The sequence below is a fragment of the Pristiophorus japonicus genome, chromosome 10 (genome assembly GCF_044704955.1).
Source record: "Pristiophorus japonicus isolate sPriJap1 chromosome 10, sPriJap1.hap1, whole genome shotgun sequence".
NCBI lineage: Eukaryota > Metazoa > Chordata > Chondrichthyes > Pristiophoridae > Pristiophorus > Pristiophorus japonicus.
The window spans coordinates 175,421,265-175,493,353 of record NC_091986.1 but is presented as its reverse complement, the minus strand read 5'-3'; the positions used below and the strand labels follow the sequence as shown (position 1 = coordinate 175,493,353).

General features: G+C 44.7%; 1 protein-coding gene across 1 annotated transcript; it reads left to right on the top strand.

Moving 5' to 3' along the window:
* Positions 1-28,871: 28,871 nt before the first annotated feature.
* On the top strand, positions 28,872-57,311 carry LOC139274645 (E3 ubiquitin-protein ligase TRIM62-like). The gene is made up of 7 exons (XM_070891324.1): positions 28,872-29,435; positions 31,161-31,310; positions 35,956-36,051; positions 38,563-38,796; positions 40,338-40,360; positions 55,001-55,149; positions 56,758-57,311. The coding sequence occupies exons 1-7, from the start codon at positions 28,872-28,874 to the stop codon at positions 57,309-57,311; spliced, it is 1,770 nt and encodes a 589-aa protein (XP_070747425.1).
* Positions 57,312-72,089: the final 14,778 nt, after the last annotated feature.

Sequence of the window (72,089 nt, the reverse complement as noted above, 5' to 3'; positions counted from 1 at the left end):
GGTTCTGTCTGGTAGACCTCTAACGGGCTGGTTCAACCTTGGGTGGGTAGTTGGTGCAGTAGCTTGCTGGTGGTTGGTGTTTATGTGTGTTTGTGTGTGTTCCTGACCACCCCATTCTCCCCCCCTTTCACGTTGGTGTGGCGGGGGCTCCTAGCATTCATGTACACACAAGTTCAGGTGAGTGGATTTTGCATGTTTATTTTGTTGAGTGTTTCCGTGGTGCGACAAGAGCGTTAGGTGCCTTGTCGATGTGGTGACCGGTGCGTAAGGACAAGCTAATTCCGGAGCTGCTGGGTGGTGTCCTGTGGCGGTTTAGTGCCCGGTGCTGGCAGTGGGAAGCCGGTTGGCTCGCGTAACCTGCTCTCGAGGCTGTCGCCGTGGTTCCTAGCGTCAGGCAGGTTCACAGATGTCTTGACCTCCTGTGTCCTTTCTTTACGCCCTGCGTCCCAGCTGCTCCCTGAGGAGCTGTCGTCTAACAGTGCACAGAGAACTGCTGACTCACTGGTCTGAGCGTCGCTTGGCTTGAGATCCTGACTGGTGCTTGTTTCCTCGAGGGAAACAGTGGCGGGTGACCCTACATCTAGGGGTAGGGCCTTAGTGCAGTCTGCTCCTTCAGGCTCGTGGCAGTTGGTGCCATCGATTGCCTGAGAGATGGAGCCGACCCAGGGCAAGGTATGACCACCGATGCCTTTGCCTTGCTGAGGTTGCATGGTGCATGACTCTGGTCTTCGGGACGCAGGCTATTGCATTGGGTAGCTTGCTGGACCTGTGTGCACCCGATGGGTGTCTGCCCGCTGCATTGCCTACGTGTGGTGGGAATCCTGCATCACACAGCTTTTCCTTACTTATGATGGACACTCTTGGGGTCCGATCGTGATCACGGGACTTTTCCTTGCTGGTTGCATATGCACAGTTCAAATCAACAATTACACATTGTGCATAATCGCGTGACTTTTCCTCGCTGGTTGCATGTATTCAATTCCTATTATTGGTTACACATTTTACACGGTTAGTTACACACTTTACATAATCCGTTACACCTTTAGTCTCTAACTTACAATTCTTGTTACATTGCTTAATTGTGTGGAACTGTCCCTTTAATTGTAGTGGGTTGCTGGCCTCTTTTAAGAGAGCCTTGCTTGCTTTACCCCAATCCGCTTCTCTGTTTGGTGTCACGTGTTGCTCCATCAGCGCTGCACCTCGTGGTCTGGCTGCGACCATCTTTGTCTTCAGCGCATCACCTTGTGGTGCGGGCGCCATCTTTGCTTCACCTATGATGTCGACTGCGGTGATCCTCTTCTCCCCGGGTTCTGCCTCCGCAGTTGGGAAGTCGCTTCTGGATCTGATTTTCTCCCTCCTGAGTCCTGCCAGTGGAGCCTGGAAGGTGTTTTCGGGTAGTCCCAGTTGGATCATCTCCACAGAGTCATGCTGGGCGGTCTGTATCTCGGGTGCCGTGCTGGTCAGCTCAACGGAGCTGGGTCCACCCTCAGATGAGGGCTTGCTTTGTCTCTGAGCGCAGAGGGTTTCGATCGCTGGAGGGGTGAAATCTTCCCACTTCCACTGGATCTTCTCCATCCACCTTCTGCCAAGCAGTGTTGGTCTATTACCTGCAACAATCCACAGAGGTAACTTGTACACTGCACCCTCATGCAGTACCTTTACATTCACACTACCAACGACTGGGAAGATTTCATTGGTGTAGGTGCGCAGCTTTGCCTGAACCGGGGCCAACTCGGGTCGTTCAGCCGGATTGTCCAATAGCCTCTCAAAGTCTCCTTGATTCATCACTGACTGCCCAGCAAATGTCCTTCAAACTCTTACTTTTACCAGCGTAAAAGTTTTAAAACATATATATATAAAAAAATTTTAAAACACATTTTTATGTTAAAGACCCTGTCCCCTAAGGTAAGTTTATTTTAAACTCTAATTACACTTAAAAAAAATCCAAAAAATATATTTTTTCTCTAACACATTTCATTAACTTTAATTTAACTTAATGTTAAATTTGTGAGATGTTTCTTTTATTTTTTATAATGTGTTTGGGTGTTTGGGGGGGGGGAGTTCTCATTCATAATAATGAGAACTGTTACTTACGGAGTTCCCATTATTATGAATGAGAATACCGTACCTGTTATGTCTTGAATAAAGAGTCAGACTAGGTACTGCAAGCTCAAAGTAAGTGTGACCGTAGTCCTTTATTACAGATCTCAGAGTGCCTCTCCAGCCTGTGAGGCCTCCTTATATACAGGTGTTCCCAAGGGATTGTGGGATCCCTTGGAACTCCAGGGGATAAGCCCTCTGGTGGTTAGATATGGTAAATACAGGTTTACATACATAACAACACTCCTCCCCCCCCCCCCCTCCCAAAGTCAATAGTGTAACTATTTACAATATGAGTTGATCTGGGGCCTTCCTTTCCCTGGTTGATCGTCTTGGTGCAAATGCTGGTGTTGGTGAGTCGTTTGTTGGGCCTTCGCTGCGCAGCTGCACAGCTGGCCTTGCTGGACTGCTGGGGATGGTGAGCCTTGCAGGGCTGTTGCGGGTGATGGGTTCTGCTTCGTGGTGAACCGCTGGGTCGGTTGCCACTTGTGTGTGTGTTGGTGGATCGAAAAAGGTAGAGTCTATTGTGGGTTGTTCTGGATAGTCCGTAAATCTGAGTTTAGTTTTGTCCAAGTGTTTTCTGCAGGTGAGTCCATTTGCGAGTTTGACCACAAACACCCTACTCCCCTCTTTGGCCAAAACAGTGCCAGCAATCCACTTGGAATCTTGTCCATAATTCAACACAAATATAGGATCATTTACTTCAATTTCGCGTGACACACTTGCGCGATCATGATATGTATTCTGTTGAAGCTGCCTGCTATCTACCTTTTCGTGTAGATCAGGGTGGACTAATGAGAGCCTTGTCTTCATGAGCAGTTCAGCGGGAGGGACCCCGGTGAGCGAGTGGGGTCTTGTGCGGTAACTAAGCAGGACTCGGGATAAGCGAGTCTGCAGTGAGCTTTTAGTTACCCTTTTCAAGCTCTGCTTGATTGTTTGAACTGCTCGTTCTGCCTGGCTGTTGGACGCTGGCTTAAACGGAGCAGACGTGACATGTTTGATCCCATTGCGGGTCATGAATTCTTTGAATTCGGCACTGGTAAAGCACGGCCCATTGTCACTTACAAGGACATCAGGCAGGCCGTGCATGGCAAACATGGTCTGTAGGCTTTTAATGGTGGCAGCGGAAGTGCTTGCTGACATTATCACACATTTAATCCATTTGGAGTACGCATCTACAACCACTAAAACATTTTTCCCAAGAATGGGCCAGCATAGTCGACATGAACCTTAGACCACGGTTTGGAGGGCCAAAACCATAAACTTAGTGGCGTCTCCCTGGGTGCATTGCTTAACTGGGAACATGTATTACATTTGTGCACGCAGGACTCTAAGTCTGCATCGATACCGGGCCACCACATGTGGGATCTGGCTATTGCTTTCATCATTACAATGCCTGGGTGGGTACTGTGGAGATCAGTAATGAAAGTGTCCCTGCCCTTTTTTGGCACAACTACCTGATTGCCCCATAGGAAGCAGTCTGCCTGTATAGACATCTCATCTTTGCGCCGCTGGTACGCTTTATTTCTTCCTGCATCTCTAACGGGACACGAGACCAACTCTCGTGGAGCATACTGTTTTTTTACCAAGGGCAGTAAGAGGTCCTGGCTCGTCCAGGTTCTAATCTGTTGGGCGGTAACAGGTGATTGCTTACTATCGAATGCTTCCATTACCATAACTAAATCTGCAGGCTGTGCCATCTCCACCCCTGTGGTGGGTAATGGTAGCCTACTGAGAGCGTCGGCACAGTTTTCTGTGCCTGACCTGTGGTGGATGGCATAGTTGTATGCGGACAATGTGAGCACCCATCTTTGGATGCGGTCCGATGCATTCGTATTTATCCCCTTTTTTTCAGAAAAGAGGGATATTAGGGGCTTATGATCGGTTTCCAATTCAAATTTGAGCCCGAACAGATACTGATGCATTTTCTTTACCCCGTAAACACATGCTAACACTTCTTTTTCGATCATACTGTAGGCCCTCTCGGCCTTAGACAGACTTCTGGATGCATAAGCAACCGGTTGCAGTTTCCCAAATTCATTAGCTTGTTGCAATACACACCCAACCCCGTACGACGACGCATCACATGCTAGTACCAAACGGTTACATGGATCGTACAACACAAGCAATTTGTTTGAACATAACAGCTTTCTAGCTTTCTCAAAGGCATTTTCTTGGCTTTTAGCCCATACCCATTCATCTTTACGCAGTAGAGAGTGTAGGGGTTCTAACAATGTGCTAAGACCTGGTAAGAAGTTACCAAAATAGTTCAGGAATCCCAGAAACGACGGTAGCTCCGTCACATTCTGTGGTCTCAGTGCATTCTTGATTGCCTCCGTCTTCGAATCGGTGGGTCTGATGCCATCCACCGCGATTCTTCTCCCCAGGTACTCCACTTCAGGCACCAGGAAAACGCACTTTGACCGTTTTAGCCTGAGCCCCACACGATTAAGCCGAATAAGAACCTCCTCCAGGTTCTGCAGGTGCTCGATGGTGTCCCGTCCTGTAACCAAGATGCCGTCCTGGAAGACCACGGTGCGCAGGACCGACTTCAGCACGCTTTCCATGTTCCTCTGGAGTATTGCCGCGGCTGATCGAATCCCAAACGGGCATCTGTTGTAAATGAAGAGACTTTTGTGCGTGTTGATGCAGGCGAGACCTTTTGATGATTCCTCCAGCTCCTGTGTCATGTAGGCTGAGGTCAAGTCCAGCTTTGTGAACATTTTCCCTCCCACCAGCATCGCAAATAGGTCGTCTGCCTTTGGTAACGGGTATTGATCCTGCAGTGAGAAACGATTGATAGTTACTTTGTAATCACCACAGATTCTGATGGTGCCGTCTCCCTTGAGGACTGGAATGATCGGACTGGCCCACTCATTGAATTCGATCGGCGAAATGGTGCCCTCTTGTTGCAGCCTGTCCAGCTCGATCTCCACCTTCTCTCTCATCATGTAAGGTACTGCTCTCACCTTGTGATGGATGGGTTGCGCCCCTGGAATCAAATGGATCTGCACTTTTGCTCCTTGGAACTTCCCGATGCCTGGTTCGAACAGCGAGGGAAACTTGCTTAGGACCTGGGCACGTGAGGTGTCGTTGACGGATGAAAGCGCTCGGACGTCGTCCCAGTTCCAGCGTATCTTTCTCAGCCAGCTCCTGCCGAACAGTATGGGTCCATCGCCTGGTACCACCCAGAGTGGTAAATTGTGCACCGCTCCATCGTAGGAGACCTTTACGGTAGCACTGCCAATTACGGGAATCAGTTCCTTTGTGTACGTTCTGAGTTTGGTACGAATGGGAGTCAGGACTGGCCTTGAAGCCTTGTTGCACCACAACTTATCGAAAGTCTTTTTGCTCATTATGGACTGGCTTGCCTCCGTGTCCATCTCCATGGATACCGGGAGCCCATTTAATTCAACCTTCAGCATTATCGGGGGACACTTTGTGATAAATATGTGCACCCCATATACCTCTGCCTCCTCGGTTTGAGGCTCTGGTTCGTCATGATCCACCATGGATCTGTCCTCCTCTGCTACATGGTGGTTTGCCGGATTAGCAGGGTTTGCAGCTCGCCTGCACATGCGTTGGAGGTGACCCATTGTTCCACAGCCCTTACAAATGTATCCTTTGAAGCGGCATGAATGGAATCGATGATCACCCCCGCAGCGCCAACAAGGTGTTAATGGCCTTGTATTCACCACTCTTGATGGCGGACTCTGAGCCATCTGTGGATGTGCAGCTACAGGCGTGTAAGTCCTGCCATGTACATTTCGATTCGAAAACAACATTAATTTATTCACAATACTTGCAGCAGGACTAATGTGCTGGGAAATTTGTTTGGTATTGTCACTCATGGAGATAAACGCCTGGGCTATCGCTATGGCTTTACTCAAGGTTGGGGTCTCAGCAGTCAAAAGTTTGCGAAGTATAACTTCAAGGCCAATGTGAAGTACAAAGAAGTCCTTGAGCATATGCTCCAAGTGTCCTTCAAATTCGCAATGTCCTGCAAGGCGCCTTAGCTCGGCGACTTAGCTCGCCACTTCCTGGCCTTCAGATCTCTTGTACAGATTAGGAAAAGGGGAGGTGCAACAAGACCTGGGTGTCATGGTACATCAGTCATTGAAGGTTGACATGCAGGTACAGCAGGCGGTTAAGAAAGCAAATGGCATGTTGGCCTTCATAGCGAGGGGATTTGAGTACAGGGGCAGGGAGGTGTTGTTACAGTTGTACAGGGCCTTGGTGAGGCCACACCTGGAGTATTGTGTACAGTTTTGGTTTCCTAACTTGAGGAAGGACATTCTTGCTATTGAGGGAGTGCAGCGAAGGTTCACCAGACTGATTCCCGGGATGGCAGGACTGACCTATCAAGAAAGACTGGATCAACTGGGCTTGTATTCACTGGAGTTCAGAAGAATGAGAGGGGACCTCATAGAAACGTTTAAAATTCTGATGGGTTCAGACAGTTTAGATGCAGGAAGAATGTTCCCAATGTTGGGGAAGTCCAGAACCAGGGGTCACAGTTTAAGGATAAGGGGTGAGCCATTTAGGACCGAGATGAGGAGAAACTTCTTCACCCAGAGAGTGGTGAACCTGTGGAATTCTCTACCACAGAAAGTTGTTGAGGCCAATTCACTAAATATATTCAAAAAGGAGTTAGATGAAGTCCTTACTACTAGGGGGATCAAGGGGTATGGCGAGAAAGCAGGAATGGGGTACTGAAGTTAAATGTTCAGCCATGAACTAATTGAATGGCGGTGCAGGCTAGAAGGGCCGAATGGCCTACTCCTGCACCTATTTTCTATGTTTCTATGTTTCTATGTTACATGTAGAACCGATACCTCACCATCAGAACACTTTCCTTCGGGTTTAGATGCTCCCAGACCAGTGTGCACAACTCATCGTCCGACTTGTCTGTGGGTTTCGCTGGTGTGAGCAGGTTTTTCATGAGGCCATACGTTGATGCCCCGCAAACGGTGAGGAGGATCGCCCTTTGTTTTGCAGCGTTCACTTCTTCTTTCAGCTCATTGGCCACGAAGTATTGGTCAAGTCTCTCCACAAAGGTTTTCCAATCATCTCCCTCCGAAAATTTCTCTAGGATGCCCTCAATTCTCTGAATAATTGCATTGGGGTTCGTCATCTGTATCTCATCGCCAGTAGTTATGTCTTGAATAAAGAGTCATTGATGCTGCTGGAATAGATGGCAGGTGAGGTTGAGATGACAGAAATTATCTGTCAATGGTGAGAGAGGTTGGTCCCAGGAGGTGACAGTGAATAGAGAGTTCACTGCGAACACTTCCAAACTGCATACAGCGCAAAAGTTTCTTCCAAATCCTGAAGGCTTCAGCTTCTGACATTGGAAAGTGAACAGCTGTGAAATGGTAGCTTTTATACCACTTCTGCAGCTGTCAACTAGTCAAAGCAATGGAGAATCATTGAAAACGCGACACTACTTACCTAACATGAAACCCAAGGGACGGCCAACTTGTCACAAAGTTGGTAAAATTTTAAGCGCCTGCTTTTAATCCTCTTAAATAGCATTAAATTACCTGTGCTGAACCTTTACTAGCTGGTCCGCCGCTTGGTGTCGGGTCTGCGATCTGCAGGCAGACCCGACAGTTGAGAAACTTACAAGGAGGCAGGTTCAGAGCGGGATCTCATCCCGCTGTCAATCAGGGCCATTTTGACAGTGGACCCACCTCCAAACCTGCAATGGCAGGGCTGGGAAGATTCCGACCCTTCTCTCAAAACTGTCTTGGCTAACTCATTTCACAATGTTGCCATGAAAAGAAGAGACATAGGACTGGATTTTCGGCTTTGATGTTTTTGGGGCGATAATGGTGGCGGGGCGGGATAGTTAGTGCCTGGGAATAGTTTGCGCCTGAGTAGGTAAGTTTGGGCAGCTCGGCCCTGAATCAGGGGACGCAGCGCTAAGGGAGGCATTGGAGCTAGGATGAGAAACTCCCTAACCAAAGAGCCGGCCCGGGAGTGCTCTGAGAGATGCCTGGGGCGGAAGGAGGTGGTTGGGGAACCAAAAGAAAACCCACTAAAACATTCCCAAAACATTTCCCACGCCACCACAACACAAATGGCAACAAAAATTAAAAGAAAAAACAATCACACTTACCTTAAGAGTCCATTACTTACCTCTTTGCCGATGGTTGGACTATCCTGATTTCCAGGCGGTCAGTGCGAGGCCGCTTTAGGGCGGACGGGTCGAGCAGGAATTCAAACTCGCGCCGGTGTCGCAACCAGCGGCATTGCACACCAGTGCAGCTCTTCCTGGTGGTGCTGCTCAGTGCCTCTGCAAAACCGAACCTGAGGATCTCTGCAGGGCACTGGAGGCAGACTGCCTGGCCAAAACACCTCACCAGCACCATTGTCGCCACTCAGGGACGAAAAACAGAGCGGAGCAGACCCGAAAATCCAGCCCATTCATTTTAGAGATCCTATTGTTTCAGCAAAGAATTAAAGTACAATGTCAGCTAAATTGTACGCTAACAAATCAAACCCTAAATTATCCTGGGAATTAGCATCTTTTAACCACTTCATTAAGTAAAAAGAAACCAAAAACTTTAATCATATGAAATGAAACCAAATCCTAATCCTATACGACTAGGGTAGCTGAAATAACGGAGGAGGGACGTCCCTGGGCGACCAACCCGCTCCTCGGAGGCTAGTTGCTCATTTAAATATTTTAATGAGACTCCGGACCTCAGATTTTATCTGTATTTCAGGCTTACCGCTGGCTGACTGGGTTTCCCGTGCCTCAGAGCGACTTTAACAATGGTCCCCATTGAAAGACTCGTGCATTTCCCGGCCCTTTAAAATGGTGTGGGTCTGATGGCGTCGTCAATGACTCGTTTCCAGTGTCTTGCACTCAACTCATTTGAAGGTTGCTAGAGGAGGGTGCAACCTGACAAGCAAAGGCCACAGTACTGTTGTAAAGTTGTAAGGATGGATAGACAATGGCGGAGGACGGCACCACGCTTTTCAGACTCATCGCTGCATCCATCTTCTTAGGCAGTCCCCTGGTGTCGAGGATGACTTGCTTCCACACTAAAATGAGTTCTAAGGTGACTGATGGAGACCAATGCGGGATCTACAGTCTCTGGCACAGGTGGGGCAGATGGTGGTTGGAGGCACGGGTGGGTGGGGTGCTTGATTTGTCGTACGCTCCTTCCGCTGTTTGTACTTGTCTTCTGCGTGCTCCCGACAAAGAGACTCGGTGTTCGGTGCTTTCTTGGATGCTCCTCCTCCACTTTGAGCAGTCTTGGGCCAGGGATTCCCAGGAGTCGGTGGGGATTGTTGCATTTTTTCAAGGAGGCTTTGAGGATATCCTTGAAGCGTTTTCTCTGCCCTCCTGGGACTTGCCTGCCATGACGAAGCTCGGAGTAGAGTGCTTGTTTCGGGAGTCTAGCATCGGGCATGCGGACAATGTGGCCCGTCGGAGCTGGTCAAGCGTGGTCAATGCCTCGATGTTGGGGATGTTGGCCTGAGAGAGAACGCTGACGTTGGTGCAGCTATCCTGACAATGAATTTGCAAGAATTTGCGGAGGCAGCGTTGGTGTACTTCTCCAGTGCATTGAGGTGCCTACTCTAGTCCATGGGGCCGAAGTTGCCCCTTTCCTTAAGACCTGTTACCACCGGAATTCAGTGGAGTAGAATGGCAGCTGATTTTTTGTGGAATGGCTGCCATTTTGAAAATTGCCCTCCTGTGGTATCCTGGTGGTGACCCCCTCCCCCCGACTTCCGCCCCGCTGCTGCTGATCCGTCCTAAGTGCGTCATCAGAATGCGCACCGCCGATATCCCCCCCTGAACGTGAAATTCTGCCGAGAAAAAGCTGCCACCCATCGGTGGCACCGTCAGCTTTTTCTGTCTGTGCACTGTGCTTGCAGTGTGTTCAAAATAGCAGCCAAGTTAGCCTGACAATTATGACCCCTGGTTCAACTGGGCTACCAATAGGCAGCTTGGCACCTTCTCTTGGGTGCCAGGCTGTTGGCACGGCCAAAACCCTCCCTGGTGACCCAGTGGACTTAACTAAAAGAATCGCAGAGCTTGCAGCGGCTCTCCCCTTTAAGTGAAGGGGAGAGACGTGTTGACGCGCCAGCGTGATGATGTCATCAGTGCTATGCTGATGACTGACAGCGGCGGACACTCCGCCCGCACCACAACTTCTGTCCCTCTCGTGTGCGAACTTCCGCTCTCCACCACATTTCCGCCCCCATTATAACTGACTTCCGGGCCGCTCAAAAAAAAAAGCCAAAGAGCGGAATTTTGCGCAGGAGGCCACCATGTCCACCGCGGCAGTGAAAACAGCTCAAACACAGTAAGTGCGCTGTGTTTTCAGCGGGGGGGCAATTTCGGCCCCCATGTCTCTGAACCATATCGGAGGGTGGGTATTACTATTGCTCTGTAGACCATGAGCTTGGTACAGGTACCAGAGGTCCTGGTCTTCGAACACTGTTTTCCTCAGGTGGCCGAAGGTTGCACTGGCACACTGAAGGCGGTGTTAGATTTTGTCATTAATGTCTGCCCTTGCTGATAGTAGGCTCCCAAGGTATGGGAACTGGTCCACATTGTCCAAGGTCTCATCATGGATCTTGATAACCAGGGAGCAGAACTATGTGACGGGGGCTGGTTGGTAGACCTTTGTCTTACTGATGTTTAATGTGAAGCCCAGACCCTCGTACGCTTCAGTGAAGGTGTCAACGATGGTTTGGAGTTCAGACTCTGCTGCATACTCAGGTGGAGGCTGTCAGAACATGCAGGAACATCCTTTTCCTTGCTGATAGGTGAAGGAGACCGCCACTAGAAACAAAAGAGCCCGGCTGGATATAGCTGAGGAGGCCAGCAGCGGGCATGTGGTGAGAAAGACCTGGATACACTGCAGGAAACGCTTCAATGATCTCATGTGGTTAGGAAAGGTGAGTGCAAGGCTACAATCACCTTCATCCTGATCTGCCTGTCAACACATTTTTATCACTCTGCCTTCCCAGTGCAGCACTGATGACATCATCACCCTTATGTACATACCCACATCCCCATTTGACTAACCACCCCTTACACTCACCCTCATCCTAATGTAATCATAACAAGTAACACCACAGAAGGAGGCCATTTGGCATTGGCACTCCACTCCCTCATAGTCACCCTCTACTGACGTAACCGATCCATTCCTTACACTCACTCCATCACTCTTACTCAAACTTCTCTTCTTTCCCTCCTTGCAGGAGAAAAGAACCCAGAACAACAGAGAGAGGGAGAGAGCTGGAGCTGGCCCTCCAGTAATTGCACATCTCACAGCAGCAAAGGAGGAGGCTATGGAAGTCTTGGAAGTTTGAAAGACATGGCGGTGGGAGCCGGTAAGAGGGGGATTTCCCAGAAACCTGGTGCTAGAATCACATCTCATAAAGCCACATGAAGAGGCTGTGTGCTGTGCGCCATGCTCCTCCTGTAGCTCCAATCCTCGCTGCTGTGCTATGTTGTGCAGTGCGCAGTAGACCACAGCAGGCTGGTTGCGGGGGGTCAATGGGCGTGATCGGTTCCGGGTCACACGTGAAAGTGCTTTTTATCCCCAGTGAGTTGGGACCCTGCTGTGAACGCGCCTTAACCAAATGTCGGATCTGTCCGTGCTGAGCAGATCTGACACACAGCGACGAGGGAGGCAATTCAAATCATTAGTGGCTGGTTTACAGCCACTTACCAATGTTTTTTCCCAGCATTTTGGATTTGACAGGTCGCCCACCGGTTTCCCACTGTTCCAAGATCTCGTCTATGACGCTGAGGCAGGAGATCAATGGCCATTGAATCAGCTAACGAGCTGACAGATTCAAATGTCAAGTCAAACCTCCCAGCTGATTGAGGTATGTCTTGTTAACCACTAGCTTCTCTAAACTGCATTTTCATTACATTATGCACCAACAACAACACCAACCTCCACATCAACTGATGCTGTACAGAACACAGGATATCAGCACCTAACTACATTGCTGCCCAGGAGACAAGGGATGGCCTCACCATAGCCAGATTTATTTCACTTGCTGCTGTACATCCTGGCTGTCACATGATGCGTCAAATTGGCACCAACCCACACCAACACCATAAAGCATCCCTACAATGCCCAAGCCATTCCTTTCACACTCATCACTATTATGGGAGGTACCATTATGTCTCACCATTAACTGCAACTCATTGAGTCATTTACAAAGGGGCACACAAATCTGTCCAAGAACGCAAAGTGTGAAAAATAAAGGTTTCAATGTTTGACACCATATTAACAGAAACGTTACATGAATATTGAATAAAACACCCAAGTGCCTACCCTTTGGTGTTGTTACTTGGTATGATTCGACTAGGATGACCCCACCATGGCCAGATCCCACCACGAGGGTGAGGGGTGTCTGGTGAGATGAGGATATGGCAATGTAGATAGAGAGGATGGGTGGAGGTGCAAGGTAAGTTGGTGTGAGTAAGGATGTGCAGGAGTAGGGTAGGGAATGCAGAGTGATGGGGATGTGATGAGAGGCACAGCAGGATGAGGTTGAGTGTGGCTTTGTACTAATGTTTCGTGATCTACTGAGATAATTGAAACATTTGTGGCACTACACCCAGGACCTCCTGACCACATCCTTGCTTGTGCCCTCCTGTGCAATGTGTAACTAGGCTGTTTTGATCTCCTGGGGACATACCGCCACCGACGTTGCCCACCATGGACCCGCCGTGGTTCGTAAAATCATAGCCGATGATTCTGGGACCCTGGCTGGTGCGTACTGAAGGGCTCTCCAATCTGTCAAGGCATCTGAAATGCATCTTCAGCATGCTTATTGCTTGCTCTATGACACATGTGGTGGAGATGTGGCTTTAGTTATTATGCTCCTCAGCCTCAGTACTTGGCCTCCTCAGGGGTGTCATGAGCCACATCTTCAGTGGATAGCCCTTGTCTCAAAGCAGCCAGCCGGTAAGTCTGTTTGGAGGTGCAAAGAATGGAAGGAGGGTGGACTGGCACAGCACAAAGGAGTCATGACAGCTGTCAGGGAATCTGGCGCATACGTGCATAATCATCTTTTTATGGTTGCAGACCAGCTGCACATTGAGGGAGTGGAAGCCCTTGCAGTTCACAAACACTCCTGGGTGGTGTAGGGGGGCCTTGATGGCCATATTTGTGCAGGTGATGATGCCCTGCATCTGTGGGAAGCCAGCCAGAGCCACAATGCTGAGTGCTCATTCAGTAACACTGGCTTCATCAGTGGCAAATTTGACATAATTGGCTGACTTGTGAAACATGGCAGCGGTGACCTGGGTGATGCATCTGTGGGCGGCCGACTGCGAAATGTCTGCTGCAGATCCCTGGAAGAAACCTGAGTTGAAGCAGTTGAGGGCAGTGGTGACTTTGACGGCCACTGGTGAGGAGTGTCCACCAGGTCCTCTGGGCAGCAGGTCTGTGACAAATGTCTGTGATGACCTGGCGTGATAGCTTAAGCCTCCTGAAGCACTGCTGCTCAGTCATGTCCCAGAAGCTCATCCTCTGCCTGCATACCCTATGTTGGGGCTATCGCCTCCGGCAAGGTGCACCCCTGTGCTAACCCCATCCCATCTGTGAAGCATCAGGTCATTGAGGAGGAGGCTGCTGTTGTTGGTGTTGTGGCTGGTGTTGTTGTTGGTGGTACTCATATTGGTCCAATTCTGAGGACCAAGGTGAGACAGTATAAGTGGCACCCATGCTGATGTAATAGATGGCAGGTAAAGTGGAGATCAGAGGACCAATCCCTCAATGTTGTGATAGTGAGTAGCTACGTGGAGAGAGTCGCTTCCGAGGTTTCAAAAATGACCTGCATGCTGCAGACTCTGAAATCTGTGGACAAAATGGAGTCAGCAAGAGCCTTTCCATGAGGCAAGTAATGAGGTTGCAGTATTTATGTGCTTTCCCCAGTTCTCAATGAACAAACTCATCAATGGCCACTGATCTTCTGCCTCCCATCATAGGTGAGGCACCCGACCTCCGTGAATCCCGTGCTCCTGAAGTTAATCTAAAAAGCGAGTGTTAAAATCACTCTTAAGGGTCTCTCACCAAGCAGTTAATGACTTAAATGAGGTCGCCCACCTCTGCCGATCGGGTCCGCGTCACGCCTTCAAAGCTGCCCAAGTTGAATGCGCGAGGCAACGGGATGATGGTGGGCTCCTGACGCGCTCGCTTTTTCCGGGATTTTTACTGCCGACCCCCCCAAGCCCGCACGCTCAACAACTGGGAAAATTCCGGCCAGAGTGCTTTGCAATAAGAAAGAAAATGATCTACACTGAGCATGTAAGGGTAATAAAATGGAGAGGGTAAGATGGGAAATTAAAGACACGGTTGAGTCGGGTTTGAAGAGGTGTTGAAAGCAGGGAAGGAAGTGGCAACGTGAAGGGAAATGTGGAGAAAGCTCCAAAGCGCAAAAGCGAGAGGTGAGGAAAAGTCAGATGGAAGAGGAGCAGAGGGAATGTGTGTGGACATGAGACAAGAAGGGATCACTAAGGTAGGGAGGATTTGAGAATTTTCAGATCAACACAGTGGGACAAAAGGAGCTGTTGGAGTTTGGAGATAAAAGGGGTGGTGGGAGCATGGAACATAACATAGATGAAAACTGAAGCATGAAGCTGTACTACTGTTAGAAAAGCCTTTCCTATAAAATATTAATAACTAGGTCATTTCATTAATCAATGACTATTACTCTACAAAAACAGATTGCATGCATCTTTGGGGAACCAAGAGAATTTGAAGTAAAGAATTTTGGAATGATTTACATGTCAGGTTAATACACAGATAGAAACAGGTGCCAGAATATGCAATTTCCTTAGCAACCCAGAAACTGCTAAGATTCTATATTTTCTGTTATTTTAATGAATAGGGTAATCCGTTTAAAATAAACGCGTTAACAATTCTGTTAAAAAAGCAAAAGTATGTCATGCAAACATATTAAGAGCATGTACATTAAGGAATGGAATTTCTATGATGGAATATTTGCACCCATCTAAAGTAGGCATGTGCCACTGATCCTCAACTTTACAATTAGGTCGATTTGTGATTACCACTGGCAGCTTGCAAAGTCGGTGGGGCATGATTTCTGGTTCAGCTGCAGCAATTTAAAGGCCTGCACCATGTATTTAAAGCAAAGTTAATTTACTACATGAACAAAGGGGATACAGGCTGCAATTTGTCAAGCAAAGCTGCGATGGACCCACAAGAAGGAAAAGCTGCACGGTTAACAGATTCAACATTGGAGCTACTGCAGCAAAACATGCACCAATGAAGATTTGTCCTGTTTGACACGCTCCACGGGTGAGAAGTGCAGAGTGCTGGAAGGACTTGTCAGCTATTGTTAATGCCAACAGCTCGACATAGCACATATGGAGGCAGATGTGCAAGAAGATTTCAGCAATAAAAACATCTGTCAAGGTAATAGCATAGTGGTTATGGTACTAGACTAGTAATTCAGAGGCCTGGACTAATAATCTGGAGACCTAAATTCAAATCCCAAATGGCAGCTGGATGAATTTAAATTCAATTAATTAAATAAAGCTAGTATCAGTAATGGTGACCATGGACGAGACTTTCCCTGAATGCTCGCTGAGGAAAACCACTAACATTCAGTCAGAAAAGCTGGCGAGAATTTCCATTTTTATCTTTAAAGTAAGTAAAACTAATCGCCCAGTGAGAAAATGGGCGTTGCACACTCATTGTTGGCAGCTTTCTCGGCGGGTAAGTTGAAAGTTAGCAACATGGGCAGTCGTTACCGGAATGAATGGTAAGTACTAAAATTTAGTCCGAGGCTGCGGTTGGGCCTAGGAAGGGGGGAAAACTTAAAAAAAATTTTTCATTAAAAAAATAAAAACGTACAAAGCATTGCCAAGACAGTTTTAAACCTAATCGGCATTTTAAAATAAAAAAATAAATAATGATCCTTTAACTTACCTTTCTTTGCAGGGTACCCCCTTACTGTCCTGTATAAGCAGCTTTTACAGGGAGGTTCTTCCGGCAATCTAGATGCAGGCGGTTGAGGCCAAACTTACGCCCTGGTGGTTGTTCTTGGCGTTGCACATGGGCGGTTTGGTCCCGGCGGGCGTCTTCAGATGTGGGCGTCTTCAGATGTGGGCAATAACATTGAAAAACTTAAATGAGAACTTTCACAGGGCGAGAAAATCGCTGACAATGAAACCAAAAGTCTAGCCCCATGAAATTACTGGATTGTCGGAAAACCCCATCTAGTTTACTAATGTCCTTTAGGGAAGGAATTTCTGCAGTCCTTACCTGGTCTTGGCTATATGTGACTCCAGACCCACGACTCCAGGCCCACAGCAATGTAGTTGACTCTTAACAGCCCTCTGAAATGGCCGAACAAGCCACTCAGTTGTATCAAATTACTACAACAAAGTCAGCACTGTGGAAATACCTTCACCACTGCAGTGGTTCAAGAAGGCGGCTCACCACTACCTTCTCAAGGGCAATTAGGGATGGACAGTAAATGCCGGCCTAGTCAGCGATGCCTGTGAATGAACAAATTTTAAAGAATTGCACCAAATACATGGGGGACATATGCATGCTACAAAGAGTTTCCTCTCAGTCTCTTAATTGCTGCCTATGGTTGCATACAAAGCACTAAGACAACTGTGTCGCTTCTTCATTGCTTAATATGTCTACCCCATAATGCAGCAAGGCATACTTTCTGTCTGCAAATGAGGTTTATCACTTTAATGTAATATATGCACCTGTGAGTATGCTCACAGGTTTATAGAGCTGTTGGGAGTGGCTTAGCCAGTCACGTGATGTTCACAAGACTCAATAAAACCCCAGCCAATTGGGTTCACGATGAGGCAGGTGGTTGTGAGCCTAGTGGATGAACTGTAATGTGTAGTGTGATAAACATTTGCTAATAAACCAACTAGTTCTTAATAGCAATGTATTGCTATGAATTCTTAAGCAAAGAACCCATGAAGCAAATAAATTACAATCGCGCTTACATTTTTGAACGTTTGCCTTGAGAAGAATCTTACAACAAAACCAAGCTGCAGGATGTACACTCATTTACTTATACACACACTGGTATGTAGAATAGGCAATTGGATGGATCTGCTCTTCAAACTACCAACATCAAAACACTACTTTTTTGTTTACAGGACAATCCAGCAACAAAAGGAGTGAGCAGAATTGCAAAGAAAGAGGCCCCCTCAATTTTAAGCCTTTGACTGCTGTTTAGGAGATATCTGTCAAATTCATTGAGAACAAATGCATAGAGGGATTAGAGGTGGGTAAAACGAGAGGCTTCCCCCATACTAAGAAACAAGAGCATTATTTTCCTGTTACTACTTCTTCTAACACTCACTCATTTGCTTTCACAGAGATATTGGGGCTGAAATTGCTGCCGACTCTCCGTGGAGTTGCCGCCATTTTATAAATTGCCCTACCTCAGGAGCGGAGCAGTGTCCGGGACTGTTCTGCCTGCTTTGCCGCCGTGGCGTGCACGCGCCGACCCCTTACCAACTGGCGGGGACCCCCTCGCGAAATTGCCCCTTACCCAAAATTGCCCCGTGGGAGAGGCCCCACTGCTGGCCGGTGCCCCCGACAGCTTTTGCTGTCAGTGCACTCTCTGGGAAATGGCAGCACGGCCGCCCTTAAAGGGGAGGGCACACTGCCGTGGCTGCCAGCTTATTACTTTTGTCGGCCGACTGCCAGGTTGGCCTGACAATTATGCCCCCGGGTTCGACCGGGCCGCCAATAGGCAGCCTGGCACCCCTTCTTACCCAGCCAAAACCCTCCCTGGTGGCCCAGTGGACATAACTAAAATATCTGCAGAGTTCGCAGTGGCTCGCCCCTTTAACTGAAGGGGAGAGACGTTGTGACGCGCCAGCGAGATGACATCATCAACGCGGTGCTGATGACTGACAGCTGCAGACACTCTGTCCCGCCCCACTTCCACCCTGCTAGAGATGACCACTGAACTCCGCTCAGGGGCAGTACCCCGGCCATCGGCCCCCTACTCCCATTCACATCCTGCAGTAAATTACATTAGTAAGCTCAGTCACAGGGCACTATACTGAGTATGCATCAGGTCAAGGTCAGGTCAGGTCTACATCTCAGGTTATGTTCTCATTAATACTATAACGCACTCATTTAATATTTTATGTTTCCAAACAATTAAACCAATATCTTGATGAAATCCTGCATAAACAATAAACAACATCGCTTTAATTTAAAAAATCCTTACATTTTGAAACTAAATTGACAATGACAACAATTTAGAACAAGACAGTGCAATTATTTTGGAAGACCATCATTTGTCATTTGCATTCCATTTTCTCCACAGAGGCAACTACGTATATTGGTCTTTTCCTAAATTTTTTCGGCTAAACTTATCAATGATTTTTGAGAAGTCAAGTCCTCTCAGTACTTTGCTCTCGATGCTCATGATTGAAAGACTATTAAGTCGATCTTGTCCCATTCGGTTCCTGACCTCATCCTTGATGTGTTTTACTTTCGACCGCTCACCACTGCAATTTAATACCATCATTGACAGATATATCCGAAGAGCTATTTCATGTTAGAAAATGTTTGGGTGAGGGTGTGTGTATAGAGAAATTGGTACATTCGCAGTTCTGATGACTTAGTTTGTTTGACACACATTGAGGTTTGAAGCTCTGTTGAGGATGCCACAAAGCTAGAAAACTGGATGAATTCACTTTCAATCATAGGTTCCAGATCTTTGGGATAGGAGCGGGCAAGATCTGCTGCGGCTTGCTTCATCTCATGAGTCGAGAGAGCGGCTAGCTTGGACAGGAATCCAAATGCACAGTTGATTTCCTTGTATGCTTCAAGGCGGTGTTTCAAGGTTCTGATTAGTTGATCAATGATGACAATGGACACGTCGGTTTTGAATTTCTCCTTAGGTGACAGCACAGGGTTCTCAGCATCTTCATCGTCATAGCGGCGGTTGCATACCCGGACATGCTTCTGAGCTGAATTGTACTCATTGTGGCCACATAGTTTAATCCCTTTGTCTTCGAAGTCCTCAAACTCTGTCCGCTGGGTCTTGACAAAATCGACAAGGGACTCGAGTAAGGACACCATGACATTCAGATTCAAGCCAGTCTCTTGAAGCGAGAAATTGTTCAGTTGAAAGCGCTTCAACACTGTGTTGCAAATAACAATGAGAATAGCTGAACCCAAAACTTCACAGTGCCACTTGCTCTTGTGAATGCTCAGAGTGCGACTATAGAGGCTTTAAGAAACGTGCAGCACATTCTCTTGCCTGGCTTCGACATGCTGATGGATCGGATTGACAGAGTTATTATTCAGGGTTTCAAAAGCTTTATTGCTGCCCAAAGTTCTGCTCTCAAGTAGATCAGTGGCCATGCTGAGGGAGTGCCCAGCAGTAGGGGCCTGTTCAGAGTAGACATGGACGCCCTGTCTCTCACAGGACACATCACAGGTCACACCTCTCCTCCCTTTCTGACACCCCTCCCACACTGCCCCAACCCCATCATTATCATAGGCAGTCCCTCGGAATCGAGGACGACTCGCTTCCACTCTTAAAAATGAGTCCTTAGATGGCTAAACAGTCCAATACGAGAACCACCGTCCCTGTCACAGGTGGGACAGATATCTGGGCCTCCCACTGATGCAGCACCTAGAAGGATCCCTCAATCAACCACCAAACACAGATGAACTGGTTATTCATCTCGTTGCTGTTTAAGACCTTGTTGTGTGCAAATTGGCTGCTACTAATTTGCACACAACAAAACAACAGTGGCCACATTTCAAAAACTGATTCATTGGTTGTAAGGCACTTTGGGATGGCCTAAGGAAATAAATGCAAGTTCTGTCTTTCTCCGAGCTCAAACAGTTCATGCTTACAGTACTCAGTTTGCATGGTAAACAGCAGCACGATAACTTGTGGCCCTGAATTCTTCCCGCGGGCGTTCGACTCAATTCTAGAGAAAAGATGCGCACTTACCTTTTGCTGCTTTGCCCACCAGAGATCCTGGTCCTGAGGCCTCCTCTTCCTGAGCATCGGAGCGCGTGCACGTCTGGATGGACGTAGAGCTGGAGCTGGAGTCATATGGCACTGGGCAGCCAATTCAAGTAAAGTATTTTCTCATTCATAATAATGGCAACTCCATAAGTAAGAGATAAAAACATAAGAACATAAGAAATAGGAGCAGGAGTAGGCCATATGGCCCCTCGAGCCTGCTCCGCCATTCAATAAGATCATGGTTGTTCTGATCATGGACTCAGCTCCACTTTCCTGTCTGCTCCCCATAACCCCTTATCCCTTTATTGTTTAAGAAACTGTCTATATCTGTCTTAAATTAATTCAATGTCCCAGTTTTCACAGCTCTCTGAGGCAACGAATTCCACAGATTTACAACCCTCTGAGAGAAGAAATTTCTCCTCATCTTAGTTTTAAATGGACGGCCCCTTATTCTAAGATTATGCCCTCTAGTTCTAGTGGAAACATTCTCTCTGCATCGATCTTGTCAAGCCCCCTCATTATCTTATACGTTTCGATAAGATCACCTCTCATTCTTCTGAATTCCAATGAATAGAGGTCCAACCTACTCAACCTTTCCTCATTAGTCAACCCCTTCATCTCTGGAATCAACCTAGGGAGCATTCTCTGAACTGCTTCCAAAGCAAGTATAGCCTTTCGTAAATATGGAAACCAAAACTGCATGCAGTATTCCAGGTGTGGCCTCACCAATACCCTGTATAGCTGTAGCAAGACTTCCCTGCTTTTATACAGAGCAAATGCATGGCAGATGCAGTAAAATGTGGATAAATGTGAGGTTATCCACTTTGGGGGCAAAAACACGAAGGCAGAATATTATCTGAATGGTGGCAGAATAGGAAAGGGGGAGGTGCAACGAGACCTGGGTATCATGGTTCATCAGTCATTGAAAGTTGGCATGCAGGTACAGCAGGCGGTGAAGAAGGTAAATGGTATGTTGGCCTTCATAGCTAGGGGATTTGAATATAGGAGCAGGGAGGTCTTACTGCAGTTGTACAGTGCCTTGGTGAGGCCTCACCTGGAATATTGTGTTCAGTTTTGGTCTCCTAATCTGATGAAGGACGTTCTTGCTATTAGAAACATAGAAAACATAGAAAAAACATATTGACGGAGTGCAGCGAAGGTTGACCAGACAGATTCCGGGATGTTGGGACTGACATATGAGGAGAGACTGGATCAACTGGGCCTTTATACACTGGAGTTTAGAAGGATGAGAGGGGATCTCATAGAAACCTATAAAATTCTGACTGAACTGGACAGATTAGATGCAGGAAGAATGTTCCCGATGTTGGGAAAGTCCAGAACCAGGGGACACAGAGTTAGGATAAGGGGTAGGCCATTTAGACTGAGATGAGGAGAAACTTCTTCACTCAGAGAGTTGTTAACCTGTGGAATTCCCTACCGCAGAGAGTTGTTGATGCCAGTTCATTGGATATATTCAAGAGGGAGTTAGATATGGCCCTTACGGCTAAAGGGATCATGGAGAGAAAGCAGGAAAGGGGTACTGAGGAAATGATCAGCCATGATCTTATTGAATGGTGGTGCAGGCTCGAAGGGCCGAATGGCCCACTCCTTCATCTATTTTCTATGTTTCTATGTTTCCATACTCCATTCCCTTTGCAATAAAGGCCAAGATACCATTGGCCTTCCTGATCACTTGTTGTACCTGCATACTATCCTTTTGTGTTTCATGCATAAGTACCCCCAGGTCCCGCTGTACTGCGGCAATTTGCAATCTTTCTCCATTTAAATAATAACTTGCTCTTTGATTTTTTTCTGCCAAAGTGCATGACCTCACACTTTCCAACATTATACACCATCTCCCAAATTTTTGCCCACTCACTTAGCCTGTCTATGTACTTTTGCAGATTTTTTGTGTCCTCCTCACACATAGCTTTTCCTCCCATCTTTGTATCATCAGCAAATCTGGCTACGTTGCACTCAGTCCCTTCTTCCAAGTCGTTAATATAGATTGTAAATAGTTGGGGGTCCCAGCATTGATCCCTGAGACACCCCACTAGTTACTGATTGCCAACCAGAGAATGAACCATTTATCCCGATTCTCTGTTTTTTGTTAGTTAGCCAATCCTCTATCTGTGTTAATATATTACCCCCAACCCTGTGAACTTTTATCTTGTGCAGTAACCTTTTATGTGGCACCTTGTCAAACGCCTTCTGGAAGTCCAAATACACCACAACCACTGGTTCCCCTTTATCCACCCTGTTCGTTACATCCTCAAAGAACTCCAGCAACTTTATCAAACATGACTTCCCCTTCATAAATCTCATTATTATGATTGAGAAACACCCCCCAACATCAAAACACCAATAAAAAATAGGAAAAAAAAAATCACATATTTAACATCAATTTAAATTAAAGTTAATAAATGTTTGAGAAACATTTTTTTCCCCGATTTTTAAAAAAGTTTTTAAATTATGGTTTAAAATAAACTTACCTTAGTGGGCAGGGTTTTTAACATTACAATTGTTATGTATTGTCCATGCACATTAAATGTGTAGTTACAATGGTGCGCCACAAGGGGCACCGTGAGGGGAGATCCGAACGTACCTGCGAGACAGAGTATAAAAGGCTGCCCGCCACACCTGAGGGGCACTCTGGAGTTACACAATAAAGGACCAAGGTCACAGCAGTTACTACAACACCAGATTGTGTGGAGTCAGTGATTTGAGTGCTACATACATCACAAACTGGCGACGAGGACACGGACGAGCTCTTCACGCAACCATGGCTACTTTGGGCACGCTAAAGGATTTCATAGAGGGTAATGACTGGGATGCCTTTACGAAAAGGCTCAAGTACTATTTTATAGCAAACGACCTGACAGGGAACACGAACGCACTGATAGAGAAGCGTAAGTCGATATTGCTATCCAGTTGTGGCGATGAAGTTTACCGTCTCGTCAGGGATTTGCTGGCACCCGTGAGAGCCAAGGACAAGCCCTATGAGCAACTGATTGAACTCATTCGTAACCAACTGAAACCGAAGGAGAGCATCCTCACGGCCAGGCATAAATTCTACCACCGCTGCAGACCTGAGGGCCAGGATGTCACAAAATATGCTGCGGAGATCAGGAGACTTGCCGCGCCATGTGATTTTGGCACACACCTTAACGAGGCGTTGCGAGACGTCTTTGTTATGGGGATTGGCCATTAGGGTCTCCTTCACAAGCTGCTATCTACTGAACCTACGGTCAGCCTGCAGCAAGCCATCAACATCAGCCGGATATTTATGACCTCGACTTGCAGCACCAAGCAGATGATCCACATGGTCTTGAACCTGGCAGGTACTATTCACAGGATAGCGCCCGTCACGGACAAAACTGCAGAACGTGGCTTTGCCCAGGGCAGCGAGCACGGACCTCAGGGTCCTGGAACTCAGAGTCCGCCGAGGGGGGCTAATCGAGTAGCACCATGCTGGCGCTGCGGAGGAAGCCATGGGGCTCACTGGTACAGGTTTGCGGAGTATACGTGCAATACCTGCCACACGAAAGGCCACCTTCAGCGTATGTGCAAAAGAAACACGACTCACCGTGTGGCTGAGGAGATGGTAGATGATCTGCTATCCAGCGAGGAGCATTGCGGTTTGGCTCAACGGGCATCCCGGCCCCAGGTAGAAGAAGATGATGCGTTTGGACTGTTTCGTGTACCGACAATTTGGCCCCAGAGATTATGGAAGTCAAGATTAACGGAGTCCCAGTGAGTATGGAAGTGGACAAGGGGTCGGGTCAGTCGCTGATGAGTCAGGAAACTTTTGATAAACTGTGGATCAACCAGCTGCATGACCCAAGCTGGTCCCGGTCACGGTGAAGCTGCGCCCTACACCAAGGAACAGATACCTGTTCTTGGCAGAGCGGATGTGCAGGTATCTCACGGTGGCAAGACGCACAGTTTACCTTTGTGGATCATTGCAGGCGATGGGCCGACACTACTCAGCAGAAGATGGATGGGGAAGGTCCGTGGGAGCTGGGAAGACTTCATTCTTCCACAGACCGCTGTCCCCCGTGTTCACAGGCAGAGGCGGCCGTTCACGGGGCTTGCAGCGGGAGGAACGGTGAATCGGCAGTTTCGGGAGTGGCGACGTCGTGAGGGCCGGTGCTCTGAGGAGCAGGGCTCGTCCAGGATCGGCTGCGGCAGTAAGGAGGTCGGCTCCGGAGGACGTGTGTGTGTGTGGGGGGTGGCTCCCGGGCAAAAGTTCAGCTGCGTGGGGTGCTCCGGAGGGTGCGGTGGTGCGTGGGCCGGTGCGTTGCGGCTCCCGGGTGCGTTCAGAGTTCTCGAGAGAGAGAGAGAGAGGGAGAGCAGGCAGCAGCAAAGCGAGTTCAAGATGGCGACGAGCCTCGTGGCAGCAGAGTTCTGCAGAGAGAGGGAGAGCAGGCACCAGCAGAGCACCTAAAATGGCGGCGCCCAGTAGAAACCTTGTGGGAAAAACAAAATGGCATCTTAAAAAGGAAATGTACCCGGGAATCTTAAAGGGGCCTTACACCATTGGCGGTCCCCACAAAGAGACTTTCGTAAGGACAAGAGTGAGTCAAAATGATTACTGTGATTTGTATGATGACGTGATTTATGACGAGTTAATATTTTTATGTTAAAATGATTAATGTGATTAAAATGATTGATATGATTGGTGAAAAGAGTTACTATCACACTGCACAGTTAAAAGGTTAATGGATCTGTGACTAACATGACTAATGGATCAATGCTATTTCTGATTTTATGTGATTTATGCAATTGTTCAGTGGCTGCAGACAAGCCGCAGAGGCAACTATTTTCTGAGAACAGAGGCAACGCACTAGTTGCCATAACTTGTCTCAGAGCAGCCCATTACCTCGGGCAAAAAGGGGCAGTATGCCGCCACCATACCTCACCCAGTGGAGCTGGGATTTAATAACTGTTCAGTATACCTGCAACCTTTTGATATAACTCTTCAACGCATCTATATGTATCACACAAATGTACTGTCCATGTGTACCTGCTTTCTACTGGAGATTATGTTTGTGTACTTGTATCACCCATGTAAGGACTGCAAATACCACATGCTTGCACTGGATCGCAAGCATAATCTCTACATGGTGGAGAAGAGGGAAGTGGATGGTCATGGACTCACACTCACAAATCAACCAGGACGAACAAGGCCGAGGTTACCGGCAATTTGCTTTTGGAACTGGCGGGGGGAGTGAGATGTTATCTATTGTCCATGTACATTAAATGTATAGTTACAATGGTGCGCCACAAGGGGCACTGTGGTGGGAGACCCGAAAGTACCTGCGAGACAGAGTATAAAAGACTGCCCACCACACCTGAGGGGCACTCTGGAGTTACACAATAAAGGACCAAGGCCACAGCAGTTACTACAACACCAGACCGTGTGGCGTCAGTGATTTGAGTGCTACATACATCACAACAATGGGTTTTTAAAATGTTCTTGTTATATGTTTTTGTATGTGTTAAAACTCTTACGCTGATAAAAGTAGGCTATGTGCCTGCTTTTACCAGACGCAAGAGTTTTAAGGACATTCGCAGAGCAAGAACTGGGCAAATGTTGTCCATGCGAATATTCTGGCTGCCGAGATGCGTGCGATCAGTCAAGTCAGAGCTTGACAGATCAGAAAAGCCGGTTTTCGGCGCATGCGCATCGCACATACGGAGCCGGGGAGGCCAGGATTGCAGGGCCAGTATAAAATTAGTAAAATTTAGGAATGTCATTTAGGAAGCGACTGCTGCCAATTCATTCTGCACACGTGCGCTTCCAATTCGTCACAGGAGTGGGTTCATTAAAAATGTTTTAAAAATTCCAGGAAGGAAGCGGACTCATTGGAAAAAGCCAGGAAGGAAGCGGACTCATTTAAAATTAGCTGGGAAGGGAGTGGGCTCATTTTCGGTTTTTAAAAAGCAGAAACATCAAGCTTCTGTGCAGCTTCCGGTCATTGGCAGCAGTCACTCCGAAGAATTTAACATTAGGCAGGATGATGCTCTGTCTCATCTTCTCAAACACTTTGGTGCATTAGAGAAGGTCACAGAGATGGCCAATTACAACGTGGGAGAAGTGAACCCTTCTGGCACAGTGCTCCCAAGAGGGATTCCCTTAGGACCTGTGCTGCCTGTTAATTCTTTGAGGGGGAGGGTGGTGTGATGGGGGAGTCGGTGGTCGGGAGGAGATCTAGTAGGCTGCAGTCTTCTACCATGCCACCTGATGTGCCTTCTCTTCAACTGCTGCTGCCCTTCCTCCTCCATAATAACAATAGCATGGTATGCCTATGGGGAAAGCTATACCTGCTCCTGAGTTGATCTGACTGGGGGGTGGTCAGTAGGGACAGAGATGAAAACTTTGGGGACTCTTCAAAGCTCTTAAACTCCTTACTATTTCCTGGCTCAAGGGGAGGCTGTTGTGCCTCTTTTATCTGGGTGTAAGTTATCCAGAGTGCGATAGGCGCACAAAAATAAGAAGCTTGCTTCGGCCACACCACTGGCTGACAGACGCTGATATCTAAATAACCCTCGTGAGTGCTTGATGGGCAGACTGTGGGAAGGACCAAAAAAGATCAAGGAAACTCGGGATGCGATTTAAAAGTGCGTAAGCAGCAAAAATCACTTGCACCTGAGTTTCCTCCTTTGAAATTGATCCTACACCTGTTTCGTACTGTAGGTATACAGGTACCAGCAAGGGAATTCACCCCCAATGAGATTAGAGAAACACAGAACTGCCAATTGAAAATTGCACATTAACAAAAAATGTTATAGAAGCAATTTTTAACAAAATCCCTTTAAGTTGGCACTGAATCTTTGAATTAGAAAATAAAATGCTGGAAAACACTCTAAGTCAGGCAGCATCTTTGGAGAGAGACACAGTTATTTTTTCAGGTCGATGACCTTTCATCAGAACTGTATCTTTGACAACTAGCTTTAATATATAGAATATAGCATCAGATGCAATTTTTGCCCCCATGTAAATTTAATGGATTTTGTTAACCAGCTGGAACATAATTGGTTTCCATTTAACTGCTGTTGAAGATACACCATATCAGAGTGCAGATTGTTGTGTGAGCCAAGTTACATTTGATCTTGTTGTTAGACTGATGTTTGTAAATCTTTTTTTTATACTCGGCCAGAAAGCATATGTTATCAGCTAGTGGAGGTATCTTGTGTGCAGCAATTCTTGCGTTGCTTATGATTTTGCCTGAGAATTAGAAAGGGATGACAGACAGAACCTTAAATAGACAGAGTGAGGACAAAGAGATATACAAGAGAAGACAGAGGTAGAAACAAGGTGAAGACAGTGAGATAGAAACAAGGGAGGTGGATTTGATCCAGCCGTGCAAACCAAGCTCATGGTGAATTGGCAGCTCAGTTTATACCGTGCTCGGTTTTCTTTTCTATTGATGATGTAGAACAGGCTGCTGATTTGCTCAGGGCTCATTTTGCACTGCTGCAGTAGCCCAATTTCATCCCCAAGGAGTGGGCAGAAAGAAGGAGACAGAAACAGAGAGAAAGAGAAAAACACACTGAGATAACAGATAGATCAACAGAGTGAGGCAGAGAGAAATAAGTGAAATAGAAACAGAGAGAACAAAAAAAATCAGTAAAGGGGAAAGCAAACATGGAAACAGCTAGCGGAAGGGAGAGAAACAGGGAGAAATAGGTAGAAACAGGGAGAATAGAGACACAAATACAGGGTGTAGAACAAAGACAGACTGAAAACAGTGGGAGAGGGAGACAAAGAAGAAGAGCCAGACAAAAGCAGACAGAGGTTCAGAGAAATGTAGCAAATCGAAGACAAATTTTGTCGTTTGGCAGCCCATGCACAATCTGCATGTGCATTCGGGCCTCTCTTAAACCTGTCATGGCCTTTTTTAGGCAGTCCAGCAGCCAACTAAAATGACGTAAGCCTCGTTTCAATATTGAAATGAGGGTCCTGAATCTGTTTTAGGACCATTTGTAAAATACGTGAAGAACGCATTTCCAGCATGGGTCACTGGATGGTTAACAGGAGGAGGAATCCTGGCTAATTTTTCCTATCCTTAGCTTAGGGCACTAAGGCCAGTTGTAGTACCACTATGATCACCTTGCTGAGATCAACTTACTCAACATAGATCAGTGATTAAAGCAGGAGTTTTTTTGTACTTATCCATCTTGTTTTGCACTACTGGCGTGGCTCAAGTTTACCCCTCATATGCTTTATACATCAATGTACATTGCAGCATATTAAACACGTTTCCTGAATGAAATAAAAGTTGTCCATGTTACAAGTAGAATAATTCCAAAACATTCAACTATCTTTGGACAGTTTACCAATGCCTATGTCCCTACACCTCATTATTAAATTTAACTCCATCTCTTTATGTTTTAAAAGTTGCATGACCAGTAACCATGGATCTTATTTCATATCATACTAATTTAATTAAAACAAATATTAAGTATTTATGAAGTTCAATCTTCCAACTGCTGACAGTATGTAAATGGAGAAAGACATCTGTAGACTATACCATTCTCTTTGTGGAAGAAAATAGCTAAATCATGATTTTAATATTCTATTATTCTTTTACACTTTAATATATATTTTTTTTAACTAAGTAAATAACTATTGCAATTATTCAGAAAAATCAGTTGAAAAATGACTATATTTTCCTACATACCCAAGTAGACTATGGTAATAAGAAGTGGAATATCCCATGTGCATATAAATAGTTGATCTCCCTCCATTTTGTTATATGGTCATAATGGCTGGTCACATTAAAACTATAGACAGTTATAAGGATGAAATTACCTGTTCTATCTGTTTGCAGATATTTACGTACCCGGTAACTCTTCACTGTAATCATAGCTTCTGCTTAAGATGCATTCAAGATCACCTGAAGTACAAGTCACCAGATGACAATTATATATGTCCAGAATGTCGTGTTGAATTTGCTGAAAAGCCAAGGTTGCTTAAAAATGCCATGTTTGCTGATAAAGTCGAGAAACTGTCAAACTGCCAGGAAAGGAAAACTGTCTGTGATTACTGCTTTGAGGAATCCGTACCTGCTGCAATGAGCTGTATCCAGTGTGAGACCTTCTTTTGCGTTACCCATCTTCGTCCACACAGTGAGAAAGCATCACTAAAGGATCATGTTTTGGTTGACCCCACAGAAGCAATGTCTTTGCGGAAGTGTGAAGAGCACAAGGAAACTCTCAAGCTCTATTGCAAACAAGATCATGCAAGCATTTGCAGCCTTTGCAGTATTATAGGGAAGCACAAGAAGCACTCGATCTTGACCATAGAAGAAGCAAAAAGTGAAATCCAGGTGAGTGTGAATGAAGCTCACTTAATACTGTGGTGACGGGTTTGAACAGGCACATTGACTGACTCTAGATTGTTCGGGCCACACATGAGATGTCTTGTCAGTTCTTGTTTGAACAGCAAGTTGGGGTAATATAGTGTTTAATTTTTGCAAGTGAATAAGGAGTGGCATTGCTAATTAAAACAAAGTTGAAGTTTTCAGCTAATTTGTCCTTCTCCAACTTAAGGAGGTAGCAGGATGGAGGTAAAATAGAAGCACGTAAGTGGAGCAAAAGGAATAAAAAGCTTGTGAAAATCATATCCCAGAACTGCACTTAGGCAAACTTGGCAAGTTAGCTAAAACTGAGATAAATAACAGATTTGACACATTTGGGTCAGGAAACTTGTATTTTTTCAATTGCAAAATAGAAACTTGGGACTGAGTCAAGTTTCCACTGTGACATCAAGTGGATGACAAAAATACAAAAAAAATGCCCCCCAAGAGTGCTCTCCATAGCTCCTGGGAAATGTTCCATCCAAAAGTGCTATAGAGAGGAAAAGGAGATCTTGATGTTGTCTTGGGATTTCTGGGGCTTTCTCCAAGTGACGTGGCCTGCCTGCCTGCAAATGGAAATGGGATGGGAGTGGGCATTGGCAGTCCTTTTCCTCTCGTGACTGAAGGGAACCCATTTTCAGGGGCCTGAAGAAGCCACCACTGGGCCTTGTAGTTGGGATGCCTTCAGATTGGAGTGTCTGCGGGGCCAAACGGTAAAGAAAGAGAGACTGGAAAGATAAATATTATCTCCTTCCCTGGAGGCCGTCTATCCACTGTTTTCCAATAGTGGTCCATGCTCTTTCCCTAGCTGATGTTCTGATGTTATGAGGTCTGGGCAGAGGCAGTGTAATTTGGGTGCCTCTCCAGCACCTGGCCAAGGAGTGGGGAGGAATTTCAGAGCAGTTGCTTTGAATTTGACTTGAATTCAAACTTAAATTTGGCTTCAATATCATGGGAGACCAGTCTGTTATATCTGACAATGATACTCCTCAAATCCTGAAATCGCATAATTATGAAATAATAATTTATAATAATAATAACTATTATTTATAAAGCACCTTTAATGTAGTAAAATGTCCCAAGGTGCTTCACAACAGTGTTACAGACAAACAGATAAATTTGACACCGAACCACAGAAGAAATTAAGGCAGATGAGCAAAAGCTTGTTTAAAGAGGTAGGTTTTAACGAGCGTCTTAAAGGAGGAAAGAGAGGTAGAGAGGCGGAGAGGTTTAGGGAGCGTGTTCCAGAGCTTAGGGCCCAGGCAGCTGAAGGTACATCCACCGATGGTTGAGCAGTTATAATCAGGAATGTTCAAAAGGCCAGAATTTGAGGAGCGCAGACATCTCGTGGGATTGTGAGACTGAAAAAGATTACAGAGATAGGGAGGGGCAAGTCCATGGAGTGAATTGTAAACAAGGATGAAAATTTTGAAATTGAGGCGTTGTTTAACTGGGAGTCAATGTAGGTCATGGGTAATGGGTGATCTTGACTTGGTGCGGGTTAGTACATGGGCTGCTGAGTTTTGGATGACTTCAAGTTTATATAGTGTGGAATGTGGAAGGCCGGCCAGGAGTGAGTTGGAGTAGTCAAGTCTAGAGGTAACAAAGGCATGAATTATGCTGTTTTTAGTTTCCAGGTCTGCGATACACATCATTTCCCTTTTACTGTACAACTTTCATATATACATATTTCAGCGGGAATCTGTGTTTACTGGCCTGGATATTCTGGAAGCCTATTCACAGTCATCAAACAGACAGCAAAGTGTGCAGTATACCCAGCTGGTGGCATGGTATCCTGGATTTCAACAGCTAGTCGTCGTACATTGTCTGGAGTTGCAAATCCGAGTAAAATGAATGGCTACAGGATGGGCCCTCTCCGTCAGTCACGTCACCAGAATGGCCTGGAGAAAAAGATACTTGAAATGATTGGTTGTACAGAAACAGGAGTAGGCATTCAGCCCCTTGAACTTTTCCACCATTCAATTAGGTCATGGCCCACCTGTACCTCAACTCCATTTACCCACCTTTGTTCCATATCCCTTGATATCCATCCTCAACAAAAATGCATCAATCTCAATTTTTAACATTTCAATTGACCCAGCATCCATAGCCTTTTGGGAGAGTGAGTTCCAGTTTTCCACCACCCTTTGTGTGGAAAAAGTGCCTCCTGATTTCACTCCTAAATGGCCTAACTCTAAATTTAAGATTATGCCCCTGTTGTTCTGGATTTCTCCCACCAGCGAAATAGTTTCTCTATCTACCCTATTGAATCCCTTTATTATTTTAAACACCTCGATTAAATCGCCCCTAAACCTTCTAAATTTAAGGGAATACAAGCCATGTTTGTGCATCCTCTCCTCATAATTGACCTGGCATCATTCTGGTGAATTTGCGCTGTATCCCTTCCAAGGCCGATATATATTTCCTGAGGTCCGGTGCCCAAAACTGAACGCAGTACTCCGGATGGGGTATGATCACGGCTCAGTACAAAGTTGTATAGAGCTTTGGTCAGACCCCATCTGGAGTACTGCATTCAGTTAGGAAATTCCTAGTTTATACTAAAACAATAACCAATATTTTTATAAGTACTTTGAACAGATAGTACTCTCTGCTCTTTCCCTTTAAGGATGATGAGGTACAAGTGGATATCAGTATGGAGCATGATGGCCCTTTGCAGCAATAGATCTAAATGTCCACAAACATTAGCATCTTCACTTAGAATGTTGCTGTAAAGTCAGTTATTAACTGGTATGGTATCTGAACAAGAAAATCAGTTCATGTTTTCATATATTTTTAACATATTATAACTTACAAGTACAGCAGCTGGTGCACATAAAATATTTATGCTTCTCAATCCATGTGCTCCTTTTCCTTTCTACCTCAACTAACATAAGATTACTTTCCTTAAAATACAAAAATAAATCGGCATTAGATGTTTCACTGAACCCATTTATCCTTTTTAATATTCTTTCATACTCACATAACTATCAATCAGAGATCTGCTGCACCTACATGATTACTGATTGGCACAAATCCTGACAGGTACAGCCAGTAAAACCATCAAAGTAACCTTTACTGTTCTATGTTTCATTGCAAAACAACCTCTGAATAATTACCAGCATCAGACTCCTCTGCAGAGGGGGGCCCCGAAGGACATACCGTCATTATAAATTGTGCTAAAATATTTTGCCCATGTTAGTTGTCAGTGTGACTTCTGAAAAGGATCTTTTGAATCAATGTGGTTAATTTAAGCTTTGAGTAATAGTGTAAAATGGGAGAAATCAATTCAACCGCCCGTTATACATTTCTCTTGATTTTAATTTCTGTTAATTTCAATGGAATATAAATCGGGAGAAATGTAAATGGGTGACTGAATCGGTATCGCCCGTTTTACACTATCACCCAAAGTCATAATTACCCCCAATGATTTTCAAAAGTAAAGTTGTAGGAAACCATTATATTATTAATATATTATTAAAATAGGATGATAATAAACCAGCACTAAAAGATTTATAAGTAACTAGGTAGACCGCACACTACTCTAATCAATAAGTATTTCAGATTTAAATGTAGGCACAGTAAGATGTTAGCAATTCATTCCACTCCATAATGTGCCTCTGCCCCTCGCTCAGCCCATGTCATTGAAACCCTCATTCATGCTTCTGTCATCTCCAAACTCAACTATTCCAATGCCCTCCTGGTTAATTTCTCATCCTTCACTCTCTGTAAACTTCACCTCATCCAAAACTCTGTCCTATCCTGCACTGTCCCACTCAACCATTACACCGTGCTCACTGACCTACATTAACTCTTGGTCCCCCAACACCTTCTCATCATCGTGTTCAATTTCTTCTATGGCCTCACCCTTCCCTTTCTCTGTAACTTCCTCCAAGGCAAAACCCCCAAATGCTCCGTTCTTCTGACTACCCTTCTCCCATTGCCCCATCATTGGTGGTTTTGCCTTCAGCTGTCTAGGCCCCATGCTCTGGTACACACATCTTAAACCCATCTACCTCTACACCTTCTCCTACCTTAAGATCCTTCTTAAAATCCAAATCTTAGACAAGGTTTTGGATCACCCTCCTAATATCTACTTCTTTAGCTCAACACCCATTTTGTGGAGCCACCCATTTAAAACTGAGATGAGGAGGAATTTCTTCTGTCAGAGGGTTGGAAATCTATTAAATTCTCTGCCCCAGAGAGCTGCGGAGGCTGGGTCATTGAATATATTTAAGGTGGAGATAGACATATTTTTGAGCGATAAGGGAATAAAGCGTTATGGGGAGCGGGCAGGGAAGTAGAGCTGAGTCCATGATCAGATCAGCCATGATCTTATTAAATGGTGGAGCAGGCTCGAGGGGCCAAATGGCCTACTCCTGCTCCTATTTCTTATGTTCTTATGTTTTTATGTTCCTTACACCTCTGTGAAGCACTTTGGGATGTTTTACTGTTAAAGGCACTATAATGCCCACTACTACTCTTGGGATCACCCAGTGTATTCCCCTCTGCCTAACTCTGTCATTCATTTAGATAGATGTCTCTGGGCTGGTGTTTCAGAAGGAATGAGTGTGTGACAGTATGTGCTTTGATGTCCTGTCGAGGTTGGATCCAGTGGTGCCTTGTTCGACTTTGTCGGATACATCTAGAGGAGGAGAAAAGGAAGAGAGGATTGATGAGGAGCTGAATTTCTATGTCACTTACATAGAAGGAATGACACGAGGGTATCTTGCTTGCTGACTGATAATATAGAGCAAAATAACAGAGAAGGAGATGTCCTGATGAACCTATAGCTGACAAGTGCCTTTTAAGTTCCCTAACTCTCTGTAGTATTTGCCTCTCCAGGTGCTCCACAGCATTCTTCTTATGGTGGGTGAGAGGACATTGGTCAGGGGTCATCACCTATGGTATTTCTTGCCCTGGTATGTGGGCTGTCTTCTCACTGAAAACAAATGGAAAAAGTTAGAATGACTTGAGAATCTGCCAACTCATGCTGTTAGTAAGCAGCCCATAATTGATGTGTTGCCAGACACATGCATTATGGAATTAGAGTCTGCGTTAGGGTATTAATGAAGTGATTATATCTCAAGCAGTACGGGAGGTGACTGTAAAGCCCCAATTTTAATTAGGGGCAAGTGGCGAATGTGGGATGGTGGACCAGGCCTCAAGCTTGCTCTGGCTCTCCGAGATGAATCCCAGACTATGTAACATCCTGGCCACATTTAAATACATCAGGCCTGACTCACGCCCAAACTCCCCATCAATGACATCAAGCCGATGGGCGAGAGTCAGGCGCGCATGGCAGGAGGCCACGGCATCTTTTTGTAGTTTTTAAAAAATAAAAAAGTAAATGAGACAATTTCTGAGATGATAGTAAATAGTCTGCTCAGCTTCCACTAGGTGAAAAACTGGGTTTTGAATGACAAGCATTCTTTTGACTGATTTTCTGGCTTTGATGATTTGGACTGTAATTGATTGTTTTAATACAGTATCCAAAACCACCCATTATTAGCAGCAGATCTACTTAGCTTTGGACTTATTTTGATTCCCTGTCGTGACTGCAACCTTGACCTAACTGCAAAATTCAGATTTAATCAGAATAGGTCTGAAAACATAGAAATAAATCTCTGCTTGCTTACTTGGTGCTTTGTAAAACGATTGGGTGGCTGTCTGGATCCAACCACTTTTTATGTCACTTTGGGTAAACACTTACGCAAGATATCACCATAGACAATTTATTGGCATCTTCCTCAATGCCCTGCCTGCATTGCTCCAGGCTTTAATCCATTCTGATTTACAGTTGCTTACAGGTGTCATGCAGCTAGCTGAAACCAAATAGTTTATCTCCTGATACAAAATTGTTCAGAAGTGTTGGTTTTTAATTTATTTTTCTCTTCTCCTATGTTTGGTCCCTTGAGGCATGCATTATTTCTACCCAGTAGGGTAGGTGGCAAAACCTGCTCTAGAACCCTACGAGACCAGCTTTACAGCCAATGATTGAGTCGTAAGCAAGATGGTCTAGAAGGCTTGCCATTTGATTTTCTTTACTGTGTACATAAGAGATTCATTAATGCCTTGATATTAATTGAGTATTTCTCTCAATAGGCTGCTTTCCCTCCTCCACATTCTTATTTTTGAAGACACGATAACATGATCAAGACTTTGGAAAAATGCAAAACAAGCACTGTAAATCTTTCTCCATTCAGTGTAGTTGAATAACATCACAGCTCCCCTGGGCACGATGAGAACTTAGCTAACTAACTCAAGGTACTACAAGATGTGGTTGCTATAGCAGCTAAAAGAGCATTTACGAGATTTGAACAAAGGACTGAATGCTCTTTTGAAAATCTCTTCTTTGACTGTGCACTTCATGAAGGCATTATCATGAGGCAATTTGCCCTGTGATGAGACACATTATAATACTTCTCAGGACTTGTATCAAAAACAGGTTACTGATGAGTACAGTAATTAATTCCCTTTGCTTTCTTATCAGCTGTCTTTCACGGAAAAAATGAAAGAGCTTAATATGAAGAAGACAAAAACAGAAGAAGCTGTTAAACGGCTGCGGGAACTGAATTCCAATGTGTTAGTAAGTGTTATTTTAAAAGCTAATTGTATTTTTAAAGAAAAGAGCCTTTTTGTTTACAAAATAAAGTTAGCTATATAAATAAGAGAATATTATAGAAATCTACATGGGAATAAGATGTAAAGTTGTGGACCATATGAGAATCATGTTAGGGGTTCATTTGGGTGAAGCTGAAGCTTAAGTAGTTATTATTGTCTTTTGTATCCTGAGATATATATTACTGCTTTGAAACTGCTTTTTTTTCGAACAAAGTGAAAGTGAAAAAGTTGTTAGTGAGTGCAGAGGAAGCCGGCCCATTGCAACTTGGGGTGGTGGGGGCGGTGTGGAGAGAGGGGCAGGTTCCAGAAATTGTATCACATAATTCAAAGTGATATGTGATTCCTACTGTAGTGCCATTCTATGATGCAACTAGTACTACAATGATATTAAGTTTAATTTCATGGAATTTCATCAATTTCAGTGATGTGTTCCCAAGGTGAGTAATTGCAATATTTAACCTGCCTGCTTCATTTTTATATGATGTATATATGTTATGATGTGATATGACTGAAGTCTTTAATTGTCCCATATTATAGAAACACAGAAACATAGAAACATAGAAAATAGGTGCAGGAGTAGGCCATTCGGCCCTTCGAGCCTGCACCACCATTCAAAAAGATCATGGCTGATTATTCACCTCAGTACCCCTTTCCTGCTTTCTCTCCATACCCCTTGATCCCTTTAGCTGTAAGGGCCATATCTAACTCCCTCTTAAATATATCCAATGAACTGGCATCAACAACTCTTTGCGGCAGGGAATTCCACAGGTTAACAACTCTCTGCGTGAAGAAGTTTCTCCTCATCTCAGTCCTAAATGGCCTACCACTTATCCTAAGACTGTGTCCCCTGGTTCTGGACTTCCCCAACATCGGGAACATTCTTCCCGCATCTAACCTGTCCCGTCCCGTCAGAATCTTATACGTTTCTATGAGATCCCCTCTCATCCTTCTAAACTCCAGTGTATAAAGGCCCAGTTGATCCAGTCTCTCCTCATATGTCAGTCAAGCCATCCCTGGAATCAGCCTGGTGAACCTTCGCTGCACTCCCTCTATAGCAAGAACGTCCTTCCTCAGATTAGGAGACCAAAACTGAACACAATATTCCAGGTGAGGCCTCAGCAAGGCCCTGTACAATTGCAGTAAGACCTCCCTGCTCCTATACTCAAATCCCCTAGCTATGAAGGCCAACATGCCATTTGCCGCCTTCACCGCCTGCTGCACCTGCATGCCAACTTTCAATGACTGATGTACCATGCCACCCAGGTCTCGTTGCACCTCCCCTTTTCCTAATCTGCCGCCATTCAGATAATATTCTGCCTTCGTGTTTTTGCCACCAAAGTGGATAACTTCACATTTATCCACATTATACTGCATCTGCCATGCATTTGCCCACTCACCTAACCTGTCCAAACCACCCTGCAGCCTCTTAGCATCCTCCTCGCAGCTCACACCGCCACCCAGTTTAGTGTCATCTGCAAACTTGGAGATATTACACTCAATTCCTTCATCCAAATCATTAATATATATTGTAACGAGCTGGGGTCCCAGCACTGATCCCTGCGGCACTCCACTAGTCACTGCCTCCCATTCCGAAAAGGACCGTTTATCCCGACTCTGCTTCCTGGCGGCCAACCAATTCTCTATCCATGCCAGTACATTACCCCCAATACCATGTGCTTTGATTTTGCACACCAATCTCTTGTGTGGGACCTTGTCAAAAGCCTTTTGAAAGTCCAAATACACCACATCCACTGGTTCTCCCTTGTCCACTCTACTAGTTACATCCTCAAAAAATTCCAGAAGATTTGTCAAGCATGATTTCCCTTTCATAAATCCATGCTGACTTGGACCAATCTTGTCACTGCTCTGCAAATGCGCTGCAATTTCATCCTTAATAATTGATTCCAACATTTTCCCCACTACTGATACACTCATAATTGTCAGCTTATCTTGTCTTCTGTTGCTGTTTTAAAATAAGTTAAAATGGATATTAGAAATATTCATATCTGTAATATGGAGGGGAAATCAAACCTAAAAATAATTAGTGGAGTAAGAAATGTGACTGACAGAACCTATTTTTCCACCAGCCTCTGTAACATTTTTGTGACTCAATGAAATAAGTGAAAGCTGTAAAAACTCAATACTAGACAATTACAACAAAATTGAGGCGCATGAATATAACTGTGAAGTCACAGCTGTTTTAAGTATTAAGTGACCAAACTAGGGTTCACCTCAGACTAAATAAATTTAGAATACGCTCCATGATTGGAGCAGTCTTTTCAGAGTTAGGATTAAAGGGCAGTGTTACATTTATTCTTTTTCATGATTCCTCTGATTTTTTATTTTCCTTTGTCCAGAAAATCAAAACTTGATTTAAAAGGAGTGGTCCTTGAATTAAAATATAAATATTTAAATATGAGTATTTCCAAGAAAGGAATCTAAATTGTCTTCCTTTTTGGATTATTAATTAATATAGGCAGCGTACTCTGGATATCTGGAGAAAGCTGTACAACATTATAAGGGGATTAAAGCACTTATTGAAGATGATGAGCAGCAGACCTTACGCTTCATTGAAGCTGAACGACAAGCTGCCGCTCTGTACATTGAAACGCAGACCAAAGACTGGGTGGAAGAGCTTGATGACCTCAAAAGAACTATTCAGCAGATAAATACCATTTTAAACCAGAGTGACTCATTCAGGTTTCTAAAGGTAAGTTATTTTTTTAAATTTTCTTGGAGAATTATTCTTAATACTTTAACATCAAAATATGGGTAATGTTCTTTTGAACAGATTTGTTGGAGAAAAATTAGAAAAAGTATATAGAGGCACAGGAGAGGGTGCAAAAAAGATTTACAAGGATGATACCAGAACTGCAAGGTTGTACCTATCAGGAAAGGATGAGCAGCTTGGGTCTCTTTTCTCTTGGCTGAGGGGTGACCTAATAGAGTTCTTTAAAATTCTGAAAGGTTTTGATAGAGTAGACACACAGAGAGTATTTCCACTTGTGGGGAAGACAAAAATAGAGGCCATCAATATAAGATAGTCACCAAGAAATCAAATAGGGAATTCAACAACAACAACAACTTGCATTGATATGTGGCTTTCACACAGTAAAACGTCCCAAGGCACGTCAGTGGAGCATTATCAATCAATTTGACACCGAGCCACATAGGAGATATTAGGGCAGATGGCCAAAAGCTTGGTCAAAGAGGTAGGTTTTAAGGAGCATCTTAAAGCAGGAAAGAGAGATAGTGAGGCAGAGAGGTTTATGGAGAGAATTCCAGAGATTAGAGCCTTGGCAGCTGAAGGCACGGCCATCAATGGTGAAGCGATTAAAAAAGGAATGAACAAGAGGCCCGAATTAGAGGAGCGCAGATATCACTGAGGGTTGTAGGGCCGGAACAGGTTACAGGGAGTAGTTGAGATGAATAGTATAGATGCATTTAAGGGGAAGCTAGATAATTATATGAGAGAGAAGTGAATAGAGGGCTAGAAATTCAGTTTTTTGGCGATATCGGGTTTTTTCCATTATTTTATGGCAAAAATACCACTAAAAACTTCGGCATTTTTTAAGGGGGTAAAATTGGAAAAAAAAATGTGCCCGACGGTAAAAATCGGCGTTGCATGAGGATTCGTGATGGAAACCGTGGTCCTCGCCAACTTTAGCTCGAGGCCTATTACTGCCAAAAATACAGGCCCTGGGAGGGGAGAAAACACACAAAAGAAAATTGCATAAATCAAAAAATAAACAATCAGAAAACATTCATTATACACTTAACTAATGAATCGCTGAAAAAGAATTTAAAAATAAAAACTTCAACTTACCTTTTTTCTCGGTCATCATACCTACTGCTGTTTCTGGGGCTTCAACGCAGGCTTTTCTTGGGTGTTTTTTTTTCACCCTGAGTGCGGGTTCGCCGAACGGCCAATTTTAAGCGGTACATTTTTTTTGGCACTACATGTAGTCAATCCGCTTTTCGGCGATATTTCAAAACCACCATTTGTTAACTTTGGCCAATTTAGGTGAGTACCCTTTACTGGCAAAAAAGGCGAAATATCGCCGAGAAAACGTGCGCAAGGCTGGCCAATTTCTCCCCCAGAGGGTTTAGCTGATAGAGTTAGATGAGGAAGGATGGAAGGAGGCTTGAATGGAGTGTAAACGCTGATATGGACTGGTTGGGCCTTTCTGTATTGTATATTCTATGTAATTCTATTTAATTGAAACTTTTTGCGCTTTGTTTTTCCTATAGGGAGCAAACTGCAATGAATATCGGTAAGTAAGAAATTCAATAAATCACTTGGCTTTACTAAATATGATTATAAGGGCAAAACAATTAAAAGTAAATTGTCAAACATTTGTGATTTATTAAATAGAATGGCAAAGTGTTGTATATTTAAGAGTTTCGTTGTCCTGCAATTTGCAAGGGTTTGGAAGATGGTATTGCCTTTGTCAAATTGAGGTTTCTGTAGGCCAATCTTACAGTGGCTTTATTGGCCATTTTGTAGATGTTTGTGGCCCAGGTGCCATCCCTCTCATGTAGCCAAAGGAGGTTGTTAGATAAAATTGCAGAAATCTGAAACCCAACCTGCCTCAAACTCGCCTATTTCCAGTCTTAATGGAGACTGGTTCAGGGGCGGGTGAATAACATACTCACGAGAGGCAGGCCAGTTATTTTAATATTTTAATAAGGCCTCAAGTTATAACAGACTTTCAGATTTAACTGTTGTGGGCTGGATTTCCCAGGGCTTGGGAAACCCGGTATCTGAAGGGAGGCGAGATAGACCAGATCAAGCAGATAAAGGGCACTTCTTGTGGGTCAGGAGGAGCAGAAGAGCCTCCCTTGGTCCCTCAAACAAACCTGTTTCTCTCTCCGCAATTGTCTACCTCCCCACCGCGATCCAAATCCCCCTCACCCACAATCTGAAGCCCCTCCCACCCGCAGTCCGAAATCCCCGGCAACCCACGATCTGTTCAACTGTCCCCCCTCCGCCCCCCCCCCCCCACTGAGATCTCCCATCCCCTCCCCAGTCAGGATCTCCCCCTGACCTGTGAACTGTTCACTGCCCAACCCCCCGCCGAGCTCGGCCCCAACCCTCTGATTCTTCGATCCCTGGCTGTGGCCTTTCAGTGCAGGCCTTTCCGCCCAACTATCAGCCAGCCTTTCAATCTGACTAGCTGCCAGCCATGAAATGGAGCAAAACATTTCCGGCAAGACCTCGATGTTACCTTCATTTCCGGGTTTCCCAGCTCCCCCCACCACGCCCACATCCCCACCCCTTTCCCCGCTCCCTTTCCACCTCCTTGTAAATATCGGAGAGATAGTGACTGGGCTTAGGACTACAATCACTGGAGCTCCGTTACAGAAAGTCCCTGACTTGCTGCACACACCATGGTGGACTGTAGTTAGCAGACAGTCACCAGCGATTGCACAGACATGATTACTAGGCTTGTCCACAATGGCTCTCAGACCTTGCAGGGCGCTTGGCACATATAATGACTGCAAAACACATTAGTGTTCAGATGGTGTTCTGCTTTTAAAAGTAGATCCTGTGAGAATTGGATCCCAGGGTTCTACGGCTGAGAAAGGACTCAGGATGGTCCATTAGCCAGCAGGTACCTGCCATTTGAAGTGATTTTGGACATGGAGTGACACAGAATTGAGGCTAGAGTATACATTTTCTGATTGCGCACTCCTGGCATGGACTCTAACTCATCAGAAACACACTTCAGGAAACAGCATGCAAATAGCCCTGATTTATCCATCCACCATGGAAGGAAAACTATGGCAGTATGTGCATGATTTCACAATGTGCACTCGAAGCTCGGTGCCAGGTATTCACAATCAGAAAAGTGATGAGTAGAGCCACAATGAAATTGAGATCTGATAAAAACACCAAAAATATTTGTATGCTTGCAAAGATCATAAATTTTCCAGTTAATGCCCTCTTCTCTCAAAACTATAAAATGTACCACACTTAAGACTTGGGAGCTTGAGTTGATAAAAAAAAAGGACATTACTTGGTCACAATTGGCATCCATTTTGAAAATGCAAGGTATATTTACCAAGCCCAGTTATAGAGGCTGAGATTTTCCGGGGAGGCGCGATGGATGGTGTGTCGAGTGGGAAAGTTTTTTTCCCCCAGCGGGTCGGGACCCCGCTGTGAACTCGCCACCGCACGCCCTTTCCACATGTTGGGTCTGTCAGCGCTGAGCAGACCCGACACGCAGCAGCGCGGGACCCAATTCAGATAATTATGACCTGGTTTAGAGCTTACCTTTTGATTTTACGTGCTCGCCCACAGGGTCCTCGCTGCTTGGGGATCACATCCTTTAAGCTGAGGTGGGAGTTCAGTGGCCATTGAATCAGCTGTTGAGTTGACAGCATGCAACCCACCACCACCTCAGTGAACCCCAACACTGCACGAGGTAGGCAAAGCCATAAAACAGCTCAAGAATAACAAGGTTACGGGTGCGGATGGAATTCCTGCTGAGGCGCTAAAGTATGGCAGAGAGGCGCTGTTGGCATGGATACATGACCTCATCTCTCTCTTCTGGAGGGAGGAGAGCATGCCTGGAGATCTCAGAGATGCAGTGATCATGTCCACTTTTAAAAAGGGAAAAAATTCAACTGCGGCAATCTACAGGGGACTCTCCCTGCTATCAGCCACTGGGAAAGTTGTCACTAGAGTTCTCCTCAACCGTCTTCCTGCTGTGGTCAAGGAGCTCCTCCCGGAGTCACAGTGCGGATTTCTACGGGGAACAACGGACATGATCTTTGCAGCACGACAACTGCAGGAAAAATGCAGGGAGCAGCGCCAGCCTTTATACATGACCTTTTTCGATCTTACAAAGGCCTTTGACACTGTCAACCGTGGGGCTTATGGAGCCAAAAGTTTGTCAACATCCTTCGCCAGTTCCACGATGACATGCAGGCCGTGATCCTTACCAGTGGATCCATTACAGACCCATTCCATGTCCGGACCGGGGTCAAACAGGGCTGCGTCATCGCTCCAACCCTCTTCTCAATCTTCTTCGCTGCCATGCTCCACCTCACAGTCAACAAGCTCCCCGCTGGAGTGTAACTAAACTACAGAACCAGCGGGAAGCTGTTTAACCTATGCCGCCTTCAGGCCAGGTCCAAGATCACCCAAACCTCTGTCGTTGAACTGCAGTACGCGGACGATGCCTGTGTCTGTGCACATTCTGAGGCTGAACTCCAGGATATAGTCGATGAAAGCATGGGTCTTACGCTTAACATCCGTAAGACAAAGGTCCTCCACCAGCCTGTCCTCGCCGCACAGCACTGCTCCCCAGTCATCAAGATTCACGGCACGGCCCTCGACAACGTGGACCATTTCCCATATCTCAGGAGCTTCTTGTCAATAAAGGCAGACATTGATGCGGAGATTCAACATCGCCTCCAATGCACTAGTGCAGTCTTCGGCTGCCTGAGGAAAAGAGTGTTCGAAGCCCAGGCCCTCAAACCTATCACTAAGCTCATGGTCTACAGGGCTGTAATAATACCCGCCCTCCTGTATGGATCAGAGGCATGGACGATGTACAGAAGACACATCAAGTCACTGGAGATATATCACCAACGATATCTCTGCAAGATCCTGCAAATCCCCTGGAAGGACAGCCACACCAACATCAGTGTTCTTGCCCAAGCTAACATCCCCAGCATTGAAGCACTGACCACACTCGATCAGCTTTGCTGGACAGGCCACATAGTTCACATGCCAGACACGGGACTCCCTAAGCAATTGCTCTACGCGGAGCTCCTTCATGGCAAACAAGCCAAAGGTGGGCAGCGAAAACGTTACAAGGACACCCTCAAAGCCTTCCTGGTAAAGTGCGACATCACCACTGACACCTGGGAGACCCTGGCCGAAGACTGCCCTCAGTGGAGAAAGTGCATCTGGGAAGGCGTTGAGCTCTTTGAATCTCAACACTGCGAGCGTGAAGGGGTCAGGCGCAGGCAGCAGAAGGAGCGTGTGGTAAATCAGTGCCACCCCTCCTCTTCCCTCGACGAATATCTGTCCCACCTGTGACAGAGTCTGTGGCTCTCATATTGGACTGTTCAGCCACCAAAGAACTCACTTTAGGAGTGGAAGCAAGTCTTCCTTGATTCCGAGGGACTGCCGATGATGATGATGATGACCGCTTCAAATGTAAAGTAAAAGCTCCCACCTTGCAGAGATATCTTCCCTCAGCTAGAAGTTCTTCCTCACTGCATTTCCACAACAGATTCAGAATGCTGCAAGTCTTTACACAAATCTCCATCCAGTCAGACCTCATTACCTCTCCCACCATTGACAGATCGTTTCTGTCATCTCTACTTCACCTGACATCTATTCCATCAGCATGGGTGCCCTTTATACTCTCTCATCTTGGTCCTCAGAATCCACCACGATCATCCCCAACACCAGCAGCACCAGGCACACAAGCAGCACCAACAGCAACACTAAAGTTCTCCACAATCAACTGATGCTGCACAGGAAACAGGACATCAGCACCCGAGCACATTGCTGTCCAGGAGGCCAGGGGTGGCTTCACCATAGCCAGATTTGCTTCATTTGATGCTGTACATCCTGGCTGCCATATGGTGAGCCAGATTGGCACCACTCCACAGCAACATCATAAAGCATCACTACAATGCCCAAGCCATTCCTTTCACACTCATCACAAATGTGGGGGGTAGCGTTATGTCGCACCATTCACTGCAACTCACTAAGCCACTTCCAAAAGTGCACACAAATCTGTCCAAGAACACAAAGTGTTGAAAATAAAGGTTTCAATGTTTGACACCACATTAACAGAAACTTTACATGAACATTGCATAAAACACCCAAGTTCCTACCCTTGTGTGATGCTAGTTGGTATGATTGGACTAGGATGAGGGTGAGTGTGAGGGGTGGCTCGTGAGCTAATATAGATCGAGAGAGAGAGAGAGTAAGAGATGTTTGGAGGTCCAAGTTAAGTTTGTTGTGTAGGCATACCTGTTCACTGTGTGATGTCTGTAACACTGTCATGCAAAATTGAATGTTCCTTTGTACTGTACACACCTTACCTGTACACTAGAGGGTGCTGTTGCTGGAGACCCCGGGGTTGCCTGCACACGGCAGGTAACCCAGTATAAAAAGGAACACACAGCTTGTTGTCTGCACTCAGGAGCTGCTAATAAAGGACTGCAGGTCTGCACAATTTAAGTACCATACTCTGCCTCGTGGAGTCATTACTAAAGGTGCCTACATACACTACAAAGTTGGTGTGAGTAAGGATGTGCAGGAGTTGGGTAGGGAAGGCAGAATGAATGGGATGTGATGAAAGGCACAGCAGGATGAGGTTGATTGCGGCTCTGTACTAACGTTTCGTAACCTGAGATCATTGAAATGTTTATGGTACTGCACCCAGGTCATCCTGACCACATCCCTGCTTGTGCCTACCTCTGTAATGTGCAACCAGGCTGTGTTGATCTCCTGGGAGGGGTCTCTTCCATCCATGGGAAGGTAAGAGAACCTCCTTTCATGCTGTGGCTCCCGACATAAGCATATGGATGGAGTCATGGGAAAGCCTGGGTGTAGCCCTGCACCTCTGTGCAGTGATTGTCAGTGTTTGCAGCAACTCAATGCTGTAGAAGACTGACAGCACAATTGTCAAGATAAATTTGGCCATGGTCCCTTTAAGGAAACAGGCTGATCACACATCATCAAATGACGTCACCAGACACGCTTCCTCTAATAGGCCGGCAAACATGTTGGACGAGCTTAACAAGCTCAATCAACGTAACTTCATTTCAGACAGCAGGATGAAGCCAGCAGCGGAGTTGGGACCCGCCACCAACATCGCCGGCACGGACCCACCGAGGTCAGTAAAATCGCAGCCTCTGTATGGCAAGCTACATATTCTATTTTGCAAAATAATCTTTATCAATGTGTATGTGTAATATTTAAGATTATTTATTGTTATGATTTTAAATTTGTGTTAAAATAAATATTCATCTGTGTCCATTTTTCATTCTTTATTTACTTGGAGCTATTACATATTTTGCGGCAATTTAGCTCAGTTGGTAGTGCTCTCGACTCTAGGTCAGAAGATTGTGGGTTCAAAGTTCACACTAGGGGCCGAAATTGCACTTTTTTATAGTCCCATTAGCACTTCCAGGGGGTGCTAATGAGGTGCAATGAGGTTAGCGCCTGGGGGAAGGGGAAATTGCCCCAGAGATTTTGGAGGTGTTGTGCCAGTAGGGACGCACCTTGCGATTTTTGCCCTGGACTGACACACGGACGGCGATGACATCATTGTCGTGCATGCTGACATCTTTGTGTCATGTGGGGGAAATTGCCCCGCTGGTGGTGAGGATGGCGCCAGCCGAGGTCACTGCCAGTTTCGCGGGTCGCGAAGCTTGCGGACATCCGCTGCCAAGACGCCCCTTTGTCGGCCCGACAGTGGCAGCCCTTGCCTCGACCAGGCTGCCATCCTGCAGCCCGGCATTCCGTTTTGGGTGCCAGGCTGTTGGCCCGATCAAGGGCATCTCTTGTGGCCCTTTAATTGAAGGGGAGGGGTGGTCTGCCGAGTCAGGATTACGCGGAGCTGGCGGGGCGTTGGGCTAGGGAGCGCGCCGCTGGGCCCAGCGCCACTCAACCGCCCTGGGAGCACCCCTCCATGGACGCAGAGTGCCTCCGATTGCGCTCCGCCTCTGTTGAGGGGCAGAAGGGCAGAATTCTGCGCCGGTGGCGGAGCTTCCGGTCTGGGCGATAAATGTCCCGGCCCTGGAAGGTTACCACCTCCAAACGGGGCGCAGGGCAATTTCGCCCCCGAGCACTTTAGTTCACGATCTATGGTGACAATACAATGCAGTACTAAGGGAGTGCTGCAGTTTTGGAGGTGCCTGTGTAGAAGTTAAAGACTCTACGATACCAATTGAAAAAAAGCAGAGAATTTTCCAAGTGTCTTTGCCAACTTTCCTCCCTCAGCCAATGCTCACCAAAGTTACAAAGTAACACATTAATCTCATTGCCGTCCATTGGTAGATTTCTTTGGGTAGATTTTTATATGTATTGCCTGGGCGTGAATTATCATCTGGCGGAGAGCAACAAGGAAAATTGTGTGAGGGGAGTTAGATGTCTGTAATGGTACCCACTTCCCTTGATTTAAAGTAAAATCGGGCTGGATCTGTTATGGGCAGATGATCTGTTCCTCTATGATTTTCCATTCTGCGCTCTGCCTTTACAGGGTTTACACAGAAAATCTAGCCCATTGCGTGCAGTGCTTTGAGACACATACAGAAGAGCTGGAGATAATTTTAGACAGAATCATTTCTACCTCGCGTACAGACTCAGTAATAGTTGCTAAGCAAAAGTTGTGTGACATTGCTACGAATGTTAGTTTTCATTCATATCATCATCATAGGCGGTCCCTCGAAATGAGGATGACATGCTTCCACGCCAAAAAAAAGGATGTGTTCACAGGTGTTTCGAAAGAAGAACCCGAACTATGTCCTCAAGGGTGGAAGATGCCTCTGCGTGGATTTTTTTAATGTGTGGTGGCCGTTGCACACCAGCCACCACACGGGCTTGACAGAGCTAGGTCTTGGTCCAGTGGCAAGGATTACCCAAGACAACTGGAGACCTGCTCTGCTGACGGACCCAGTGCGCACACATATCGCAGTGTGGGCTGGCCCGTGCTGCCCCTGGGCCCCTGGCCCCAAACTCACTCCTCCCCTGGGCGCCGATCACATCCCTCCACAATCTCTCAACAGCTCCTTCGCCCCGATCTCGTCGCTCCTGCTGCACCTGCCCATGCGCCAATCACCGACCTGAACCTTGCTGACGCCACTTCTCGCTGCCGATGCTCTCCTGCAGCAGCTTGCGCTGTACCTTGTAGTGGCATGCCTCCACGCTGCTCCCAGGCCGCTGCTCGCCGCTCCTTTTATGGCCGCGACCTGCGAGATATATAGCAACTGTGTCAGACAACAGAATATTACTGCCTCCCATCCAGCACCGACAGTTCCCATGGAAGCTCAGTATTCGCTCTCTGCAATGCACATACACTTGTATATAGAAAATGAGAAATTAGTTTTGAGAAGTTCACTTAAGCTGTAGAAAACATTAATGGGGAGAAATTCCCAGCGTCCCGCTAGCCGGTAACGCCCTCCCCCACCCCTTGCTGGGTGAAAACTGTTTAGCCCCACCAGAGGCGCTAACAGGCGTCTCATAAAGGGGCAATTTCAACCCCTGACATTTTATTTAAAAAATAAATCATTTGAAAATAACCTGTGATTCACAAAAATAAATAGTTGTGCAATAATTACGGAATCCTTCCTTAAAAAATATGAATTTCCTCAACCATGATGACTGCTATCCAGAAAAGTTAGTAAACCATTTATCCCCTCCCCCATCCAGCAGCAATGGAACCATGGCCCATCAAACATTTGAATCGAAGATTTGAATTTTGAAACATTCAAATCAAATTTAAATGATTAACAAAATAGAGCACAGAAGAGCCGATGACATGCCATCAGTTCAACATATTCTTGGGGTTTTGAGCAACTTAGAAATATAGAAACATAGAAAATAGGTGCAGGAGTAGGCCATTCGGCCCTTCGAGCCTGCACCACCATTCAATAAGATCACAGCTGATCATTCACCTCAGTACCCCTTTCCTGCTTTCTCTCCATACCCCTTGATCCTTTAGCCGTCAGGGCCATATCTCACTCCCTCTTGAATATATCTAACGAACTGGCATCAACTCTCTGCGGTAGAGAATTCCAGAGGTTAACAACTCTCTGAGTGAAGAAGTTTCTCCTCATCTCGGTCCTAAATGGCTTACCCCTTATCCTTAGACTGTGACCCCTGGTTCTGGACGTCCCCAACATTGGGAACATTCTTCCTGCGTCTAACCTGTTCAGTCCTGTCAGAATTTTATAAGTTTCTATGAGATCCCCTCTCATTCTTCTAAACTCCAGTGAATACAGGCCTAGTCGATCCAGTCTCTCTTCATATGTCACTCCCGCCATCCTGCGAATCATCTGGTGAACCTTCACTGCACTCCCTCAATAGCAAGAACGTCATTCCTCAGATTAGGAGACCAAAACTGAACACAATATTCCAGGTGAGGCCTCACCAAGGCCCTGTACAACTGCATTAAGATCTCCCTGCTCCTATACTCAAATCCCCTAGCTATGAAGGCCAAAATACCATTTGCCTTCTTCACTGCCTGCTGTACCTGCATGCCAACTTTCAATGACTGATGTGCCATGACACCCAGGTCTTGTTGCACCTCCCCTTTTTCTAATCTGTCACCATTCAGATATAAGTCTGCCTTCATGTTTTTGCCCCCAAAGTGAATAACCTCACATTTATCCACATTATACTGCATCTGCCATGCATTTGCCCACTCACCTAACCTGTCTAAGTCACCCTGCAGCCTCTTAGCATCCTCCTCACAGCTCACACCGCCACCCAGCTTAGTGTCATCTGCAAACTTGGAGATATTACACTCACTTCCTTCATCTAAATCATTGATGTATATTGTAAATAACTGGGGTTCCAGCACTGAGCCCTGTGGCACCCCACTAGTCACTGCCTGCCATTCTGAGAAGGACCCGTTTATCCCTACTCTCTGCTTCCTGTCAATACATTACCCCCAATACCATGTGCTTTAATTTTGCACACTAATCTCTTGTCAAAAGCCTTTTTAAAGTCCAAATACACCACATCCACTGGTTCTCCCTTGTCACCTCCTCAAAAAATCTGAGAAGATTTGTCAAACATGATTTCCCTTTCATAAATCCATGCTGACTTGGACCGATCTATAATACCTGTTTTCTCTCTCCCTCCTTTTTTAAAAAGTGATGTTACATTAGTTACCCTCCAGTCCATAGGAACTGATCCAGAATCGATAGACTGTTGGAAAATGATCACCGATGCATCCACTATTTCTAGGACCACTTTTTTAAGTACTCTGGGATGCAGACTTTCAGGCCCTGGGGATTTATCGGCCTTCAATCCCATCAATTTCCCTAACACAATTTCCTGACTAATAAGGATTTCCTTCAGTTCCTCCTTCCCGCTAAATTCTCTGTCCCCTAGTATTTCCGGAAGGTTATATGTGTCTTCCTTCCTGAAGACAGAACCAAAGTATTTGTTCAATTGGTCTGCCATTTCTTTTTTCCAAAATAAAAAATTCACCTGATTCTGACTGCAAGGGACCTACGTTTGTCTTCACTAATCTTTTTCTCTTCACATATCTATAGAAGCTTTTGCAGTCAGTTTTTATGTTCTCGACAAGCTTCCTCTCATACTCTATTTTCCCCCTCCTAATTAAACCCTTTGTCCTCCTCTGCTGAATTCTAAATTTCTCCCAGTCCTCAGGTTTGCTGCTTTTTCTGGCCAATTTATATGCCTCTTCCTTGGATTTAACACTATCCTTAATTTCCCTTGTTAGCCACGGTTGAACCACCTTCCCCGTTTTGTTTTTACTCCAGATAGGGATGTACAATTGTTGAATTTCATCCATGTTCAATGTTTGCCATTGCTTATCCACCATCAACCCTTTAAGTATTCTAGCCACTCAATCTTCAACATCATAAACCACACCCTCTCCATATGAAATGCTGAATATAGTGTGTTGAGCTGGCCAAGTATGGTTTGGAAAGGAGTTAAAACTTGGACTTTCTGTCGTTGCAAAAGATGCAATGAAAGTGCCCTGTTTTAGGCAGCCAGATGGGACTGTGGGATTGTGTGCAGCCTTTAAGTGCCTCCACAAACATTAGATGGAGGGATGTTTTTCCAAATTAGTTTAAGCGAAACAAAGCTAACAAAAATAACTAAATCAATCAAAACAGTAAAAGCAGGAGAAATCAAAAAGCGAAATCATGTGGCGCCTGTTAGCCAAAAAAGTGAAATGAAAGAATACATAAAATTACATAGTATTACAGAGGATATACGGCATGGAAACGTACTCCGAGTCAGAAGTAACTGCTTCCTCCTGACTCGCATGCGTCGGCAATGGCGGTACAGCACCTTGGTGTGCAGTGCCATATTCTGGCATCATGGACTCGGCTATTCTCTCCATTGCCTCAACAATCCGCGGCATCTCCTCTGAGACTATCGCATCAGAGCGGCAATGTGCCCAGTAAACCCGCCCATTGCCTGGAGGAGCTCTCGCTCAATGTCGACGTTCGTCCAAGACAGTTGGACCATGTCCAGGCTGATATCTGCTGATCTTGGAGCAATCCGACCTTGCTGAACCAACCTCCATGGAGTTCGCGCAGGCATTGAACCAGTCGGGGTGCCCTGCTACAAGTAGCTTGGCCCCGCTGCTTCCTCGGTGGACGAGGACGTGACAGCAGGAACATTGGAAGAACCTGCTGCAGGCTCTTCTTCCACCTCCTCACTGTCCTCAATGGACAAGAGGACGTGCACGAGTAGACGAGAGGCTTTTGCCTCCTCACCTCCAGATGCAGCCTGCGTATGCTGGAGAGCCTGAGGAGCCTGCGAAGCATGCAGAACCTGGGGAACCAAGGTAGCCTGTTTGAGCCTGGAGATCCTGGGTAGCCTGCGAAGCCTGATGACCTAAAAAACATAAATGAGGTTAGTAGAAGAGATGGGGATGCCAGGGTGACATGAGAATGCTTACGCTACGCAGGCATATGTACGAGGAGCAACACTACTGTTATAAATATCACTGACAGATGTCACATATAATTAACATCATGATAGTACAGAATCTGCATTGCATTATAATGATATTTCATGTTCCCAGCATTAATTGCATAACATTACATAACATTACGTCAATCATATGTTGTACTGAAATGGCATTAAATTACTTTAAATCACCAATGGTTTATACATAACTCATGTGGCACAAGAACAGGTTCAGCACCACCACGGGTGGCTGACCGATTGTGGACTCCCACTAACGCCAACGCCCGGTCCTTGAGGTTGGTGAGTTGGCAGAGGTCTGCTGGTCCTCCTCCAGTCCACCTCTACTCAGCCCAGTTTTTCAACAGTTTCCTCTGCAAAGGTGACAAGAGCATGGCATAAGTTCATTGCTTAGGTACTATTACAGATATTACAGATATTAATAGATACTATTACTATTACACAACACACACAACACAACGCACACAACACACACAACACACAGATAATCCACAATTAGTTATCGCCCTTGCTATTCATCATTAACGTTATATGCTAATATGTTTTGTATGCAATTGAATGCATGGTTATATCTATGGTCTGAGAATAAATTTAAGAAGATCGAAGTTAGGAACTAACACATGACACCAAGATTACCAGCCTAATTACAAGCCAGCAGATCTACATTTGAATTAATGAGTCATTGCATCATTGCAATTTATAAATTTAACAAATTTAATACTTGCTCTTCCGGAACCAACAAGGTCATTCCAGCACTTGCAGCACTGGTTCGGCTCACGGACCTCATGTGTCACAGATGAGATCACTTTGACGATCTCCGCCCATATACGTTGATAAACCCACGACCACAGTGGGTCAATTGGGCCCAACGAGTTTCTACCTCTTGTGCGAGGGCAGCATTGGCTACCTTAGAAAAACGCTTTGCACGCCTTTTGACACCCATCATCTTCCCCACCTCACCCAGATCACTCCCTTCACCTACCTCCTCCACCTCTATGACATCAGCCATCACCTCCTCTACATGCTCCATTATTTCTAATAAAATTATTTCCAATTATTTTCGTGAAAAAAATCAATCCCTCCAAACCAGCTTTCCACCCACAACTATTCTCGACTCTCTCTCTCTCTCTCTGTGTTCTGTGCATGTGCAGATGACCCCTGACCTCCAGAATTGCGGGAAAAGTTAATCAATAAAAAGAAATCATGCATGCGCAGAACGGCCATTGCTATGGATGCCAGCTTTGCACGATGGAATAAATTGCTAACGCCCATTTCACATCGCTATGGCTAACACCCAAATTAAAAAATCAAAACTAGCAGTTTTTAAAATGGGTGATATTCCGGCGATCCCGAAAAATAATATTATTACTAACGCCAGAAATATCGCCCAAATCCTGATGAAAAGTCTAGCCCAATGAAAAGGTACTATTTTATAGTCCAGTGACTATGTAGGACTAGTAAGGCAAGATCCCCAATTGCTGATGGTGAAAAAGGAAAAGGATTTGGAAGTGATAATTGATCATGTACTGAAAGCATCTGGTCAGTGTGGAGCACGTATGAATAATGATGCATTTACATTGTAGCTACTGTCCTCAGACAGTACTGTCTGGCTGCATCTCCAATTCTTCGACCTAGGAGAGAGCCCTGTGTATGCATGATTACACACATGTGCTGATCTGGTTCCAAGCAGTTCAATTTTTAAATGTTTAGGCAATGCATGTAGCAGCATCTGTATTGTCGAATCCATTAATATTAATGTAGAACCCCCTTGGTTATTTTTTAAACCTTGTTTGACACCTTGATGAATGTACACTCCATGCAGTATCAAACCGAAGTGGTGTGAGAGTACCCCCTGCAGGAAGTCTCGTATCACTTCTCTGTCAAGTCAGATCAGCCGTGACTAGATTTACAGTACAACCTCAGCATGACACAGAGCAGAAACATTTTAGGATGCAGACATCTCTTCTAGCTCCCAGTTCAGGAACTTCTTCTGCCACTGGTTGAGGCAGGCTCTCTTCTTCTCCATAATCCATGACAATAGCCTTCACAGAGCCAAGTTGTATTAAACACAGTCGGCTGTAATACTCCGCGATATCTTGTGCCGACTGTGCAGGAAAACTCCTGATTGGTTGAGGCTTATGAACTTTTGTTTCAGCATCCCAATGATCTGCTCCACCAAGAGACTGATGTCTCATTGTATTCCTCTTTAGGTCTAGCTCCTGGTTTTGTAAAAGGGCTTCAATGGTTATCCTCCGTTTCACGGCAATCAATCCATGGGGGAAATAATGAAATCCCTGGTCTGGGCAAACAATATGTGTGTCACCTGCATGATGAAGTTGTGCATATTTTCGAAGATTAGTCAGATATGTCCTGCTATTGCTTAGAAAGGTTTAGTAGCTTAAAAATTTCATGGCAGCAGTCACCTTGACAACCACTAACCCTGTCCTTGAAGTGGTTTCAAAGTCTGGCTACAGGAGTCTGCACAGTTCTATTACATACAGCCTCTCCAGTAAATCATTGTTTCCATATGCAGATCTCCTCAGAAATGCGGAAATATGAATGGCTTGGCTAGGATACTTGGCTGCCAATGTATGGGTGGCTTGTTCTTGACCTCAAAGGTGTGAAGGCTGTTCCTTGTGTCATCACTGATCCTACTTTTCCTTCCCTAGATAGAGAGATGGCTGGTGGGATACCATAGGTGCTATGTAGGCTCTGTGCAATTGCAGTTCCCTTCCAAACACCCCAGATGGGTATCGGAGATGTAGTTTTAAGAAGGTGGGCATGGCTTCAGTCGGGAAAACAAAAACAAAAATTCAATGAAATATACAAATTACTGTGTCAAAATATTGCTACTTCATACAACTACCAAGCCGACTGCACTTTAAGTAAAGGCCCTGTCATAACGAAGTGGGACCTGCTATCCAGCAGCTGTTTCACATGGGCAATGAGCAGCTGCAATGCTGTTCAGGTACTGAGGCTTGACCTGAATTTCGGCTCATTAAGAACTGTAGCACACACCTGGTGCACAGGCCTTCAGTGTCACAGGCTCGCCTCCACCCTATTACACAGTGCTGTGCACAATGCATACGCGGCAGGCCTCAGCACCCTTTCAATTCTTCACTGAATACACTGACATATATTTAATTTGATCTTTTTTTAGTTTAAAATGTTTTTGTTTCTGTGGTCAGTGTTGTAATATTCCCATGATGCAAACAACATATTAATTTATTTTTTCTTTTAGCATCAATTCTTTAATAAATAAAGAGACACTGGTTATTCATGACACTGTGGTTGATGACGGCAAACTTTCTTCTTTGATTAAGTCAATCAACAAGCTTTTCAACAGTTTGTCCAAGAATGATAATTCAGTCAGAAAAGCCCTACTGGCATGTGAGTCTGATCATTTCATTTTGCAATACAGCAATGGCCTAATTCTTCTACAATTAAATATATATATTACAGTGGTATGATTTAAATAAGAAATGAAATGTTCATAATACTATTGAAAGTAATTATATATTTATACATCCTATTTCTGAGTTTCTTATGCTGAGAGTTAAGGTCCAACAGATGGAATAAGAGGGGGTGGGGTCCTAAAGAAACTCATTTTTTAATTTAAAAGAACTTCTTATTTTTAATGCAGGCTTTGTATGCTCTTTTCACATTATCCTCCTGTGTACAGCAGCTACATTTCACTGAAAAGAAAAATTTCAGCAATAAATTACATCACAAATCCTGCAGGAGTACATGTTTCTTAGTAAAATATTTCTTGTCTCTTATCAATCCCCTCACTGTTGCTCCCAGACCTCTGCCAGTGACACTCTTGACTGGCTTGTAGGAGATATATGTAATGACTTAATGAGAGCTACTTATGAGTGTTCCATATATGCCTTTGGGGAAGTTTCTGATCTCTGTCACTTCTCTCTGAGTGAAACAGCAAACTCTCCATGTAGGAAACTGTAAGCATAGTACTTGATGCCTCAACCTGCTGTTTGATTGCTTAGTTGATATCACATGCTAGATCAACACGAACTTCCCTCAACTCAACACTGGCAAGGCCATTGCCATCCTGTTAGTACCCCACTAAAAGCTTGTACCTTGTTCCCCGACTCCATCTCTCCCTGCCTCCTCCGTTGGGCTGTGTCTGATGGCACACAACCATAGTTCTTGTTTAACTCTGAGCTGAGCTTCAAACCCTACATCCTAGTCACCACCAAGTCTGTGTATTTTCACTCTGCAACATTGTCTCTCTCTGCTTCTATCTCACATTTACTGTGACATTTATTATGTCTTTATCGCCTCCAAACTCAATTAGGGTGGAAACGATTCACCCGTCGCAAATTATAACTTCACCCAAACTCTGCCGCCTGCATTCTATTTAGAACTAAGTTCCTGATCCTCTATCACCCCTGTTGTTTCTAACCTTCATTGGCTCACTATGCTCCAGTACATCAAGTTCAAAATCCTCATCTTCAGCTACCAAGCCCTCCAGGGCTTTGTCACTCCCTGCATCTATAAACTTCTTCAGCCCTATGTTCCTGCATGTGCCAATTGCTCATGACTCTGGTCTCCTTTGCATTCCCCCTATTCCATCTTTGGTCTCAGAGCCTTTAACTTTCTTAGTGTCACACTCTGGAGCTCTCTCCTTAAACCCTACCTTTCTCATCTCCTTTAAAAGCAGCCTCAAAACCTAACTTCTTTGTTTATGACTTTATTCACCTCCCCTAATTCCTCTCCCACAACTCGGTGTTCTGTTATTTTTGTCTCTATGAAGCACTTTTGGATGTTTTATTATGTTCAAGGCACTATTTAAGTCAAAGTTCTTGTAGTAGAATGCACTGAAAGAATTGCACTGCACCATGGCACTACTTAGCAGTCTATTGTTGATGAACAAGAATTAAAGTATTGCAGTTAGAACATAATGCAATATAGTGATGTTAAATATGTTTATTTTAATGAGCTTATTTTGGATGACCTTTTCTTTTTTTAAAAACACAGATGCGACTACTGTTACCTTTGACCCTCTAACTGCAAATGAAAACCTTATCCTTTCAGAAGACCGAACAATTGTACGCTACACCGATGAGATTATAAAGGCTCCATACAGCCCCAAACGCTTTGATGACACTTTGTATGTGCTTGGCTCTCAAGGCTTTACATTTGGCAATCATTACTGGGAGGTGGTGGTGAAGAGCAAGTCTGATTGGGAGATTGGGGTTGCCTATTCCTCCATACCCAGGAAAGGCAAATGTTGGTTAGGCAGGAACAATGTGTCGTGGTCTCTGGAATGCAGCTGTGAGCAGCATACTGCGTGGCACAATAACATACCCCTAAAAGTTACTGTCAAGGGAAAACTGGAACGAGTTGGAGTTTATTTAAATTACACTGGGGGTGTGCTAGCATTTTATGATGCTGAGAAAATGACACTTTTAGTGCCCTTTTATCACAAATTTACTGAAGCGCTTTACCCTATTTTAAATCCCTGCAACAGCAAAGGAGGAAATTTTGCACCTTTAACTGTTTTGCAACTGAAAGGAATTGGCCAGATGTAGCCACTGACTGTTCAAAAATCTGTTCATAGAATTTCTGTGATTAAAAAGGCAAAAGGAAAGTGCTTTCAAGTGGGGGTAATTTTATCCCAACTAGCCGAGCAGGAAACCCATAGGATCGGGTGAAATGTCGGTTTTACTCCCTGCCCAATATTATTCTCCATTGACTTTAGTGGAGAGTAAAATTGGGCGAGTGTAAAACGGGCGTTGCACCCAACCCTGTCAATTTCCAGACAGGTGGATTAGATTAAAATTGACCTCACAATAGTTCTGGTGACTTCTCTTGGTAAGCTGCATTGAATTCCTTAAAAATACTGGGTGGTATATTTATTTTGAGCCTTTGCTGGTAAATTCCTTCTCTGGGAGGCAAGGTCTGGCTTAGTCTGATTTTGCTTCAGATTAAAACATGCAAACCTATAAAATACTGTTGTGATAAACGCTTAACACAATTGTCTGACATTTCTCTGTCAGCCATGTAGTGAGTGGTTGTTGTTTTTTTTTAAATGAGTTAACATGTGAACAGGGCTGGAGGGTAAGGCAGTGGAATTAGTTTTGGATTTTTGTAGCAAAGAGCAAGCAGAGAAATGATGAACCGTAGAAATGGGGTTGTATAGATCCCCTAAAATAACAGACAGAGGAACGTTACAGGAACCTGTTATTTGTTGATGTGATAATATTACTAATAGTAATTTTCAGGTTATTTTGACTTTTCTCCATGGCTTGATGGCAGATGTGATAAATTACCATTCATGCCAATCTTTTTTTTCCAATTTTCTTGCCTCCCCATCTCTCCTGAAGGCATGCTGGGATATGGTTTCGCTACTGCTTGTTGCCCTCCAGTACTTCATCCAAGTAGTCATTATGTAAGCCTTGGAGTTGGAGCAAGCTATGTCACTGCTGAGAGCATCACAGCCAAGCCTGATCCCCTGACATTGGCATACATACACTTTCAGCAGAAGTCATTAGATAGTGATCAGAAGCAACACACTGGATAGTTTTTCTCTACATAACACAGGGCGCTACAGCCAATTCGACTGCTCTGATAACAGGCCAGCTGAGATAAATCATAACCAAAGAAGGACTTCAAAGGAAAAAAAATCTCTATAATATTGTACCGCAACTTTTTATTAATAATGCAACATGTTATATTGGGTGGAAATTTGCAGTTGGAGGCGTATCCTGGAGTACACCTCCGACCTGAAACAAAAACCGAAACTACTTGTGGTGGCTCCAGAGCTTCGGAGTCTTCGGATCCTGGGACCTCAGGCCTGCATAAAGACCCACAGATTCCAGGGACGCAGGCGGTTCGGAAGCGTCTCTGGGATAACGTGGGCCAGGTTCTCCAATTAGAAAGGGAGATTCCTCATAAGCTTATGAGAATTCCATTTATGAACAGAATCCCCATAGCATATTAGGAATCACCAAATAAATAAATAATTAACAGAATTTTAATGAAAAAAATATTCTCATGTTCAAAATTAATTAAAAGTATCTTTGATTAAGCATTTAAAATAAAAAAATAATTTTTTTGAAATATAATAAAAACATTTTATTCTGGCCCAAAATTTACATGAACTAATTTTAAATGTTTTTGTATGATTTAATTATTTAAACAATTTTAATTTAACATTTATTTTAACCCTTACGCTGGTAAAAGCAGGCCTTATAGGTGTAAGGGTTTCATGGGCATTTGCTGAAAGTGTTTTTGGGGCACATGCGAATAATCTGTCAAGGAGAAACTTGACGGATCGCAAGTTCCGGGTTTTCTTGCATGTGCAGCGCAACATGGGATCGGCACCACCATGGGTGGCCGAATGTTTATGCACACCAACAAGTGCTAAGGCCTGCTCCTCCGGTCCGCCTCTACTCTGCTCTATTCTTAGAAATCTTCCTCTACAAAGATCACAAGAGCATGGCATAAGCTAATTGCCTAGGTACTGTTACAGACATTGCCAGATATTATTACACAACACACAGAACACACAGATATTATAATCCACAATTAGTCTTCACCCATGCTATTCATCATTAATGTTATATGCTAATACGCTTTGTATGCAATTGATGCATGGTTATGTTTACGGTCGGAGAATAAATTTAATAAGATCATGGTTAGGAACCAATGCATGACACCAAGATTACCAGCTTAATTACAATCCAGCAGATTTACATTTTCATTAATGAGACATTGCATCATTACAATTATAAATGTAATAATTTAATACTTACTCTTCCAGACCCAACCAGGTCGGTCCAGCACTTGCGGCACTAGTTTGGCTCTCGCACATCGTGGGCCGCCGATGTTACAACCTCGGCGATCTCCGCCCAGATTCTTTGGTATATACAGACCGGGGGGGGGGGGGGGGGTCGGTTTCCCATGACCACCCCGGGCTAATTGGCCCCACCGAGTTTCCACCTCGTGGACAAGGGCTGCGTTTGCTTCATCAGTGAATCTTTTGGCTCTCCTTCTCCCACAAACCTCTGCCAAATCACTCCCCTCACCCACCTCTGCCACCTCACCAACATCACTCCACTGCCAACTCCTCATAATCCATCTCCATTCTAGTATCAGGTATTTATTATTTTCTCTCTGCTTGCCTCGACTGTAATCCGTTCTCTCTCTCCCTCTCTTTCAGTCTTCTGAGCATGCACAGATGACCCCTGACCTTCTGAATCATGGGAAAAGTTAATCACCTGAAAAAAAAACACACACATGTGCAGAACAGCCGGACGCTGGCCTTGCACGATGGAATACATCGCTATCGCCCATTTCACATCGCTATACTGGCTATCGCCCAAATTAAAAAGGTGAAACTAGTGGTTTTAAAAATGGGCGATATTCTGGCGATCCCGATAAATAATACAACCACTAACGCCAGAAATATCGCCCATTTTTGGGCAATAGCGATGATAATGGAAAGTCTAGCCCTCATTGTTGTGTCATGTTGCTTCATGTACTGTTATATTTTACCTTGCAGCCCATTTTATGATTCTGTGCAAAACTTTTGTTATTTCCTCCATTTCATCATGAATAGGGCCACTCAGCCCTGTACAATATTTAGTCTGGATTTTCCTTAAAAAGGAGTCTCCATATCATCACCTGAAAAACAAGATCTATAGTGCGATCCGCTTCCCTTCTGGCTTAGTGAGTTCATCTAGTGAATAGATCAGGAAGATGCCAGTTTTGGCCTCCAGCCTGGGGTTAATTGGCTGATCGGCGCCAGCTACAACTGGCCTCCCCCAGCTTAGGGAACGGAATTTTCTTTTTACCAGGATTAACAACCTTTGCCCGAAGTCTGCTTGAATGAATTTGGGGTAAGGATAGGACTGGTGCCTACGGTTAATGCATAGAACAAAGAAATGGCAGACCAATTGAACAAGTACTTTGGTTCGGTATTCACTAAGGAGGATACAAACAACCTTCCGGATATAAAAGGGGTTAGAGGGTCTAGTAAGGAGGGGGAACTGAGGGAAATCTTTATTAGTCGGGAAATTGTGTTGGGGAAATTGATGGAATTGAAGGCCGATAAATCCCCAGGGCCTGATGGACTGCATCCCAGAGTACTTAAGGAGGTGGCCTTGGAAATAGCGGATGCATTGACAGTCATTTTCCAACATTCCATTGACTCTGGATCAGTTCCTATGGAGTGGAGGGTAGCCAATGTAACCCCACTTTTTAAAAAAGGAGGGAGAGAGAAAACAGGGAATTATAGACCGGTCAGCCTGACCTCAGTCGTGGGTAAAATGATGGAATCAATTATTAAGGATGTCATAGCAGTGCACTGGAAAATGGTGACATGATAGGTCCAAGTCAGCATGGATTTGTGAAAGGGAAATCATGCTTGACAAATCTTCTGGAATTTTTTGAGGATGTTTCCAGTAAAGTGGACAAAGGAGAACCAGTTGATGTGGTATATTTGGACTTTCAGAAGGCTTTCGACAAGGTCCCACACAAGAGATTAATGTGCAAAGTTAAAGCACATGGGATTGGGGGTAGTGTGCTGACGTGGATTGAGAACTGGTTGTCAGACAGGAAGCAAAGAGTAGGAGTAAACGGGGACTTTTCAGAATGGCAGGCAGTGACTAGTGGGGTGCCGCAAGGTTCTGTGCTGGGGCCCCAGCTGTTTACATTGTACATTAATGATTTAGATGAGGGGATTAAATGCAGTATCTCCAAATTTGCGGATGACACTAAGTTGGGTGGCAGTGTGAGCTGCGAGGAGGATGCTATTAGGCTGCAGAGTGACTTGGATAGGTTAGGTGAGTGGGCAAATGCATGGCAGATGAAGTATAATGTGGATAAATGTGAGGTTATCCACTTTGGTGGTAAAAACAGAGAGACAGACTATTATCTGAATGGTGACAGATTAGGAAAAGGGAAGGTGCAATGAGACCTGGGTGTCATGGTACATCAGTCATTGAAGGTTAGCATGCAGGTACAGCAGGCGGTTAAGAAAGCAAATGGCATGTTGGCCTTCATAGCGAGGGGATTTGAATACAGGGGCAGGGAGGTGTTGCTACAGTTGTACAGGGCCTTGGTGAGGCCACACCTGGAGTATTGTGTACAGTTTTGGTCTCCTAACTTGAGGAAGGACATTCTTGCTATTGAGGGAGTGCAGCGAAGATTCACCAGACTGATTCCCGGGATGGCGGGACTGACCTATCAAGAAAGACTGGATCAACTGGGCTTGTATTCACTGGAGTTCAGAAGAATGAGAGGGGACCTCATGGAAACGTTTAAAATTCTGACGGGTTTAGACAGGTTAGATGCAGGAAGAATGTTCCCAATGTTGGGGAAGTCCAGAACCAGGGGTCACAGTCTGAGGATAAGGGGTAAGCCATTTAGGACCGAGATGAGGAGAAACTTCTTCACCCAGAGAGTGGTGAACCTGTGGAATTCTCTACCACAGAAAGTAGTTGAGGCCAATTCACTAAATATATTCAAAAGGGAGTTAGATGAAGTCCTTACTACTCGGGGGATCAAGGGTTATGGCGAGAAAGCAGGAATGGGGTACTGAAGTTTCATGTTCAGCCATGAACTCATTGAATGGCGGTGCAGGCTAGAAGGGCTGAATGGCCTGCTCCTGCACCTATTTTCTATGTTTCTATGTTTCTATTTACTGTGAAAGCTCACACATGGCTAGTGGCCAGTTACCACAGGGAAAACAACACAATATCGAATGATACGCTGGCAAGGAAGAAATGCCCTCAGGTGGGGAGGAGACAACAATTGGCGAGAGAAAGAAATTACTATTCACAACGTGCATCAATCAGTAAAACGTGCAGAAGATAATTATTTCATATTGGAACAGCTGTTGAGAAACACAGTTAGTGGAATCAGCCTGTTTGCAATGTTAGCACCTAGTGGAATGGTTATTTAGTTGTTAATTCTAGTTTTTTTGTAATTACTACAGACTTGCATTTTCGAGCAGTTATTGAACAGATGTACAAGCATTCAGGCACTAAATAATCTGATATCAAGAGCAATTTTTATATCTGTTATCATAGCCTTAAGATCTCCCAAAGCACTACACACAAAATGAGATACTCTTGAAATGCAGTCACTGTCATGCAGACCAATGCAGCAGCCAATTTCTGCTCAGCAAGGTCCCACAGATGGCAATAATGGCAGTAATGGGATGAAAATGATGTTGGCTCACCTGCCACCCATTATGCTGGCACTCCAGCAGCTGCCATCTTTGGTAGATCCTAGGAAGGGCAACTAGAACACCTACCTATTTCAGGCAGGAAGCCACATAATATGAAAACTGGGGTCCTATGATTGCAATTTTGAGGTCCAATTGGACGATGTGTGCACTGCTGATGCTCTGCTCATTTGTACAATCACTGAGCGACTCAACCGATGATTCTTAAAGAGACGTGAGTCCGGGGTCGGCGAGAGGCCTACAAAAAGCCGCGAGAGGCGTCTGGAGGTGCGTGGAGAGACGTGAGTCCGGGGTCAGCGAGAGGCGTGCTGGTGCAGCTACAGGGAGAGGGCAAAAAAGTAGAAAGAAACAGAAAAGTGACGTCACAGCCAAGGGGGTAAGTGATTGGCTGGTGATTGGTGAGTAGTTTTTCTTTTTTCTCTTTAACAGTGTGTAAACTTTAGCATTGTTGTTGCCAATTTAAGTTAATCTAAGGGTTAAGTCATGACAGGAGAGCTTGGTCACGTGTTATGCTCCTCCTGTACCATGTGGGAACTCAGGGACACTTCTGGTGTCCCTGATGACTACGTGTGCGGGAAGTGTATCCGCCTCCAGCTCCTGACAGACCGCAGTGCAGAGTTGGAGCTGAGGGTGGATTTACTCTGGAGCATCGACGATGCTGAGAATGACGTGAGTAGCACGTGTAGCGAGTTGGTCTTACCGCAGGTGAAGGGTCCACAGCCAGCTAGGGAATGGAAGACCAGCAGGAAGAGCAGTGCAAGGAAGGTAGTGCAGGGGTCCCCTGCGGTCATCCCCTTGCAAAACCGATACACCGCTTTGGATACTGTTGAGGAGGATGACTCATCAGGGGAGGGCAGCAGCAGCCAAGTTCATGGCACCGAGGCTAGCTCTGCTGCACAGAAGGGTGGGAAAAAGAGTGGGAGAGCTATAGTGATAGGGGACTCTATTGTAAGGGGAATAGATAGGAGTTTCTGCGGCCGCAACCGAGACTCCAGGATGGTATGTTGCCTCCCTAGTGCAAGGGTCAAGGATGTTTCGGAGTGGCTGCAGAGCATGCTGGAGAGGGAGGGTGAACAGCCAGTTGTCGTGGTACATGTCGGTACCAACGATATAGGTAAGAAGCGGGAAGAGGTCCTACAAGCTGAATTTAGGGAGCTCGGAGTTAAATTAAAAAGTAGGACCTGAAAGGTAGTAATCTCTGGATTGCTACAGTGCCACGTGCTAATCAGAGTAGAGGGAGCAGGATAGTTAGAATAAATACGTGGCTTGAGCAGTTGTGCAAGAGGGAGGGATTCAAATTCCTGGGACATTGGAACCAGTTCTGGGGGAAGTGGGACCTGTACAAAAGGGACGGTCTGCACTTGGAACTGATGTCCTAGGGGTAACATTTGCTAATGCAGTTCGGGAGTGGTTAAACTAATATGGCAGGGGGATGGGAACCTATGCAGCGAGATAGGGCGAAGTAATATGGAGTCAGAAACAGATGGTAGAAAGGTAAAAAGCAATAGTGGAAGGCCGAGTAAACAAAGGCAAGAAACAAAAAGGGCCACACTACATCATAAATCTAAAAGGACAAAGGGTGTTAAAAAAACAAGCCTGAAGGCTTTGCGTCTTAATGCAAGGAGTATCCGTAATAAAGTGGATGAATTAACTGTGCAAATAGATGTTAACGGATATGATGTGATTGGGATTACGGAGATGTGGCTCCAGGATGATCAGGGCTGGGAACTCAGCATCCATGGGTATTCAACATTCAGGAAGGATAGAATAAAAGGAAAAGGAGGTGGGGTAGCATTGCTGGTTAAAGAGGAGATTAATGCAATAGTTAGGAAGGACATTAGCTTGGATGATGTGGAATCTATATGGGTAGAGCTGCAGAACACCAAAGGGCAAAAAACGTTAGTAGGAGTTGTGTACAGACCTCCAAACAGAGTGACCATAATACGGTGGAATTCTGCATTAGGATGGAGAAGGAAACAGTTAATTCAGAGACCATGGTCCAGAACTTAAAGAAGGGTAACTTTGAAGGTACGAGGCGTGAATTGGCTAGGATAGATTGGCGAATGATACTTAAGTGGTTGACAGTGGATGGGCAATGGCAGACATTTAGAGACCGCATGGATGAACTACAACAATTGTACATCCCTGTCTGGCGTAAAAATAAAAAAGGGAAGATGGCTCAACCGTGGCTATCAAGGGAAATCAGGGATAATATTAAAGCCAAGGAAGTGGCATACAAATTGGCCAGAAATAGCAGTGAACATGGGGGCTGGGAGAAATTTAGAACTCAGCAGAGGAGGACAAAGGGTTTGATTAGGGCAGGGAAAATAGAGTACGAGAGGAAGCTTGCAGGGAACATTAAGACGGACTGCAAATGTTTCTATAGATATGGAAAGAGAAAAAGGTTAGTAAAGACAAACGTAGGTCCCCTGCAGCCAGAATCAGGGAAAGTCATAATGGGGAACAAAGAAATGGCAGACCAATTGAACAAGTACTTTGGTTCGGTATTCACTAAGGAGGACACCAACAACCTTCCGGATATAAAAGGGGTCAGAGGGTCTAGTAAGAAGGAGGAACTGAGGGAAATCCTTATTAGTCGGGAAATTGTGTTGGGGAAATTGATGGGATTGAAGGCCGATAAATCCCCAGGGCCTGATGGACTGCATCCCAGAGTACTTAAGGAGGTGGCCTTGGAAATAGCGGATGCATTGACAGTCATTTTCCAACATTCCATAGACTCTGGATCAGTTCCTATGGGGTTGAGGGTAGCCAATGTAACCCCACTGTTTAAAAAAGGAGGAAGAGAGAAAACAGGGAATTATAGACCGGTCAGCCTGACATCAGTAGTGGGTAAAATGATGGAATCAATTATTAAGGATGTCATAGCAGCGCATTTGGAAAGAGGTGACATGATAGGTCCAAGTCAGCATGGATTTGTGAAAGGGAAATCATGCTTGACAAATCTTCTGAAATTTTTTGAGGATGTTTTCCAGTAGAGTGGACAAGGGAGAACCAGTTGATGTGGTATATTTGGACTTTCAGAAGGCTTTCAACAAGGTCCCACACAAGAGATTAATGTGCAAAGTTAAAGCACATGTGATTGGGGATAGTGTGCTGACATGGATTAAGAACTGGTTGTCAGACAGGAAGAAAAGAGTAGGAGTAAATGGGTACTTTTCAGAATGGCAGGCAGTGACTAGTTGGGTGCCGCAAGGTTCTGTGCTGAGGCCCCAGCTGTTTACATTGTACATTAATGATTTGGACAAGGGGATTAAATGTAGTATCTCCAAATTTGCGGATGACACTAAGTTGGGTGGCAGTGTGAGCTGCGAGGAGGATGCTATGAGGCTGCAGAGTGACTTGGATAGATTAGGTGAGTGGGCAAATGCATGGCAGATGAAGTATAATGTGGATAAATGTGAGGTTATCCACTTTGGTGGTAAAAACAGAGAGACAGACTATTATCTGAATGGTGACAGATTAGGAAAAGGGGAGGTGCAACGAGACCTGGGTGTCATGGTACATCAGTCATTGAAGGTTGGCATGCAGGTACAGCAGGCGGTTAAGAAAGCAAATGGCATGTTGGCCTTCATAGCGAGGGGATTTGAGTACAGGGGCAGGGAGGTATTGCTACAGTTGTACAGGGCCTTGGTGAGGCCACACCTGGAGTATTGTGTACAGTTTTGGTCTCCTAACTTGAGGAAGGACATTCTTGCTATTGAGGGAGTGCAGCGAAGGTTCACCAGACTGATTCCCGGGATGGCGGGACTGACATATCAAGAAAGACTGGATCAACTGGGCTTGTATTCACTGGAGTTCAGAAGAATGAGAGGGGATCTAATAGAAACGTTTAAAATTCTGACGGGTTTAGACAGGTTAGATGCAGGAAGAATGTTCCCAATGTTGGGGAAGTCCAGAACCAGGGGTCACAGTCTAAGGATAAGGGGTAAGCCATTTAGGACCGAGATGAGGAGAAATTTCTTCACCCAGAGAGTGGTGAACCTGTGGAATTCTCTACCATAGAAAGTTGTTGAGGCCAATTCACTAACTATATTCAAAAAGGAGTTAGATATAGTCGTTACAACTAGGGGGATCAAGGGGTATGGCGAGAAAGCAGGAATGGGGTACTGAGGTTGCATGTTCAGCCATGAACTCATTGAATGGCGGTGCAGGCTCGAAGGGCCGAATGGCCTACTCCTGCACCTATTTTCTATGTTTCTATGTAAAGGGATCGCTGGAGGCTGCTCAAAAAACAGCTCAAAGATATATTTAACTTTTGTTATTGTGGGACCAGGAGGATGCGTCACATAATTACACTGAACTACAGCCCGCTGTCAATTTGCACTGCAGCAATTCATCAAGCTTACTTTGACAGCATCTCCTAGGTCTGAGATCTCTATCTCCGAGAAGGAAAATAGCAGCTATATCATGGGAACACCATCACCTCCAAACTCCCCTCCAAGTCACACACCATCCTGATTAGGACCTATTGCACTGTTCCTTCTCTGTTCCTGGGTCAAAAACCTGGAATTCACGACCTAACATTGTTGTGGAAACCATTACAATAAGAGCTGTAGCAGTTTGTGAAGAAGGCCCACTACCAGTTTCGAGCAACTTGGACAATAAATACCCTAGTCCCACAACCTGTGACAAAATAAAAAGAAAGCAATCTATGATATTTATAAACTAGCTGCAATGAATAAATTCCCTTGAAGTAAATTGCACAATGTAATACAACAGTAAAACACTCATGGAGACTGCACTCTTTCTAACTAGATAAATTATTTCCTCACTGTATGACCAATCAAATTCTCAACGTATGCATTAAATACATGAGGACATAGCATATTAAGGCACAACATAGAAACATAGAAACATAGAAAATAGGTGCAGGAGTAGGCCATTCGGCCCTTCGAGCCTGCACCATTATTCAATAAGATCATGGCTGATCATTCATCTCAGTACTCCTTTCCTGCTTTCTCTCCATACCCCTTGATCCCTTTAGCTGTAAGGGCCATATCTAACTCCCTCTTGAATATATCTAATGAACTGGCATCAACAACTCAACATATTTTCCAAACACTCTATGAAGTAAATGTTTGGGACACAGGGCCATCTCAACGCACTGTCGTAACCTTGCCACCTTTTTGAGATCATTAAAGTATTTCTTTAGGCTTGCTGCTCCTTTTCAATTTTTTAGGGTTTGTTTATTTTTCTTTGGAACAATTAACCACAGTTATATCAATGGCCACTTACTTTAAGGTATAAGGCCTTTTCAATCCATAATACCCTTTTCCCTTTGAATAGAGTCAGGAAATTCATGTTCTGCGAATAGCAACTTAAGTCTCAATGGCATTTGGCACATGATAATTGCTTCATACCCAATTTATAATACAGGTAAGGAAGGATACATGCAGAGAAATCCACACCACCGAAGCTGCACCTGAAGGGAAATTGCTGTTAGTGACTAACATAGCAACTTGTCAAGGCTGCAATTTTATTCAGACTCCTGACAGACCGACCTCTCGGCTCACATACAAGCTAGCAGTCATGTTTTCTGACCTGAATGACCTTCCCCTAACATCACAACCAGAATCAAAAGTCTAGTTTGTTAACTTTGAGATTCTGTGGCACAGTTGTTCCAGTGTTTCCTCCAGACTCTAAAACCAACTGTTTGGCAGTTGCATCAGTGGAAGCTGTTTCACAATACAAGAGTTATATAATAATTACAGCCAGCACCAATGAACTCAGTCATGAACAAAGGTCAAACAGTTACAGTAGCTAAATGGCAACATTTACATAATTTTCATTGGCTTTCTTAAATTGTCTTAAAATAAGTGAATTAACATCTTTCTTAAAATAGAGGACAAAGGAATCATACAAACCCGATAACATGTTTCTTACTAATATTGCACAGCATCATTTCAAACCATGAGTATCATTTCACCTTAAGTTATTTCCTGCACATTTCTAGTGTTATCTGAAGTAAAATAAAAAGATGTGTTGCTCTAAGATAGAACGTAAAAAATAGGAACAGGAGTAAGCCATTTGACCCCTCGAGCTTGCTCTGCCATTTAATATCATGGCTGATCTGATCTTGGGCTCAGTTGCACTTCCCTGCCTGCGCCCCATAACCCTTGCTCATAACCAAGTAACTCATGATTAGACTTTTATTTGTTACATTTTCTACGTAAATATTTTTCTAGTTTTTAATGTCATTGAAGTTTTTTATATTTTTGATCCTTTAGTGGAAAGGAAGTGAGAGGAAGTGCTACAGAGCACAGCAGATATTTTCCCATGTAGAGATGAAAGGTTTTGGGAACCAAATCTTGTGAGATTCAGAAAAACAACAAAACATTGAGAAATTGCAACGGGCTGGGAAATATGTGAATGTTCAGCTGTGTATCAGCAAAAATCTATAAATTATTTTAATATGCACTTAAATATCAGTAAAAACTGTAAATGGGAAACGTTATTCCTGGTTTTCACTAGGTAAGCGAGAGATGACAAAGAGTGTGGTCCTCAAAGGGTTTTAATGAGTATATAAGGGATGTCAGTCGCATATTAAAAGAAAATAAAGGTGACATTTTTTTTGCAACAAAAGGAACTGTCTTCATGGTCCCAAAATATGAAAGTCAGAGTCAGGGCTGCATAGATTTATTCCCAGCCCTATAGCCCCTTACCTTTGATGTCCTTCTGTGCTAAGCACTCTTCAACATGTTTTTTTTACATCTGCAATTCACTGATACTTCGAAGAAATTAATAGAGTTTGGCATTTTCTGAGGCTGCTGCAGGTTCAAATTTTAATTTTTAATCACTAGGCTGTGGGTTTGTCTCAGAATAACATTATTTCAAATGCTATTTTTTTCATGTATTATGAAATAAAACTCACAAAGGAAAGAGTAGAACTGTTGTCAGGAAGGACTCGCCTGTAATAGTTGCTACCAACTGTAATTTTGGCAACCAAGCTGCAACACCGTGTGAGCAGGACCACCGGTACTCAATGAAAGCGCTGTGTGTAAATTGGCTGCTGCATTTGCCTACATAACAACAGTGACTGCACTTCAAAAGTAATCCATTGATTTGAATGTCCTGAGGTTGCGATAAGGTGCTAAGTACAATCTTTTTTTCTCAAAAGATTAAAATACCCCAAATACATTCCACTTTCATTACAAAATGGCCTTTATAAAGCATCAAGCATTTTGTACTTTTTAACAAAATGTTTGCTATCTTTATGTTCTGTAACATTGCATAAGTTACAACATGAAAACTTATAACCCCTAATATGTCAGTCAATAGAGGTACAGCATTTTTCGGATTACCTCTGCAGTGCAACCCACCGATGAGTTCCTGATCACAGCCAGGCTAGCTGCAAGAGCCATTCTGAGATGAGAGTAAATAATGGCGGGTTAATTAGCCCATACCTCATTTGTGCTCCTATTAGTAGCATTGTTAGCGAGCAGGGAAAAAGTTGTCAACCTGCTATTTCAGTTACGGAAACACCTTAAAAAGTAGGAATAAAAATAAAAACTAGGGGAACAACAAATGAATAAAAATAACAGGCGGGTGGGCACCAATGTTTCTAGCATGGGCAAGGGAGCACCAGAGATGCGCACAAAGTTGAGCTTGTGCCCATCTGCCCCATGGTAATGAGGTGCCCTTCCACTGGCCCCACAAATTCTGGCAGGAGGGCAGCCACTAGGCACAATCCCAGCTGTTATATTAAGATTGTGATCCATAGATTTTTGGGCCTCTATATATTTTTTAATAGACTCAATGATAAGAGAATTCACATCCACATTTATGGCTGGAAATGTCATAAGGGGTTGGTCTGCCTTTTAATTGGGCTGGTCTTTGGAGGCAATCATCTCAACTATTTTGATTGTTTATTTATTCACCTCAGGCTTAAAGTAGTATATGATGTGTCTGATGCCATGGGTACACATTACCATCTCCAATGGCTGGGCTATCAGAGCCGCTTTGTTGTGCAAAAAAACCCAGCCAGGTGCCATTATATCTTTTGCTTGAAGAATAGCAGTCTTGACTGCCTGTGAAACTTGAAATTAAGTAACTTGGTTCTCATGGTTGGGGTGTCCACAGGATATTCTGGGGTAAAAGGCTGATTAATAGTTCCATGTCCAGGCAGAGGAATATTTTTGGCAGCCTTTGGCCAACTCAACAGTTCTGCCTGTTTTATCATTCGAAAATGAACATGTGACGCCTTTGTGGGATGGACCCAAGCTTGTGTGTATGTTTTGTGTTGCGGATGCTCGTCCAGGTTCAGTTAGGATAGTTAATGAAGCGTCGCTTTGTTTATTGCTTTGCGAAACACTTCGTTAATTTGTTGCAATGATGAGTTTTAAGTTTTAATGAAATCTGCTGTTCAAACTTCTTGCCACCATTTGTCTTTTACTGATTCATCGGATATAGCTAAACGCCATGAATAAAGCCTGACTTGATTTGATTTTGTTTCTTGGTATTTCTGTATGCACTGTACTAACTGATCTGCCTATTTAGCAGCTGCATTGCTCACACGATAATGCCATTGCTACAAGCAGGAGTATTTCATTTAAAACAATGGATATTTTTAAAAAGCTTTTTCTTCATGACCCACTATCCTCTAGGGTTTTGCTTTGAAACAAATTGTGAATGTTCTCTGCTAGCATATATTCTTTGTCCACCTAAACCATCACCAGGCTTTGTTCATGCACAAACAGCAGATGTAAGAGACTGTCTCCATTTTGCTTAATGTACAGCTGCCTCCACCGGCTCCTGCTGCTGCACCAGTTAGTAAAGATTACACAATAGTGCACCCGGAACTTCACGAATGAATGAATGCTCCCAGCAGTGATGTGATAATTACAGAAATCCATTACGAATTTGTGCTTGCATGTCTCACATTGATTTATTCACACATGACAAAGCTGCATAGCTCTCCAAACAACATGAGAAGTGGTGAAGAATGAGCAAGGCTTTTAATTTATAATTTCACATAGCATTCCACAGTTTGTTAAATAAATCTAAAATGCTTGTACAAGTGGAACAGGACACGAACGCGAATTAGTTATTTCCAGTTTGATACAATTCAGTGAAGATGCAATAATTTTTAATTATG

Excerpts from the sequence above, each read along its gene's own strand:
- LOC139274645 (XM_070891324.1), top strand. The coding sequence starts at position 28,872 with ATGGCTGGTCACATTAAAACTATAGACAGTTATAAGGATGAAATTACC. Across the intron at positions 31,311-35,955 it reads GTCTGGAGTTGCAAATCCGA|CTGTCTTTCACGGAAAAAAT; the intron begins GTAAAATGAATG and ends CTTTCTTATCAG. Across the intron at positions 36,052-38,562 it reads AACTGAATTCCAATGTGTTA|GCAGCGTACTCTGGATATCT; the intron begins GTAAGTGTTATT and ends TAATTAATATAG.